Genomic DNA, 60,948 nt, shown 5'->3' on the forward strand with positions numbered 1-60,948 from the left:
CGTTGCTGTGTCGTGAGCATACAATAAAGTAATGCACCTGATCCGATGTTAAATCCCTCGTGCTAATAATTAGGGGGGCCACGCACAGAAGCTCGGTTTAGCCAAACAACTCCGCACGCTGCCTCAGGCGCTGCCATCGTAAATCTCCATAAACCCAATCTCAAGACGGCCGCGAGTGGCGGCGTGAGTTTCTTCACTGAGGTTATCAAGTCGGCGCCGTCTTTCACAGATGTTTTGTGGAATTAGACCTAGGACACCTCCAGCAGAATAAACAGTGAGTCCTGGTGTCCCCGAGCCAATATGCACTGCATCAACTATAATGACTCCCCGCCACTGACGTGAAGAATGGAGAGAAGAAAAAAAAAAACAAGCGTCCAATTCTTATGTGGGTGTTCTGTTCAATTCTGCAATCTCTAATCCACAGCAAAAAAAAAAAAAAGAAAGTTGATGTTGGACTACGTCAACTTGAGGTGCGTGAATAAGTTCTATGAAATCCCCTCTTGCAAAGCCAAAGCCAACAATGCGCTCCGCTCAGATAAGATTAACATTATCTGGGATAGCCTCGCATTCAAATTCTGTGGCCGGCAGGCACCGAAAAAAGGTGCACGCCCAAGTTAGTTTTCAGTACGCGGCAAACGGCAGAACGCAGACAAACAATTGATGTGAGTAACACATCTCAGGGGAGAAGCAGAAAAAATGAAAAAAAAAAAAAAGAGATGAAATAAAAAAATAAAACAGAAGAGAAAGCGAGTAAGGGGAAAAAGGTTATTGATTACACAATCTCTTAATGGACATTGTATAATGGTCTTACAGATACATTGTGACAAATGCGTGCAACAATGGATTCCGTTTCGGCGGAAGGAACGGATCGAGCGCTTTTGAACGCACCCCATTAAAATGTATATTCGGCTTTAGGAAAAAACTCTCACCTGCGTGGCAGTAATCTGAAATCACTTTGCAAATATTGCCACAATCTATGAGCTGAGTGAAGGATTTTCAGACTGCTCTGTTCCAGTCCTGACATGTTCCCCCTGCCCCGCATTATAACCCATTTACATCATACTTACCCCATATTTAAGGCAATTTTCTACTCTAATGGCAGAGCCATGGCCTCCATTAAAGTCAAGTAATCACCGTGTCTGCCGCCGTACCAATCCACTCAATCAAAAGTTTCCGTTTCCACGTGCGGGTAAAACGTATCCCCATCTCAACAAAGTTACCACATTCCAATTTTTTTATTGGCCGTTTCTTAATGGAGAGTATCCATAACCACACCTAACGTACCCGCCAACAATGGATAAACCCTCCCGCGGCTCGCAGGCTTTTTTTTGCAAGTTGACTTTTTCTTTCTCCCCGTTGAGACGGCGGGATGCCGGGTTCACCCTTTCCCCTGCCTGTGTTGCCCGTAGCGTCCATAGTAATTGGGAAGTGGTGGTGTGAGATGGAGCCTTGCCTGGAGGGGGAGGAATGCAAGACGCTTCCTGACAACTCCGGCTGGATGTGTTATGCCGGGAACAAGATCAAGACCACGAGGGTAAGAGAGCCTCCGCCCGGGCCCGGGAACGGCCTGGCCCAAGCAGCGGCCGCGCCGCCGCCGGTCAACTTGTTTAACATCAACCCTCCCTGTTTCTTCTCAACCTACTTTACTCTCCGCAGAACACGCAGCCGTACACGACGTCAACCTATTAACGTCTTCGGAGGGGAAGGGGGGTGGGATCCGGCCCGAGAGTCTCTCCGCAGGTCAGCCTCCGATTCAGCACCTCCTTCAGTTGATAACAGCCTCTTAATAACAATCATAACAGTTATATCAATTTTTGATAGGCACGCTGCCGTCACTTTATTACATGCTTCCTTATGCCGCCTTGCACATTGCTCACCTCATAGTTTATATCCTATTTTGCATTTCACCGAGACTACGCTCTATATTGGTGGTCATTCAATTATTCTATTGGTTATTACTTATTTTATCTTACTTGCTGAGCTGTTTATTACTTTTTTTATGTATATATAGTGAATTTAGTGCTTATCATTTTACTGTGTACTCCATGTTCCCTACTGAGCTTCTGCAACACCTGAAATTCCCCATGGGTATAAATACAGTACTATCCGGGTTACTGCATACTGCGCTGTATTGCTGATCTGTTTGGTGTTACTGTATTGCTGTGTTGCACTGTTGTATACCGTACTGTATCTCCATACACACTTTATTCACACGCACTATCTACTATCTTATCTTATCTTATCTTATCTTATCCTTGTCTTGTCCTTGTCTTGTCCTTGTCTTATCTTGTCTTATCTTAATAGAATCAGGTGTGAAAGAGTAGATTTGGGGATAAAACCCTGCAAGACACTTTAGGACCAAATCCAGAAACGCAAATTAACAGAGCCTTGACACTGTTGACAGAGGCCTCTCAAGGACGTACATTTATCGATTTCCTTGCTAATGTACACACACGCTCACGGGATTTATCAATATATCAAATCTGATCAATCCATCCTTGCGACTTCTAAGAATCTCTCTCTCTTGCTTCACGTTTCAGCACAGTCCCAGGACCAATTTACGTCAAAAAAACATTAGTCTCTTGGAGCATCTTTTGGAAGTGCACCGCCGCCGCTGCCGCCGCCGCTGCCGCCGCCGCTGCCGCCGCCGCTGCCGCCGCCGCCGCTGCCACCGCCGCCGCAGATTAGTGTGACAGCGAACCGCTCCGCTCAAGGCTGTTGGGAACACAGAAACTCCGAGCTGCCTGCCGGGAACACCATCATCGCAAACCTTGCGCGATGAATTTGTTTGTCATCGTTTTCTTTTCATCTATTTTTTTTTTTTGTACTTTCGAGAGGAAAAAAATGATTGTCGGCGCGTCGGGATTTAGGCGCGGATCGGACGCGACGCCGCTCCCCCTGACGCCGGCAGACAAAAGACTCTTTTTACCTGGAGAGAAAGACGCTGAGGGACCGCGATGAGCTTGCCCCGCAGCCCTCAGGTTTCTTCAGATATCGCGTGCAAGAGGAAAAAATATTGTACATAAACTGTCCGTCCTTTCAACGTGTATAGGAGGTTTGTTGATGGTGGTGGTGAAATACCAATCATCCGCGTCCCCCGGATATGGAGTGTCGAGTCCCCATCCCCCGTCCTTTAATGGTGTTAGGCAACGAGCGGCCGAAGTTCGGTCGGCGCGAAGATCGGTGCGGCACGTGGCGATCCGCGGAGGAAGCGCTCCCACTGCTGGAGGGAGGCGCTTTCCGTCGACGCGACGCACGTGTGTTGATACTGTACATGCTTTCCATTTTGTTTGTATGGTATTCGTGTGCGCGCGTTCCCCTCTTAAAGGCGAACGCGCCAGCAGATCAGTTTCTCGGTAACGTGTCGGCGACCCAAAAAACAGTCACCAAAAATGAAAGTGTGATGCCAGTAGGTTCGGTTTTATTCCTTGAAATGCCTTATTTGCGTTGATTCTTTAAACAATACTGTGTATACTGACTTGTTCATTTGGTATGTAAATCTCATCACATACATTGTTCCTGTAATTAAATGAATATTTTGGACTGGACTCGGTTTCCGTCACTAGTTCTCTTTCCTCATGTATGAACTGGTTAAATGGCCAACAAAGCACTACATCTAACAGTCTATTTTGTGGCAACAAGCCCGAGTGCAAATCTAATCTTAAATGTTTCTCCATTTTTAGGGGGGGGGGCGTGGCGGGGGCAGGGGTATAATGACCTTTAATCACATTTCATTATAGGCCACTTCTAGTCAATTTCATGTCCTACTTTCCCCACTCGATTTTGTCCGAAACAGAAGGTCAAGCAAAGAATCGCCGTGGAAATGAATCAAGCTGATTCTCACCAACGATAGGCTATCAGCGAGCATCAAAAACAGTTCCTTTCTACGTCCAGAGCAAGCTATACGTCTTTGCCCAGCAGCATTTGTGGCAGTGACAGTGGAATCAATACACTGCCGCGGGGAGTGCCATATGCTTAAATTGCAAAAACAAAATATATAAAAATACTGGAGGTGTCCTTTAAAATTGCTGTCACGTCAGGTTTTATCTGGCCATTATGAAGTCAGATGCGGTATTTCCAATCAATACTATTTGTGAGGCAACGGCCAGGACAGGATTTAAAAATCAATCCACAGCCCACAGTTGTAGCTCCTTTCCATGTCTTCTCCTGCAGACTGAGCTGATACCGAATTACATCACGCTGTCCGGTTGAACGCAAAGTCAAGGTGGCGTGGGGACTCGATTTGAAGAGAAATCTTGCTGGGAAATGCTGGAGTAGAAGAAAGGAGGAAACATATCCAGGTCCAGGCAGTGTGTTTTATATGCAAGTCTTTATGGAGAAGGCATAAAGACACATTTCGGGGGCCTCTCTCAAGGCGTGAAGGACGTACGCAGAACAGAGGTGGAACATCCAGGGTTCAGAAGGTTTTCCCTCCAGGATTTTGGGTCAATTTTGGGTCAATGTGGTTGAGGTCCAACCCAGAGGGCTGAAGCGATGAGCGAAATCAAGCAAAAACGTGGGAGGACTCCCCCCTTTCTGAACCTGGAATTTTCAACCTCTGGTAAAAAAACAGTATAAAATATAATATCTTGTCAAATCATCGACAAATAAAACCTTACTTTATCGGAACTCTATCGGTATAATTAATCAAAATCCGAAAACGCTCGGCGGTCAAATACCACAAGAGCCGAATGTTTCCACTGTACCGTAGACTGTAAAAGCTTTCTAGTCTGCACATAATAATTGCGGCTTATACTGTACCATACATTGTCGTTTACCATCGTGGTAAAATCGTACAACTAAATGATACTGTATAGACTCACTTCATTTGCTGCCGGCTGCTACGACCTAAACACGGGTTTAAAACGGTGTTTCCCCGTTTCGGCATTGGGATCGCTGAATGCCGACAATGTGCACAAGATGGCGACGACGGCGGGAGAGGCGCGTCCGCCTCGCTAGCCCATCCTGTCAGCCTTGCAAGCGGCTCTCTGGGCGGCTCCCGCAGCCTCTGATGTCTCACATCACGCTGCACAATGGTGAAGGAGGGGGACGGGAGTGACGCTGATGTGGCCCGACGCCTTCCATGATGCACCGGGCTCCCACGGCTCTCTAGCGGAGACGCGGCTCATTCAAGGAAGCTCCGACGGCGTCCCGCCGTTTTATTGCAATGCACTTTTTCGTGATTTTCCCGCCGTCCGCGCAGCGTCGGGAGGCGGCAAAGGTTTTTTTTGTGTGTGTGTGTGTGTGTGTAAGATGATTCCTGGCGAAGGGGACGTCCTCACACACACACACACACACACACAAATCGGGACCTTTCTGAGGCCTCACCCTCCCTGGAAAGTCCTTGCCATGTGAAAAGATATGAGGACATGCACACACACACACACACACACACACACACACACACACACACACACACACACACACAAACAAAAATACAAACACTTAGACAAATGGGAAGGTGAGAGTGATTGATATGTACTTGTGGAATCTTCCGCTTTGAATATCACTGTGTTGAGTCCCATCACATCCTCCAACACAGAAACTGTCTCCGCCGGCCCGGCAGGACGCGATTTCAAAGTCGAGGCAGCACAAACCCAAACTGGATTCTAATTAAACTTGACATCAGGTGCCCCCCCCCCCCCCCCCAAACCACACCACCCCCTCCACCTCCTCCCCTCCTTCACAGGGCTTTCATCTAAATGATTCATGCTGAGAGCACCGGGCCTTTCATGCCATTTGGACCCCACAAAGGAATAATAACTTCATCACGCCGAGCAAACAATGGCAGAATTGGCCTGTCTGTTGCCTCCACTCGCGTCGAGTTATGTCAGAGAGGAGCGGGTGCACGAGGGGTGTGATTAAAGAAAAAAAAAAAAAACAAAAAAAAAAAAACGGGAAGCCTGTGAACGGTTATATTATAATATTATAATAATGGCGCGTCGTAGAGATAAAATAGTGGCAAAGAAAAGGTTAATTTCCAGGTATGTGAGTCTAATCAGTTGTGACCATCTGCGAGCCTGATATAATTGTTTCTAGATGAAAGTGACAAGTATCTTCTTGTGTGTGCGTGCGTGCGTGCGAGCGAGCGTGCGTGCGTGTGTGTGTGTGTGTGTGTGAGCCATATGTTGCGCTGGCTGATGGGCTTTGCTCACTGACCTTGTGGAAATGGATCAGCGTAAAGTAATTCACGTGGTTCGCCCGGACAAAATATTGTCACTCCGTATAAAAGCGCCGGCTCTAAAAAAACCTAAATGAAAAGCCAATTCCAGATGTAGGCAGGTTAAGTAATTACTCAGCTGACACAGATATAAGTGCGTTTTCTACTGGGAGGAAGGAAGGATCCGCCTTCTCGTGCGGGGAGACGGAAGCGGCGTCCCCGCAGCGGTTTCACCTGAAACACATTTTTTTATTTTTATTTTTTTTGTTTTACCTCGTCCGATCCCACGCTGTTGTGAGCGACGAGAGCTCCGTTTTCACAAGGTTAACGCGAGCGGCGGGAACACAGCCAGACAGCGAGGTTTAAAGAACCGCCTGTTCCACTTGCAGATGGAGATGTTTAAGTATGTCAAAGAACAGCGCTGTCCGCGTCATCGACCAAAAAAAAAATATATATATATATAAAAATATATATATAATAAAAGAAAACTAAAAAAAAAACACACACTCAAGTGAATCCGTTTTAAAAGGGATGAAAAGAAAACGTCACATCAAGTTTGATTCAATTTGGTTCCTTTCAAAGCGACGCTGGTTCTCAAAACTTTCCCTTTTCCTTAATGCCGTCTGTGGCGCGGCCGCCGCCTTTACGTCAGTTTTTTTCTCCTTTTTTTGGGGGGGGGGGGGGGGGGGGGTGTTTGGTGACAGATTAATGAGGATGACAGAATGTGAGCGCGATATCCCAAAGTGAAGGACGTGAAATGAGCAGCGGCTGAGGCTTGTCAGAGCGCTTTGCCCGGACGTGTGCGGCTTCGCTCTGGGTTATTTTCTCCCTGCGCCATTCCGGCCTTGCCGCGTCGTTTGACTCTAATGGCGCCTGACAGTAAATCACAATTACCCAAACGAGACACTTTAAAAATAGTTTGGGAAATAAGGTGACCCTAATCTGAAGGTTGAGCACGAAGCCCACGCGAGGCGGCGCTTGGTGAGGAAACATGCTCTGTTTTAAATGCTCGCGGCGCGGCATGTTTTATTTTGGCGGCGTTTTCCTCCTCAAGGCTCAAATTGGTGTGAAGAGAGATGGGAAGAGAGGATAACCAGGTGTTGACCATTATAATATCGTTTATTCATGTTTGTATGTGATGTAGATGGTGACATCATTCTCCTAATAACTACAATTTGAAATGAATCACAATAGCCATTGATATTGATTGATAGACAAACTGACAGACAGACAGATGGACAGACGGATGGACGGACAATAATAATAAAGCAATACAAAAAAAATACAAAAAACAGTTAAACCTAATGATAAACAACCTAGAAAATAACAGAAAAAAAAAAAAGATACAATGGAAAAAAACAAAACAAAGAAAAAGGTCAAAAATAATATATACAGTCCTATACAATCTTGTTCTTCCTCGGGCTGCTCCCGTTAGGGGTCGCCACAGCGGATCATCCGCCCCCAATACCTTCTGTTCTGCGCATCTTCCTCCCTTACACCACCCGCCTGCATGTCCTCCCTCACCACATCCATAAACCTTCTCTTTGGCCTTCCTCCATTCCTCTTGCCTGGCAGCTCCATCCTCAGCATCCTTCTCCCAACGTAACTCTCATCTCTGCTACACACGTGTCCAAACCATCTCAATCTGGCCTCTCTCACTCTTCCGCCAAACTGTCCAACCTGAGAATAAACAGTGTCGGCAATAAGCCTATAAACCAAAAATGTCACAGCAAACATGCACTTCTGTATGAACAAACTCGTATCCTGGCGGTCATGCAGATATGGGCTGGATACAGCAGATTGGGATCGGTATTTCACAATATTCTCATTCAATCGGGGTCGCCAGTAGATTGGGAATTGAGGAATCCAGAGAGCAGACTTCTGAGCCCGGGTTTAAAAACCACCTCAACGTGACGTAATCATGGAGCCTCTCAGGGTCTTTGCAGCATTTAGACCGTTCCTTTGCCACGAGGAAAATATCATCTCAAGTAGCTGCTTTAGGGACGAGGACCCTTCGGCAATATTTTTACAATCGCATATGATTCCTTTTGTTCATCGCAAATAATCAGCTCATGCTGGTATGGCTCTCATGACTTCAACACGTTTAAATAACATTTGAATCAAATACCGCATTGAATATTTCACACAGACGTCATTATCGCCCATTTAATGTTTTCTTGTCAAATTGGAAATTGTTCAATTCACTCGTTTAATTATGGGATGTGTAATTCCTACCCAGATATCCCTCATAAAGACAGAGCAAGTAGCTCAGAGCTCTGAGCCGTGACCAGATCGTATTATTCTCGGTAGCCCACAGTTGTAGTCGCCTGCAGTGTAAAGCCAGCTAATTTAATTCCTGCGCACGCGCACACACACACACACACACACACACACACACAAACATAAACACACACACATGCACGAACGCATGCACACACACAAATAACACTCAGGGAAGGCAAGGGAGAGGTGTGTAATTCGTTTTTTGTTTTTTTTTGAAAATTTCGTCTCTAAACATTGAAGAAGTTGTTAATGGGGATATCACTGAATTTCCATTATGTTTTCATAATAACGCTGTCGGCTATTCCATTATTTTTCTCTCATGAACCTGGGATACCATGCAGGCGTGCACGACGAACATGCAGATACAGGGAAGAGCCTGCAAGTGATTTCTGAAATGAAATATAGATTTTTATTCAGGTTTCAATTATTATTATTATTATTATTATTATTATTATTATTGGTAGTAGTGTTTTTATCATTATTATTATTTTTACAGTATTATTATTAGTAGTAGGAGTAATAGTAGTGTTTTTATTGTTATTGTTTATTGCTGTTGTCTGCGCGTCCTTGGGTCCTCAGCATTACGCCTGCCAAGTGTTAAGTAGATCGGATGAATGGCTGTCAAGATAATCGAAGGACATACATATAGAAAGACAGACATTATTCTTATCATTATTACGAGTGCATGGTCAAAATCTAAGACTTTCTATGACATTTTAATGAAACAGCTGAACGAAACGTCAACGATTCAGTACTGTGTTCCACAATGGAAGGTGAAACTGGTTCATCTTAGTCATACACTGGGAAAAGAGCCTTTGTGACTCAGTCGCAGAGCCATGAAGCCCCGCCCCCCGCTGGCTCTGCCGCGCATGCATTCCCGTTCAAAACGGCAGTTGGACAAAATGTGAGGACAACTTCGCAAAAAAAAAAAAAAAAAAAAAAAAAAAGCACCAATTGCGAAAATATTGGCATATTAGAACTTCAGGAGGATCAGTCGGGTGCAGGTCTCTTCAGCCGATGATTTGGTCACCGCGCGGGGGCACTCCTCCTCTCGCTGTGAGGTTGAAGATCACGCGCCCGGCGCCCGGCTCGCATCTCCAGCGCTTCCTCTACCCTCCTGTTAGCAGTGTGCGCAGCGTTGCTTGCCAGACTTCACATATTGGAAGGTGATCTCACAAATCGCCCCGCTCAGTGGAATTGGATGATGTCACAAATCGCCCCACTCCACCACCCCGGTACCTTATAATTATAATTCTTAATATTACTACCGTAGTAGTAGTAGTGTTTTTATTAGTGTAACAGTAGTAGTTTAGATACAAATGGTACATACTGTACACACAATAAATGGTTGCCCTACCATAATAAACATGTCCTTAATAGCTCTTTAATTAATCTTAATTTTACATTTCCCATTTCTGTTTCGGCTTGGGGCGAAAGTTACTCCTGTTTCAAATCCATGTGGACTTGACAGCTCATAGTTGTCTTGGAATCCTGATGCAGCTTGAAAGCTTTCCTCTCTGCATCCACTTCAGACAATTGATTGTCTGATGACAAGGAATTGATTTCTACGTGAAAGGTGAATACCTTTGAGACCGTCCTGTGATTAAGAACCGCAGGAAAAAAAATAAACCCCCGACTTGACTGGAAAACGGAGGTGGGCGGATCCCCCAGCCATCCCTCCAGGAGCCCTCGCGCCGGCCTCCATCTGATGGATGAGGATTTACAGCGTTCTACCAGGTACATGGGGAGAATATTCATCCCTCGACCGAAAAGGAGTCCTGTGCTTTAATAAAGCTCATTTGACTGATATGAAATGTAGATTAACGACAAAAGGGCCCCCCCAACCCCCGTACTCTGGAAGACTTTGCAGAGAGGGCAGATACGCGGACAAACTCCCCCTCAAGAGGCGCGAGTCAACCTCAACTAATCTTCCGCGCTGATAAGCAGCTCCAGCAGCAAGGACGTCGTAAAAAAAAAAAGGTGTAGCGCAGGGTGTCGCTTTCGCGTATTTTATGGGGAAATGTAAGCATCGACATAAAACTCAACAGAAGAGAAAGGTTGTTGTAAGTACATTTTAGTTTTATTTCGTTTATAAACCTTTAACTCAGCCCGATCGTGCTCGGTGACCGCAAACCGCCTCGAAAGGGGGGAAAAAAGCTGGTTATACTGTAGAAAGACAATTGGGAGCTTTACAGACATTTAAAGACCGTTACAGTAGTGAAAACATACAGAAAAGGTCATTTAAAAATGCCATTATGCTCATGGGAGGTGGGAGGGTGGGCATGCTGTTACAATCTGGAAGAAAGACCACAGTTCACCCAAAGCGCTGACAATTTCCCTGTGAGTTGTCGCAGAGTTCTTCTCAAAAAAAAAAAAAAAAAAGATGTGAAGACAGGCTGTCCTTAAGTTTGTAATTATTGAAAGGCCTCCTCGCCAACTTCAATCGCGATCGAACGCCGCGCTCTCGGAACCACCCAGGGAATTTTGGGACTTTATGCTAAACGGGAGATTGGGCGAATAAGGGACTGCGTCAGTGCCCGAGACCGCGCTGGAATACAGATGACATGAGTGGAAACTAACCGGGATATATTTTTTTTACACTGTTACAACTGGTTTCAGTGGCGGGGGGGAAAAAAAGAAAAAAAAGAAGAATCGTCGTGCATCTACAACAATCGGGCCGGCTAAATTGTTCAGCGTTTCCTCGAGACGTTTGACGGTCTGCTTTTGGACGTCGCAAACATCATTAACATTTTCTGACAGCATCAGTGGAGGCTGACGGCTCAGGGCTGACGAAAGAAAAAAACAAAACAATCCAAATAAAAATATAAATTTGCATCTGATTTGAACATTTAACATGACTGGGAGTAATAACAGCATCCTGTATATTTGCATTAGGGTCATTTCAAGATGATATTTAAACAAACGGCGGTAATTCATGAATACTCCATATCAATTTTGATAACAATGATGAGATCAATAGTGTCAGACGGCTTTGATAAATATATAACCAGAAGTATGTGAATACCATTTAAGCCCATGGTGTAATAGCTACGTAACAAATCTGCAAACTTATTGGCGGGACCTCTTTACATACTACATACTATACCTCTGCCATCTCGATGACATTTCGGAGAGAGTTGATTATCTTTGCAGCATCGGTCAAATGTTCCTTTTTGAATATAATTGAGCCCGAAACCTGGAAAATTGCTGCCGTAACTCCAACGTGTGTCTTCGCATTCAATATAAAGGCACATGACAGGCGGCTACACCGAAAAACCTCCTGGAAATTCCAGAGAAACTCATCCGCGTTCAAATGATTACAGCGCGCCACACTCACCCGCGCATGCATCTCGTATTCTCCAGACGTTCGGATGACGTACCAACAAATGTGTCTTATTATGAAACATCTGTTCGCCGCCGAAAGGGAGTAAAGAAATGGAAAAAAATGCAATAAAGCTGCAATTACGTTGGTTCTACAATGAATATTGTTTGTAAAAGGGAGCACGAGTGGTTACAACGCTAAACATTCCATAATGCTCGGAGCGGCAATGTGCTCCGGAGCAGAGATCTTCCAATGTTTTTACCATCATTACTGGAACCGGGGTCCTCTCCACAGGAGCTCTCAGTTTAGAGAGACAAACAAAAGCGTGACGTAAATACTCTCGGCAGTGAAGAAGCTCCCCTCCCCTCTCTTTCCCTCCCCCTTTTCCTCCCCGTGATTAGCATTTCAAACGGTCCTTGTTTTGCCTCGGAGCCCCGCATGCCGCGTGCGCGCCGTTGCAGCCTCGCAGGTGGCGGGCCTGTCCAACCACCGGAGTTGAAGTGCGCTTGTCTTTTTTGGGGGCGTTGCACCGATCACCTGCACAGATTTTGACAGTATGCCCTCTCGGTGTGGGACCGTGTGTGTGTGTGTGTGTGTGTGTGTGTGTGTGTGTGTGTGTGTGTGTGTGTGTGTGTGTGTGTGTGTGTGTGTGTGTGTGTGTGTGTGTGTGTGTGTGTGTGTGTGTGTGTGTGTGTGTGTGCATGCGTGCGTGGCCTCATATCTTTTCTCATGGCAAGGAGTTTCCAGGGAGGGCGAGGCCTCCTAAAGACCCTCAGAAAGGTCCCGATTTGCGCGACATTACCACTATAATCACACGTTCCTCAGCCGCGGCCGCCCACCGCTCTAATCTGCAGAGAAAGTCACGAGCCACTCGCCCGGTTCACATTCCTCCTCCTCCTCCTCCTCCTCCTCCTCCTCCTCGCGCTGAAAATCCACCAAATCTCCCTTTAAGTGTCTGCCAGTCTGCCCATTCCAGCCCTGATTGAGTGCATTGCAACGTGCCCGGAATGTCTTTGAAAGGATGATGGCCGACTCTGGCTCCTTGCAGAGGCTTCGCTCCGGCCCGCGCCGCCGTCCGGGAGACGGGAGTGCGAATGTGTCGCTTCGTCCCGTCGTGCCGCCGTTTAATTACAAGCGAGGACCGATCAAAGTTAATAAACATCACAGCGGCGCAGGTACAGTACGTGCCCCCCTTGGGTGTATTGATCTGAGGGACGACAAATCCAGACGGATTTACAACACCGCGACGCTTATTTTTATCTGAAAGGCCTCGTCGCGGGACGCCGCCCTCCTCGCAGGAGATGGGATGGATGTGCGGTCTCCGTTAGCGACCATTCGTTTGTCACGGCGGTGCCGCGCCGTGCGACGAGGCGGGGAACACAAAGGAGCTTCCTCCCACTACCGCGACACCTGCAAAAGAAGGCTCACTTTTACCCAATTTAACAGAAGGCTGTCAATCATTTCTCAATAATCACATTAGCATCAATTTTGAGGTATGGCTGAATACTCTGCATTCACAAAATAAATCTTAAAAACATTTTATTTACAATCACATTGACCACACAATGAATTTGACCACATTTTGATTTGATTATGGGCTATTCACTCTATCCCCTATTTAGTGAGTTCACCTAACGACCAAGTTCCGTTCCTAGGACCAGGTTGTTAAGTGAATTGGTCGATAAGCGAGGACCCGTGTTATTTCACAGTAAGGGGGCTGAAGTAAGCCCAGTTAAAGGAAAACTACTTAAGAAGGACGTTCCACATTATTAAGCAGGCCGCAGGCTTCAAGCAATATGGGAAAGAAAAGGGATCTCTCTGCTGCCGAAAAATGTCAAATAGTGCATCGCCTTGGACAAGGTTTGAAAACATTCGATATTTCACGAAAACTTAAGCGTGATCATCGTACTGTGAAGAGATTTGTGGCTGATTCAGAGCACAGACGGGTTGGTGCAGATAAAGGCATAATGAGGAAGGTTTCTGCCAGACAATTTCATTGGATTAAGAGAGCAGCTGCTAAAATGCCATTACAAAGCAGCAACCAGGTATTTGAAGCTGCTGCTGCCTCTGGAGTCCCGCAAACCTCAAGGTGTAGGATCCTCCAGAGGCTTGCAGTTGTGCATAAAGCTACTATTGGGCCCTAACCAATGCTCACAAGCAGAAACGGTTGCAGTGGGCCCAGAAATACATGAAGACTCATTTTCAAACAGTCTTGTTTACTGATGAGTGCTGTGCAACCCTGGATGGTCCAGATGGATGGAGTAGTGGATGGTTGGTGGATGGCCACCATATCCCAACAAGGCTGCGATGTCAGCAAGGAGGTGGCGGAGTCATGTTTTGGGCCGGAATCATGGGGAGAGAGCTGGTAGGCCCCTTTAGGCTCCCTGAAGGTGTGAAAATGACCTCGGCAAAGTATATAGAGTTTCTGACTGATCTGTTTCTTCCATGGTGCAAGAAGAAGAACCTTCCGTAGCAAAATCATCTTCATGCCTGACAATGCACCATCTCATGCTGCAAAGAATACCTCTGTCATTGGCTGCTACGGGCATAAAAGGAGAGAAACTCATGGTGTGGCCCTCGTCCTCCCCTGACCTTGACCCTGTTGAGAACTTTGGAGCATCCTCAAGCAAAAGATCTATGAGGGTGGGAGGCAGTTGGCATCAAAACAGCAGCTCTGGGAGGCTATTCTGACATCCTGCAAAGAAATTCAAGCAGAAACTCTCCAAAAACTCACAAGTTTAATGGCTGCAAGAATTGTGAAGGTGATATCAAAGAAGGCTCCTATGTTAACATGTAACTTGGCCTGTTAAGATGCTTTTGATTGTGAAATAGCTTTTGATTTCAGTAAATATGACCTCCTAATGCTGCAAATTCAACAAATGACCATTTTCAGTTCTTTACAACCTATAAAATGTTTTGAAACTCTGTTCTGCATAATCATTTGGAACAGGGCAATTTGAGTTTTTTACTTTTGAAAAAAATACTGTTATCATGGGGAGGTTTGTTCAATAACATTCGAATTATACCCTAACGGTCGATGACTTGAAAATTATGCTGACTGTCATTTAATCGACTATTTAGGAAAATCAGAGAAAAATATAATTTGCATAATAATTTGGAAAGCGGTGTAAAGTGTATATATATAGTGAATATAGTATATAAAGTGCATATAGTGTATATAGTCTATAAAGTGTATATAGTATATAAAGTGTTTATAGTGTATATAAAGTGTATATAGTGTATATAGTATACAATGTGTATATAGTGTATATAGTATTTAAAGTGTATATAGTATATAAGTGTACATAGTGTATATAGTATATAATTATATCGTGTATAAAGTGTATATAGTGTATATAGTATATATAGTGCATATAGTATATATAGTGTATATAGTATGTAAAGTGTATATAGTGTATATGGTTATGAGATGCTTGATGCTGAGACGCCATGCACGCAGCGTCCACAATACCAGCTGGTCAGAGAACTGGTCATAAGTCCGAACAGTCATTAAACTGGTAGGTCGTTAAGAGAGGAGTACCTGTGTGTGTGCGTGTGTGTGTGTTTGTACTTATTTATATATATATATATATCGGATTTTTTCTGTTTTGTTTCACTCTGAGCTGACAAAAGACACTCCATCAAAATCCAGCGGTCAGATTTAATTAAATGGGTTTTAGTGTTGGAGCATGAGATAGTTTACATTTATGAAACAGCTACTTCATGTTTGTCCTCTCGGCCCTTATTATTCAACAGATTATGGAATTAGGCACTCTGAGCCGACTGTGGAGTGCTGGAGACCAACACTGTTGATACTGCCAATGGGAGCGGTGATTACAGCTGATTGTGGAGTCTCTCCACATCAAAGCATGGCTTTCGAGTATAGAGTCCTCCGCCTTTGGTTGTCTTGGTTAATCCATAAAAAAACGTTGAATCTTAACATGTGTCTGGATTTAGATGAATTCATGACACAATGCATATCTTCCTACCCATGTATGCACTTTGCTTTATTCTCCTGACGCACTGTGGTGTTTCTGCGGTACCTCGGATCAGGAGCCCAGAGCCCCACCTCACCTTAGTCGTCTTGACTTTGTTCCCGGAGATGCAGGACCAGCCGGTGAGGTCCGGCAGGACCCGGCACTCCTCCCCCGCCAGACACGGCTCCATCTTACACCACCACTTCTGGCGCACGATAGAGGCTAAAGCAGGGAGGGGAAAAAATTATTTCTCAGCAGGCAGGATTTTTTTTTTATGGTATTAATAGTCACATGATAAAAAAGAATTGTGATCGTCGCTAATTGCACCAGCAGCCTCTATGTACATGTTATGTCTTGACTGCTATGGTTATGTATTGCATGTTGATATTGTGTCCAAGGGCAGATCACCAATGGCTGTCGCAGCAACGTTACCTTCAACACAAGAGGGCAGAGCCCGCGTTGTTCCCGCCACTTGTCCTGGAAAGCAGGAACACTTGACGGTTTGAGAGCGTTCTTCTATCTTGTTCTTATTGCAGCAGCGATGGGCAGCGACTACTTCACACGTGCCCGTCCTTTCCTCCGACGACCCTGAGAAAGTGAATTTGGAGAACGCCAAAGAGGCTTTTTCTACTGGCTTTCAAGTTCTGTGGCCTGACTGCAGAGACGCTTTACTTGAATAAATGAAACAGTGTTTGAGAGAAGGCAAGACAGATAATGCAGCTTGTCGTAATGTTCCTGAAGCCGCAACACCACCATGTGGATAAAAAGCCACAGAGCCCAAATCCCTGTTATAGAATTAGCACCGTCACTGTGCCCAACTGAAAGGAAAAATATAAATTGATATAAAGAGCTAAATAGCAGCAATAAATACGAGTTATGACCATTTTTTTATTAAGTGCGACTCAGAGTCAAAAAAGTATTTTGAATTCGAAAAAGTGTAGTGTATCAAAAAAAATGGTATAACCATTCACAGCGTTGAGGTGTTTATCTTGCTGCTCTCTGCAGTGCTGCACTTTCCAAGATACTATTTTTTTTCCGGAACTGTTTTCCGCATTAAAACTTGAGATTACGATCAAAACCGGAGATGAAAAATTTGACACAGAATGTATTCTCAAATGTGATGTAGCAATATAACAATGCTGGGGAACGTTTCTGAGAATCTTCCTCTTTTGTGGATAAAGGAAGTGAATGTTCCTGCACTGCACTATCGGTGTAACATGGAAACCATGTAATTAAATAGTGGTGTTTTTTTTAGGTTCCATACAAATAATTGTTCCCTTTTCACGGTCTGGTACTGACCAAGTGTGGAAGTGATTGTATTCATGATGCTGACATCAAAACACAACAGCTCCTGTCGTCACCGTATTAGAGCTATGCCTCCACGTCTCGGGGGACCGGGGTTTTGCGGTGACCAGGAGCCCTAATAAGCCCCCCTGGGTGTGCGCCTGGTCCAGCGGGGTCTCGGGCCTACCTGCCGGCCCCCGGGGGCCCTGGTTGCCACTGGACACTGTGCGGCTGCAGAGGCCCACGATGCAGAGCAGGAGGACCCAGCGCGACGCTTCTGCAAAGGCCATCGGCTTCATTGTGCCTGGAGGTTCAGGGGAGGCACGTCAACTTATTTACTGAATCCAGCCGATGCGATCTGCTCATCCATCTACAGCGGCCTTGTAAGGTTGACCCAATAACCCTGCTAATATTCAGAAATTAGACAAAGAAATGTTGCGCAATCAGATAAAAAAATAAACACGTCGTCCGGCACTGAAAATGCACCAAAACCTGACTCACTGTGACCTTTCATCCATTTGCAAAGGCCCCTAAACACAAACAGTTCCTTAAAAAGCAACTAATGCCAAATGAGTCACAGAAAAACTGGTACATAGATGTAGTTCCTTTTTTTTTTTAATGTAAAATAACAGTGGTGACTAATGCACACACGATTTGACTAGATGAATATTGCTCCATTTAATATTGTACCATCATATAATTTGCATTCGTAACAGTGTGACACAGGTCAGGGTTTGCGACGTGCGCCTATTTCCCTTCAATGAGTAGTTGACAACTTTTGACAGTTAACATGTCAAGACAACTATTCAAACTTTAAATAAAATAATTTTGTTGCGGAGCCGATGCAAATCCGTCAAGGTCCCCCCCCCTGGGGGGCCGCGGACTGCAGTTTGGGAAACCCCTATTTCAGCCTAATGCTGAGGATGGAAGTAAATCCATACATGTAATTAAAAAAAAGATCAGATAAAATAGGTGGCTCACTCTATTGTAAAAAAAAACTGCATCGACGTTTAAAATTAAAAAAAATTAAATTAAAAAGCGATGTTTTGTCGCACTTACCTTCCTTAAGGCGTCACACACGCAGGTCACGCTTCTTCCACCTTCCCCGAACTCCAATGAATCCGGCGCACACGCAGCAAACAACCACAACAACAACAACTGAAGTGAACTGATCCGCCGTGTTGAGCAACGCTCCCGAAAGTTTTCGTTCGCGTCACCACTCCCGTGCCTTTGCACTTTCGAACTGCGACCCCAATCGCCCGCTTCGTCCCCGCGACGCGTCTGCGGGCTGCGTCTCCGCCGCGCTCGTCCGTGCGCACGGCTCTGTCCATCCGACTCGTCCGCTCTCTCCCTCCCTCCCTCTTTCTCTGTCTCTCTCCCTGTCCCTGTCATTAAAAACAAACTTAATCAACAAGCCATCTGCTTTCCGGACCGTGCAGCCACTTCCATTATCACTTAAGAAGCTTATATGGTATTGAGCACAGTGTCAGTGTTATCGCAGCATCTGTGGAGGCGCCTATTCCAATTTCACCTTTAAAGTGCGAATCCGTAAGATTATTTTGTTTAAAGAAAATAAAAAACTTTTTTTTTTTTTTTTTAAATATATATATATATATATATATATATATATATATATAAAAATATATACAGTTCTGGCAGTTTCTGGGAAAGTCCTTCAATGTATTTTAGCAATTACGCATGTGCTCCTCTACATACTGTCTCCGTTGTTGGTGGCGGGGTCCGCCGCCTTTGCCACCAAAAATGCAAAGATCGTAAGCAGGAAGCGAAAGGCAGCTGTGGTCAATATGGATGACCATTCACAAAAAGTGACGGTACCCTTGGAGGTAAAACAAAAATAATTTCCCCACCACCTCAAATGACCAAGAAAAAAAAAAGTCAATTCATCAGAAGAAGGTAAACTTTGGAGGGGAAAAAAAAAAAAGTGAGCGCAAACACAGAAATTTGAAAGAAATTTTTTTTTTTTTTTTAAAAACACCTTCCAGTATCAAGTAGAGTTCTGGGACTTCTGCCCAACAATCTGCCCAACAGAGGATCTCGTGGATTGCCACTTAAATGTGCTTGATGTCTCTAATTCCCAGGAAAACATCATGAGTTTTATGGATGTAAATATAAATCTGTTTATTTTGACTGAAGTGTAGAGTTTACTGTCCTAAGAAAAACAAAAACCTTCTCTGAAATATGATCAATCGAATAACATCAACGTATACTTGCTTCAGAATGTATTGAGTAAGCTTCACAACTCCGTTTTAAGTTAATGTTGGTACATTTTAAGTCCTAGAGGCTGTGTTTTGCAGTACATTTACATTAAAAGTAATAAACATGCTTGATTAAAACACGTTCGATGGTGTGATGCAAACTCAGCCATTATATTTAACATGAAGTGTGACAACATCATCGCAATACTTGACTGACCAGTGGAAAGCAACTGTGTGTGGAACACATGACAATGTTTGAAAGTGAAGTAAACAATACTGACAAGCAAAAAAGGTTCAATGGATTCCCGCTATATATATTATGGCCTCGTCCGTAATATATATTAATATTTCTCCGGAAATGAAAAAAAGAAGAAAAAAAAAAAAAGACGATATTCATTGATACGATCACAAATAACAACAACCAGTTTGTGAGCGGATGTGGTGGATCCGGTGTTAAAGTTCAGGCGGTGAAATTGAGCTTGAACAGGACGGTCTGAGGCGTGGTGACGTCAGCCACCGCGAGCTCCTGTCCGTCCGACAGCCCCAGCTCTGCGGAGAAATTAAAAACACGGCGCGGCTGTTATGTTGCGGCTACGAAACGACTGACGCTGGTTGGAGAGAAACCTTTTGACGGTCAGGAGTAAAATCTCATTACCTTTTAACGTTTTGCAGAGGTTTGGCCTCGTCCTTTCTTCGATGGATTTGACCGACTGAAATCAAAAGGCAAAACCGATTTGAGGCGTACGGTAGCTGCGGAGGAACCACGAGCGACGCGCTCGAAAAAGACGACTAAATTACCTGTAAATACAGCGTCTTATTCTTCCCTTCGAGGGTGGTGGTGATGGCCGGCGATTTCATTTGTCTGGAAGATATTTTTGTTGTGTTTCGCAAATTTCTTTTACTTTGGAATTTTTTTCAACTACATCCGCATTTAAAAGACGTATTTTGTTCAGCGATACTCACAGCGATGAGCTCTCCGTCAGGTACTCCAGCACCTCCTGCAGTTTGGCGGAGGGTGGGAACTGGAGGTCCTGAGGCACCTGGCTGCACGCCGAGCAGTTGTCCTGTCGATCAAACGAGGGGCGGTCGGCAGGAGCGGAAAATGAAAGGAGAGGAGAGGAGATAAACCGATGAGTGTGGAATAATAATGTGTGCTGTTTTGTTTTTTTGTTCCATACAAAAAAAAAAAAAAATACAAAACATGTTAAGTCGGTTTGTATTTTATTTTGTATTCACAACAAACCTTTTGTTCGGCTTCAAACGTGTAGGTGTACAAGCCGTCCGCGTCGTTAAACACCATGTAGTTATTTAAGGGAATATACGCACTGTAAAAAAAAAAAAAAAAAGACATTTGAATAACCCTGAACTTTGTTGTGGGAAAATGTTTCTTTGTGAATGAACGCTCCCTGGTGCACAGACAGACCTTGAGGCGATTTTAAAAACCTCGGTTGCGCAGGCAGCTGTAAGAAAGAAAAGCAAAACGTGAAATCAGTGAAACGACGACGACATTGTCGCTGGGTTGTGCAATATGGACTTATACTACTACAGTATTATTGTTGCGTCTACAGCGCCAGTCTCAACCACGTTACATCACAATGGAGAACTTCATACCAGCAATGACAGCATTAGTGGACGCTACAGCGGGGATGATCCGCTTCACGACCCCTGAAACCCAGAAACAGTTACAGCCGACATTCCAAAGCATATTGTTTTTTAAATCACCCAATCCTGTGTAAAGAAACATTACAAACGCCATTAAATCCTACGCTGGATAAGGGTTTTCCGAGAGTAGATAAGATTTAGGATAAGATAAGGGGTACTATAGTGACCTTTTTTGGAATGTGTTGTAACACATTCCAAAAAAGGTCACTATAGTAACCCTTCCAGAGTAGTCGTTTTTTTTAGGAGGGCAGTCCAGATGTGGGATAGCCAGTGGGACCCCAGCCCCAGTTTACTCCCACACCCTCTGACAACGCTCTTTTACTGTGGTTGAACATTTCTCATCTCAGGTCTTGTTGCTCCGCTTGGTGTTGGTGAGCGCTCCCAAGTTTGGTTACCCTGATGTGAAATAGTATTCCACTCTCAGCTACATACAGGGTTCATTCTGGCCTTACAAAATGAAATTCAAGGACTTTCAAGTACCTTTTTAAGGCGCTTTTTCTTCCCACAAACAAATATGATCATATTTAAATGTGATCTTAATTTACTAAAATATAATAGTCTCATTGTCTATTATTTATATTAGTACATATATTATCTATATATTGTCATTGTCATTAACTATTATAAGTGTCTATTTCCGACCATGCTGGATTCAATGTACATTTCCTGGCATAATCTATGTTGTAAAAGCCATCCTTGAAATGGACTTTTCAAGCACTTCAGCACAAAATGGGCTATTTTCAAGGTATTCCTATACTTTTTCCAGTAATTTCTGAGGAGGAAATTCAAACACATACATATATAGGTTGCAGGGGAGCTCTCATAGATGACCATAAAGCATATGTATTTTTGGTTCAACCCTTTCTTGTCCCAATGTGCCAGCAACAGAATTTCTGCGTGTCCTCATGTGACGCCGCCTGCACACAGTAATGATATAGAATGTTCCGCAGCCCACAAACTACCAGTGGTACAAAGTATGAGACCAAGCCAGAATAATGACAGACAGAGAAGAAACAGAACCAGATATGTTCTCATCCATTGCCAATACCCAAGTCGGGCCATCAGGAAAGTCAAGCAACAAATGCAGAAAACAACTACAAAGGCAATGTGAGCCAAAAATAACTCCCAACTCGCTGGACATTAAGAGACACATGCGGAGGACCGTTTTTTGGTAAATCGACAAAGACAGGATTGAACCAGAGCAGAAACGCAATGCGATCCATCCTATCCCGTGTAGATTCAGGTCAAGGTTTAAGTTGGACTGGACTGAAATCCCGAAATTGAGACCTTTCTGACACACCACGGAGCAGAAAGAGAAAGTCGGCGAGTGGACAGTACACCAAGATGAGGGGACCAACCCACCGCCCCCCCCTCCCCACACCTGGCACACTGTCCTGTAGATGCTGCCGGGCGACACCAGATGCCGCCCTCTTGCCATTTCCAGCAAAACAATCATATAACCCGGCAGGGCACAGTCTCCTGGAGGCTGTGCGGCCACGCCCTAAACCGCCGAAGAGGTGTTCAACTCTTCTTAACTTGTCTATTTACACAAACCCGGGGAGAATGGATTAACCTATTTCAACTTTGAGAACTCAAAAGTTAAGTGATTACATTTCATTTATTTGATTTATTATACGCCGATTTTTTTGGGGGTTTGTTTTCTTAGAGAGATGCATATAGATTTGGAAAATACATTTAAGAAGACTAAACAAACAGAGTGTGATTGAAGCATCCTGTTCGGTTCCTCACCTTGAGTGAGTCGGTAGGTGACTCCAGTGATGCTGAACTCGGCCGCTCTTTTCCGCGCTCTCTCAAACACCCACTGGAGGTGCTCGGGGTTATCGCCGTCCAACGCATTATCTGGACAAAGGTATGGAATGAACAGCTTTGTGTTCCTTTCTGCCCCGTCTGTTGTTTTTATTTGGAGACGGTAACATTATCCCGGATCATCACACACCTCCGAACGGCCTTTCTTTGGGCCACTGCAGCATTCTGGCATATTCGACACAGTGTTCTGGCAGCCTGGGCATGGACGCAATGGTGCACATGGGGAAATTGATCTGTGGACAGGAAAAAAAAAAAAAAAAGATAAAGCCACTAACAGGCACAGGGTGTTCTGTCAAGCGAAAACCTCGGCCGAACACCAAGACTCAATCCATCAAATTTGAAAAAAAACAAAACATAATTTGCCGCCCAAACTCAACCAAGAAAAGTGAAACGCAGCGGCCCATGAGATTGTTTTTTCTTCAAAACGATAGCGTACCTGCGGAGGATACAACTCCAGGGTGCAGTCGATGCAGGCCGTCCTGCCCGGCAGGATGACTCGGGCGTTGCCTTTGAAGCCCTCGGTGCCTCCGTCGATGAGGGGGATGATGGAGCTGGTGTCCAGAACCCCGTCCTCGTAGCTCAGCAGGGAGATCTAGAGGGAGATGTCACCGATCACACACTTGACACGCGTCTGCGTTTGTTCATAGAGTACTCGGTACAAGACGTCCTCACCAGCATTCCATTCATCCAGCGTCTGGCAATGATGGAATCCAGCCCGCAAACAATGATGTGGAATTCTAGGAGCAGAAAAAAAAGAAGGAAAACTGTCAGATCTCGGTTGTTTTCTGGGTCATTTAGGACACCCAACGGATGTTGTAGTAACTATCGACTTACGTCTGTAGAAAGACTCGTCAAAATCTTGGATCTTGTTGAAGTGTCTGTGTATATATTATTGTTGTTATTAAGAATGAAAACGGATATACTTTGCGAAGTCTTATTTCAAAAACACTGAAAGCGAAGAAAGGATACGGCACGACTTTACACCCTGGCACACGACCGTTGACAAAATCAGCAGCCACGTCCGCTTTCGGCCGTCCGACATCTTTGGGCCTAGATGGATGGTGGAAACAAAACCAATTTTTTTGGATATATAATGGAGTTTTTTTCTTTGTGAATGCGAATGTAAATAGCGTTTTTGACATTGAACTGAACAGCCATTAAACTATGTGTTTGAGATTTTCAACTCAGGCCTTGTTGAAATGTGGGTCCCCCATCACTCATAACTTCAGCAAGGTTGTGCTATAAATACTTATGGGAGCCAACATTTTAATAGAGGCTGCTTTGAAAAGTAGGAAACCCATCCTGCGAAGCAGGGGTGCCCACTCTTTTTCGGCTTGCGAGCTACTTTTAAAATGACCAGGTCAAAATGATCTACCTTCATTAAAAAATGCTAAATATATTTATTTATATGTATATACTGAGTATACTTCATATATACAATATATGTTGGCGTACCTTGCATCCCTGCATGAATCCCTACGGCACAATAGCATTAAATACATTTATGGTCACTACATTACTCTGATGACTTGCACTGAATGGAGCTGGCCAGGGTTGCATAGTCCGGACAGTAGCTGCTGATAGCCAGCCTCGAGCAGGCTTCCAAATGATCATCAGTCATGGTGGAACGCTATTTGGACCCAATAATCTTCGTGTGGGAAAAGGCTGACTCACATAAATAAGTAGAGCCGAATAATGCAGTCAAGGAGGGAGCACACTTCCTCAAGTTTGGGTAATTTTCCTCTGTGAGTATGTTCCAAAACGGTCCATGAGCCCTGGACTTGAGCTGAATGTCAGCCTGTAGTGTCAACATCTCATCCTCCGCTGCAGACGGGTTCAGGTGAAACAGTGTTGCAATTTTTGATGCGAGTGAATCAACCTCAATATCTTCCCTAAATGGGAAGCACATAAATGTAGCGATTGGCTCGAGTAAAGCACCTTGAAACCGTTTGTCAAAGTCTGACGGACAGTTTTCAATCTGCTCTGTGTAGCGGGCACTGTCGGGGCGCCCCTGCCTTCCCTTGGGACTCCAGCTTTGATGCAAGGTTTTGAAAGTTCCCCAAATCATGGCGCTGCAGCTTTGAGGACAGAAGTTGCACTACTGAACTGATCATGTTGACCACGGTTTTCTCTTTTTCTTGCAGATTTTTATTTCATTTTTATTTTTTTGAATGGCGTGCGATCTACCCGCACTACCTTCGCGATCTACCGGTCGATCGCGATCGACGTATTGGGCGCCCCTGCTGTAAAGGTATGAAGAGCACGAAATAAAGGATAAATTTACCTGAAAAGAAATTGCCTATTGAGATTGGAGATGTCGATGGTGTCCATATCAACAACATGAATGAGGCGAAAGCCGGACAGGGCCTGAAACAAAGGAAAAGCAGTTTGATCTTCAGCTGATTCCTCTGGTTGGTGAAATGACAACCCTTTTGTTTGGGTTGTTTACACATATACAGGATTATTAACCGATTTCCCACCAGATTTTTAAGGAGTTCACAACCAAGTCCTCCAGCGCCAATGACCAGGATCTTACATGTTTCCAACAGGAACTGTAACGACTGATGAAAAGGAGCAAAACACAATTTGAAAACAATGCCACTTCAGAAAGCATTTCGACATATTCAGCCACGTCTGAAACACAATGGAATGGTGGAGTTAAATGTCAACAGCACACCTCAGTGCTTGGCTCAAAGTCAGGATGGATAAACGCCAACGGGCCGGGCCTCTCCAAGAACTTCTTCACGTGGCTCCACCGGCCATCCCAGTCACAAGCACCGTCCTTGTGTCCTGCATCTACGGCCATTCTGGACACGCAACACGCCACTCTTCATCACTGCACACAATGCATTTTCCTACAGATAGGCTGACCTGGCTCACACTAAACCCCTTGCTCTATGAGATGTAAGAAATGGAGAGAATAAGAAATCAAGAGCTGGTTTCTTGTGATGATATTTTACTGCACCAGATTCCAGTCAACCCTGCCATTTGTGCAAGGGGTTTGGGAGGCTTGTGCAGATGCCCCATGGTGCAGGGTTTAATATTGCAGCTTCCAATTGCTAAAAAACCTATTGTTGAAGGAATGTGTCAGTTGAGTGCTTGTTTAAAATTTGTATATATATATATATATATATATATATATATATATATATATATATATATATATATATATATGTATGTACGCATACTTGCACAATTTACTATTTTTGACAGTGTTAGCTCTTGCTACAGAGGCGTATTGTTGTTAATTTTATGGCGCCTAGCCTATCTGTTTTTTGGGCTACTTTTTAAGCTTATTGCAAATTGCCAAAGGATTTCTATTTGTATTCTTGTTATTTTATCATTATTATTGCCTATTGTTTTGATGTGAGCTGCTGTACAGTAAACACCGCTATGTCCCTCCGAGCCGTCCTGCTACTGCAGACATCGGCCAAGCATCTTCCTATCTGTCCATCTACCTATCTCTGTCTGTCTGTACATCTGTCCATCCATATTTCCATCTATCCATCCCCGTCTGTCTATCCATCTGTCCATATATCTATTTCTCTGTCATCCATATATCCATCCCTCTGTCTATCTGTCCATCCATCTACCCATCCCTCTCTCTGTCTATCCACCCTCCCTTATATCCATCTCTCTGTCTATCTGTCCATCTATCTATCTATCTATCTATCTATCTATCCATCCTCCCTTATATCCATCTCTCTGTCTATCTGTCCATCTATCTATCTATCTATCCATCCTCCCTTATATCCATCTCTGTCTATCTGTCCATCTATCTATCTATCTATCCATCCTCCCTTATATCCATCTCTCTGTCTATCTGTCCATCTATCTATCTATCTATCTATCCACCCTCCCTTATATCCATCTCTCTGTCTATCTGTCCATCTATCTATCTATCTATCTATCCACCCTCCCTTATATCCATCTCTCTGTCTATCTGTCCATCTATCTATCTATCTATCCACCCTCCCTTATATCCATCTCTCTGTCTATCTGTCCATCTATCTATCTATCTATCTATCTATCCACCCTCCCTTATATCCATCTCTCTGTCTATCTGTCCATCTATCTATCTATCTATCTATCTATCTATCTATCTATCTATCTATCTATCCATCCTCCCTTATATCCATCTCTCTGTCTATCTGTCCATCTATCTATCCATCCTCCCTTATATCCATCTCTCTGTCTATCTGTCCATCTATCTATCTATCTATCTATCTATCCACCCTCCCTTATATCCATCTCTCTGTCTATCTGTCCATCTATCTATCTATCTATCTATCCACCCTCCCTTATATCCATCTCTCTGTCTATCTGTCCATCCATAAATCTATCTATCTATCTATCTATCTATCTATCTATCTCTCTCTCTCTCTCTATCCATCCATGCATCCTTAAATCCATCTCTCTCTCTATTGCATGGCCCAGCGGTCCCGCTGCAGCCGAGGCATCCACTTAGCATTCGTGACTAACTTCTCAGTCAGGTCCTCTATTCGCCTTCTTTTCTTCTCCCTGGATGGGGAACACGGAGAGGGTTCAAACACACGGTGTCTCATGTCGCACTGCAAGGGGCTGCGCTGCGCCGAAACAACGTCAACGATCCAATGAAACTTACGGCTCCTCAACATCCGCCATACTTTCACGGTCCCATGTCCTCGATGACTGTCTGGGGTGTTCGCGAGCGTCAGTGCTGCGGTGTCAACAGCGCCGAGCGCCGCGCGCCGCGGCTGCGCCGGGGACCCGCAGGCTGCGCGTGCTCGGCCACACTATGACGCAAGCCTGATTGTCCAAAGCGTGGAGGGGAACATGCCCCGGTGCTGCGTTCCTGGGAACTCGGAAATCGGTGGTTGTAGTCCTCCCTCCCTAGCTAAATACGTCCCGTCGCCTCTTTTTTTTTATTTATTATTATTATTTTTTTTTTTTTTTTTTTGTTGCAAACTTGTGATTTCTACAGACGTCTACTCAGCAGCGGAAACCATTGAGGGGTAGAGCTCGGAGACCTGTCGTCGATTCAAAATACGTGCAAAGGGAACTTAGCTCGCCGTTGACGCGGTGGGCCGCCTGGGGCTGTGACGTCAGACCTGTTATCTCGGTTAAAAATAATAATAATAATAATAATAATAATTATAAATAATAAAAATTAAAAAAAAATCGCGATCGCGAAAAGAACGTTCTGTCCCTGAAATTCCGAATCGGAACTCCGGCTCTCACGGACGCCCCTTCGCACTTCCCCGAGCAGAGGCGGGGGCGCGGGGGCGCGGGGGGGGTATTTCCGAGTCACGGCGTCAATCAATGCAGCGCAAGGCGTCGAGGTATCTTTGACCCCTGACCCCGCGCGACCAGCCCACCCGTCGAAACGCTCCTTCTCGCGCAGTCGACAGTCGCACCGGCCATGGCAGGAATGGAGCTCACGCCGCTCAGACCGTGGGACGACTTCTTCCCCGGGGCGGAGCGCTTCGCCAAGCCGGACTTCGGAGATCTGACCAAATGGAACAACCGGGTCATCAGCAACCTGATGTACTACCAGACCAACTACTTCGCCGCGGCGATCGCGGTGTTCGTCGTTGTGGGGTAACGTCGCACTGGCGCGCTAAACGCTAATTAGTTAGCTGTGCACTCCGATCCACGCCCGTCGTGGCTCACGCCGACACACGGGTTATTTATGGTGCCGCTTGCAGCCTGCCGGGATCTGCGTCAAAGATCTGTGAAACACTTTACCAACATTTCCTAGGGGCTAGGCGACACTCTGGGAGACAACATAGAAGCTAGGAGACACCCTGGGAGACAATATAGAAGCCAGGAGACACCCTGGGAGACAACATAGAAGCTAGGAGACACACTGGGAGACAACATAGACGCTAGGAGACACTCTGGGAGACAACATAGAAGCTAGGAGACACCCTGGGAGACAACATGGAAGCTAGGAGACACCCTGGGAGACAACATAGAAGCCAGGAGACACTCTGGGAGACAACATAGAAGTTAGGAGACACCCTGGGAGACAACATAGAAGCTAGGAGACACTCTGGGAGACAACATAGAAGCTAGGAGACACCCTGGGAGACAATATAGAAGCTAGGAGACACCCTGGGAGACAACATAGAAGCTAGGAGACACTCTGGGAGACAACATAGAAGCTAGGAGACACCCTGGGAGACAACATAGAAGCTAGGAGACACCCTGGGAGACAACATAGAAGCTAGGAGACACCCTGGGAGACAACATAGAAGCTAGGAGACACTCTGGGAGACAACATAGAAGCTAGGAGACACCCTGGGAGACAACATAGAAGCTAGGAGACACCCTGGGAGACAACATAGAAGCTAGGCGACACTCTGGGAGACAACATAGAAGCTAGGAGACAACATAGAAGCTAGGAGACACCCTGGGAGACAATATAGAAGCTAGGAGACACTCTGGGAGACAACATAGAAGCTAGGAGACACCCTGGGAGACAACATAGAAGCTAGGAGACACTCTGGGAGACAACATAGAAGCTACTAGACACTCTAGGAGACAATATAGAAGCTAGGCGACACTCTGGGAGACAACATAGAAGCTAGGAGACACCCTGGGAGACAACATAGAAGCTAGGAGACACTCTAGGAGACAATATAGAAGCTAGGCGACACTCTGGGAGACAATATAGAAGCTAGGAGACACCCTGGGAGACAACATAGAAGCTAGGAGACACCCTGGGAGACAACATGGAAGCTAGGAGACACCCTGGGAGACAACATAGAAGCCAGGAGACACTCTGGGAGACAACATAGAAGTTAGGAGACACCCTGGGAGACAACATAGAAGCTAGGAGACACTCTGGGAGACAACATAGAAGCTAGGAGACACCCTGGGAGACAATATAGAAGCTAGGAGACACCCTGGGAGACAACATAGAAGCTAGGAGACACTCTGGGAGACAACATAGAAGCTAGGAGACACCCTGGGAGACAATATAGAAGCTAGGAGACACCCTGGGAGACAATATAGAAGCTAGGAGACACCCTGGGAGACAACATAGAAGCTAGGAGACACTCTGGGAGACAACATAGAAGCTAGGAGACACCCTGGGAGACAATATAGAAGCTAGGAGACACCCTGGGAGACAATATAGAAGCTAGGAGACACTCTGGGAGACAACAAAGAAGCTAGGAGACACTCTGGGAGACAACATAGAAGCTAGGAGACACTCTGGGAGACAGAATAGAAGCTAGGAGACACCCTGGGAGACAACATAGAAGCTAGGAGACACTCTGGGAGACAACATAGAAGCTAGGAGAGACTCTGGGAGACAATGTAGGAGCTATGGGAGCTAGGAGACAATCTAGGAGCTAGGAGACACTTTTAGGAGACAATCCAGGCTATTGAGCTACCAAATACCATCCCTGTCTAACTGTCCAAAGCATACAGTTTAAATAAAGTCAAATACATGTCAGAGAGTTCTATTAATGCATGGGTAAACTGCTAATATTTATGTAGCTGGATAAACCCATTGATCTGTTTGAGGGAGGGTGTGTCGTTTCCTCACACATTCCTACGGTTCAATGAGTCTGACTCAACTAATCTAAAATCTCACGACAGTTTGCAATCGTAATTGACCTTTTTTCATGTTTCTCAAAACAGGTTTTTGAACCCCTTCGGCATGTTTCTGGGTGGAACCGTGGTGACTCTGGTCTTCGTGGGCTCTGTGTGGGCCGGGGAGAACAAGGTCATGATCAAGAACTTCAAGAGGAAGAACCCGACTCTGTTTGTCATCGGCGTCATGGGAACCAGTTACTTTCTCTTGTCCTTGTGCGGCGGAGTCATGGTCTTCATCTTCGGAATCACCTTCCCTTTGTTGCGTGAGTCTCCCGATAACGGCACCGGGTTTTTAGTTCTCTTCTTTTGCTCACAGACAATAGGACAATTTCTCCAGCCCTCCGCACACGGCTGAACCCTTCCTCTCTGCCACTGAAATATTCAGAAATTCTAATTCAAATTAATTACATACGTGGTTTTCATCTAAAATATGAAATGTCATTTATAACTAGAAATAAAGTTCTCGAGCTGCAGGATCAGACCTATATACAAATATATATCACTAATACATACACAGTGTGTTTAAATACTGTATCTACCATTCATTGTTCGCCTATTTTAAGAGATTAATGGTAAGTAATTTAAAAGGAATCCCCCTCAAAAGTTTCACTGCAGCCATTACAGCCGTAGAAGTTCAAAAGTAATCCAGTCATGTGGCGTCGGTATGTTATGGTGTATACATTGCGCTTCAGATAATGAAGTGGTGTGTTCCCTGAAGCAGGTCGAGCAGCTGTAGCCTTGTGGTGAAAAGCCGGAGCCCCTCCCAGAAGCCCTGCGCTGCTCTGTGTGTGTGTTGATGGGTTGCTATGGAGCCTTGATTTAGACAGAACTGCATTCACGGACTGATGTCATACATTCAGCATTCTGTCTCAGGGGAATAAACAAAGTAGGACCCCCCCCCCCCCCCCCCCCCCCCCGACCCCTTATTAAACATCTGAGATGCAGTCCAACGGTGAAATCCATCTCAGGTTATAGTGCAATATTAAGGGCGCCCCGTTTGGTATTTTCACATTTCCCCTATGTGGAATTATCATGTGGTATCACAAGAATTATGGTCTTGACAGCTTACACGTAGATGGCAGAACTCTTGGTTCGGTCTACCTCTGTGCCGCTGCTGTTTTCCATGAAAGCAGCAAGATGGCGGATTTGGGTGCACAGTGCATAGCAGAACACAGTGGCCTCGGAGAGTCTGGAACAAAGAAGCAAAACTGCTGCCGCACAAAGAAATGTCTTGACCTTAGATCAGCGTTGGAACGGATTGGACGTATAGAGCTCTCAAAGAAGCGGAAGGCCTCTAGTCGGATTTCGGTTTGGTTTGTTTTCATGAGGTTTTGATGGGCGGTGCTTATTTAGTAGCAGAAAATGGTCCATTGTGACTGAGGTTCACATGAGCACAAAATTCCCTCTTATTTCACTGCAGTGATCCTGGTCCACGCCTCTCTGAGACTGCGCAACATGAAGAACCGACTGGAGAACAAGATGGAGGGCATTGGTCTGAAGAAGTCTCCCATGGGCGTCATCATGGACCTCCTGGATCAGCAGGAAGAGAAGATGAACAAGATTCAGGATTTCATTGAGGGCAAGCTAAAAGACTAAGGGCAGTAAGAGATTTCGGGAAAAGTTTAATATGGATTGTGTCTCCAGCACCATTTTCCTTTCTTTTCTGCTCCTTTGAGGTGTTTTGTTTTTTTTCCCCGCCATTCTTTAAACTTATAATCCAGCCTTGTGTTTGCTTTTTGCTTTGTGTTATTTCGTCATATATTTTGTGGAAAGTCCTCAGATGTATGAGTATACCAGAGTGGTTTACAGGTATTTGCGCACTCCGTGTGTTGAATGGCGTTGGCACGGTTACCAAAGGTTGGCACATTCCTGTCTTGTTGGTGTGTCCAAAAAGTTACAAAATCAAACTCATTTAACATTTCCATCATGTAGCTACAGTGTGTTTCTGTTTTTCTCAAAGTTGCATGTAGTTCTATCAGATCGTTGCGAGAAGCACTGTTTGTTTAATCAAAGTGAGGCTGCATGTCAGCTGCATTATCTTCTGCATGTAGAAGCAAATGGACAAAAGTATCCTGCGGTGTTTAAGATGATCACTGATGTTTGTCGTAAATAAGAACTCTGATCATTCAGTTTGCTACGTCTAAACAACCACGTAAATTATTATTTTTGAGACGTATAACTCTATTTAACAATATACGGTAAATGATGGCCCAAAACCTACTGAAGCATGACATTATCATCTGACAGCAACAACTCCATCTGTCAGTTCAGGATTCGGATGTTTAAGTAAAATGCAGCTGCCAGAGCTCTGGTCTGAGATTAGTCTCCCAGTTGTGTGTTGTTCGTTATGTTCATGGAAACAGACTATTTATCCTACATACTCAGTATTCCTGATCCCAAAAAGACGTGTGTGTATGGTCACTGGCCATGCATGTTAGCCCGAGCCAATACCATCCGATCACAGCTATGCAATACAGAAAAAATGAACGGCAAGTGCAGCTTTAAGGTTAATCATTGTGTGTACACGTTTAAGGTTAATCGTCGTGTGTACACGTCCGTTGCTCTTGTCAGAGATATGTCCTTTTCACAGGAGATCATACAGGAACTGAAAGTAGCATCAATCAAACCACATACTTTGGCACTCAAAACAGCTTATCTATTCATTCCCCTCATTTCACCCATTCAAATACAGAGTTTGACTGTCATCTCATTGTTTTTTTTGATTTTTCTTTTTTAATATTTTGAGGAAATTCGAGGACAAAAATCAACATGAAGGTTTTCCGTTTTGTATCGATGTGTCATTGGTGAAATTAAATGCACCTTTTTTCTTTCTTCGCAAACTGCAATTTGTGCATGTTTATTTATGAGCGGAATGCCATATAATATGTATTTCTTTACATGTGACTTGTATTTCTTGTTGAGTGGTGATGATGCACCCACGGAACTGGAAATCAAGCGTTGCTCTTCACGATAATAAAGTTAACCTGATTTATGAAAGAAAAAGCCTTGTTCCTTTCATGTATGAGCACAGACTGCCAAATAAGTAATTTTGGTTGTGTCAGGAAATCTTACTTTAACTTACCAAACACCTAAATGTGTCCCTCTTCACAAGAAATGGAATAATATACTAGGCAATAATTACAAATGATTCTGCGAGAACAGAAAATGGTTGCTGGGTTCGGTGAATAGCACTGATTGCACCACTTTAGAAGATGGAAGTGAAAATAATCAACAGCGATATGAATGTAGATGCGTACAAAGAGCCTCACTCCAAAACATGATTTCTGTTCTATTATCAATCTGCTGTGTCAGCTACTTTGCGATTGATAGCACAAAATGAGAGTTTTGAGCTTTTTAGTAACTGGATTAATATAAATACTTCGGAAATTTAGATCAGCAAATCAATCTTTATTTCACAGGATATGCTTTTTTTGGGGGGGAGGGGATGGACTTCAAAGGAAACAAGCAGTGAGATGACATAATACATAAAACACGACTTTAGAAAATCTACAATTTGGAGTACGAAAGAAAACATGTTGAAGAAATCTAGTAGGAGCTGGAGAATTAATTCTCAGAGGAGACTGGTCTCACTTGACTCCAGGACTTTGGGAAGCGGGACCTGTAAGCGAGAAACAATGGAGTGAATTCATCAGAGATCGCGGGGTTTACAGGACGTACAGTGAGCATATTTTTTCCACTGAGGGAACTTTGGAATATGGTGCGCTTGACTCACTTCGAAATGGGTGATTATGAAATGAATGACAAATTCATGACGGCTCATGCATACGCGTCTGAGGAGCCGAACACACCCACCGCTTTGAGGTACGCCACGTTGCTTTGCTTGATCTCGCTCAGCAGCAGATCGCGGGGCGTCACCTCCACCTTTGCTGGCTCTCGCCTCCGAGGGACCGGCTTCAGAGTCTTAATCACGTCCTTCAGGCTCGCTCTCTCGTCTCCCGCCCCTTCTTTGTCCGCCTCCCTTGCTCTCGGGGTCTTCTTCAGCCGGAAGCTCGCCCTCTCGGATCTCCTGTCTTCCCTGGGGTCCAGATCCAGAAAGGGGTCACGCTTCTTGGGAGTCCTCTTCAAGTGGACGTCCTGCAAGCGGTTTGCGGGTTGGGAACTGGACGGCTTTGGAATGCTGCTGTTCGGTGTGTGTTTGAGCTGCTTTGGAGGCTGCGAGGGCGGGGCGTCCGCCCGGAGAGCGGCCGTTTCTGCGCTCGGAGGGACGAGACCGTGGCTTTGCAGTAGTTCCAAGGAGGGCCCGTAACCCAGCATCTCCAGCAGACCGGGGGGCAGGTTTAGACTGTTCTCGTACATCTGCATCACCTCCCGTTGCTCCTTCGCCTGCTGCTGCTTCTGCTCCTCCTTCCTCAGCTGTCTCTGGCGGTCTAGGTTCCTGGTGAGAAGGTTGGTCACCACCATCCTCGGCCCCGGCTGCTCAAAGTGGTAGCCCATCTTCAGCAGGGTGTTGTTGGCCTTGAGCAGGCGCGAGATCTCCATCTCTGCGGTGTGGCCCAGCATGTGCCTCTGGTTGTGGAAGCGGAGCTCGGTGAGGGTCTCGTTGAACTGCAGACAGCGAATGATGGCGACGATGCCTTTCCCCGTGATGAAGTTGGACTCGATGTTCAGCGTGGCGATGCTGCGGTTCTCCCGTAACATGTTGGCCAACTTGAAGGCTATGTTCTCATCCACGCCGGTGTTGGCGATGCTGAAGGTTTTAACGTGTTTGTTCTTCTTCAAGGCGTTGACGTAGTCCAAGAGCATCTCTTTGGGAATGTTTTCTATGTTGTTGAGGTTCACCTCCGCGACCGAGGGGTTGTTCTTGCGGATCTTGTCCAGCGTTGTGTCCAGGTTCGTCTCATTTCCCGAAGGCCTCGACGTCAGTTTGATGCCGCCGAGCGCGAGCTTGGGGATTTTCAGTTTGTTTATTTTCCTCTCCTCTTTCGGCGGGAGCTTCTCATCGAACTCTTCCGGCTTGGTTTCCTCGGGAACTGGCCCCGGTTCACCGTCGAGGGGGGAGTCTGCGAATTTCGTTCCCTCTCGCTCTCCGTTTTCCGCAGCGCTGCGTCCCTGCGCCAAACCTTCAGTTTCCCTCGTTCCCTTTTTGTCTGGAGGGGACAGACGGCTGTCGGCGGCAGGGCTGACGCTGTCTCTACTGTCATCCGAAGGACTGAGATCTTTAGGTTCGTCGGGCACTTCGACCTCTTCGTTACCCTTTTCGTCTTCCTCCCCGTTTTCGGCCTCTTCTTCATCAACCTCTTCAACCACCTCGATTACTTCCTCGATGATCTCTGTAACTTCTTCCCCTTCAACGCCATCCTCGATCACCTCCTCTATCACTTCGTACACATACTCCACATCTTGATCATGTTTTTCTTCTTCTTCTTCTTCTTCTTCTTCTTTTTCTTCTTCTTCTTTTTCTTCTTCTTTCTTTTCTGCTTCGTCTTTCAAAATTTTCTAATGGAGACAACAAATTTCAATAAGGATAGGGTGATTTTTCTGGAAGGACTTTTCGGGAGAATCGATTCCTCTGGCTGTACATGTATCATTACTAAATAATAAATATTTCATATCATTGAAAGGCCGGTGTGTTTGTCCTCTTACCTCACTGGGCAGGAGAGTAGCAGGCACTCTCTCCTCCTCAAGCATACGCTTGGACTCTTTCTCCCAGTAGAGGTAATCTACTAGAGATCTGTGGTCGAATGTTCCCGTTGGAGGCTTCTCTGTCTGGTCCTTCTGTCTCTGGCCAACGGGTACTCGCTCGTCGGGGGCAATGATAATGTCCATCTCGCTCTGGAGCTCTCTGAGCTCCTCGGGTGAGAGCATAGCCAGCAGCTCATCTTCATCAATGTCCTCTTCATTCATCTCTTCTGTATCTTTATTGTTTGACATGGTTGCCCCGTGTAATCGTTTCCTTCTAACTCCGCTCACAGCCTATGAGAGTGTCTGACTTTTGACTTCAGCTTGTGAGGCTTTTGCTGCCTTACAGATCTAAAATTAACCCCGCAGAGCGGCGTGGAAGATATTTAAAGCACATGTGTCGGCAAGACATACCGACCACCTCTCTCAGCTGGTCTGGCCGTCGGGATGTTTGGGGATGACAGTTGCTTTCGGCTAAAGGGAAAGCGTATGAGTGACGGCAGCAGATGGAGTGCTTTCAGAGTGTTTTTCGCAGGCACACGGGAAGGGGCAGAACCTGTTCTCCACAGCGCTCCGCCCTCATCTCTCACAGCTCCCTGGAAGGTAACAAACACCTGAAGCCAGAAGAAGAAATTTCTATTTTCTTGGATGACAACTCTGATGAGCTTTTTATTCCTCTTTGACCATATAGACGTTAAGGTTGAAAACGCTAAAACCCAAATCTAAAATGAGCAGGTTACCTACTTCATTGCAACATAAACAACAATAAATAATTTGATATTTTGATTTATATCTTCACGGATAGATATATATCTCGAGAACAAGAGGGTACTGAAGAAGTAAAATAACATATTTGTCCCACAAGCATTTATTTAATCCTTGTTCCGCTTGAAAAGTATTTTTTACTACCAATTATGTCTAACAACACATATGTAATTACAGTGGCTGTACAAACACAACTAAATTAAAAGTGAATATGGTTTTAGGCAGTGGTCTTCTAATTGTATAAAAAGGTGAAAATCTCTTACCAAACCGACGCCCCATGCATTTCAGAACACATTACAGTACGAACAAAGACAAATGGTTCTATAAACAATACTGACAAATACATAGTGATTCAAAGTAAGAAAATGCAAATTCATTAAACACACGGCCAGTCGTCAAGAATGCACAATTCATTATTTTCCAGTGACATTTAGGAATATTTTTGACCCCTTTATTGAATTTTGGATGCTATGATGAAGGTTGTTTTTATTCATACATCAATGAGATGGAATTACTTGAAATCCTTTGTGTTCTATTACCCATCGTCTCGTGGAAGGCAATAGTTAGTTTTGTGTCAATATAAGCTGAATGTTCACACTCATTTTTTAATATCCCGACTTAATACACAATAGTGTTGCTTAACGATGCCGCTCTGCCACTGAAATGTATGCTCAGTTTTGGTGACTCTTCACATTTTCCTCCTCTTCTTGCAGGGTTCTTCTTCATCCACCCAATTCAAGGCACACGGGAAAAGTCATTCAAAAGTGTCAGTGAAGTGTTCAGAGGTTTATTCAACAGGGGGGGACTGGAGTGCTGGCAGCAAAAGTCGAGCGTCCATCAGCCCACCGCTGTTCCACTTTACTGTGCCGTCACCTTCATGTGCTTCCAGTCGCAGGATCGCTTGTGCCAACACTTGGTTTGGGCTTTTAGTCGTAGCCCATGTAGCTTCCATCCAGTGGGTATCTGTGGAGGCAGAATTAGTTAAAGATGGGTGTTGAATCCAGTGATTCATATTCGGGTATGAAAACGAAGATGAAGACACAAATGAAGGTACTTTAGCCTGAAAAGTAACACATGGGATATGGATATACATACATGGTAGACTCTAGATCAGTGTTTCCCCAAAGTGTGGGCCACGCCCCCCTGGTGGGCCGTGGAGGTACTGCAGGTGGGGCGCAAGATATCATTTACAATAAATAAATAATTTTTAATTTTTAATTTTGGAATTAAGTTTGACATTACCATAAAATATTCATGATTTAATATTTACATTTAAAAAAGTAATCAGATCTAATAAAACAAAGCCATGGGATTTAAATGACGTGTTATTCTTAATTTATCGGACCTATTTTTGATCCGGATCGTATCTTATATCTCATCATTGGCAGGGAAAAACTTAAAATGGAGCCTAGAATTGTTCTGTTTATGAAATAAAAAAATAGACAGGGAAATCCTTCATCCTAGTGTCGTGTGTTGATCAGAGCTGTGATTAAAGGGTTGGGTGGGCCGCCGTTTTTCAGATTTCAAATTGGACTGCAGCATTCTTAAGTTTGGAAATGGCTGCTCTTAGTTTGGGAATGGCACGGAAATGAAGTGTCTACACAAACTACACTGCTCCACAGCAAGGCAAGACGACAAGCGAGCATATTTTCAGTTCATACTAAAACAGACGTGACACCAAAGGATTTAATTCAACTTAATTGCTGGCTCATGCATAGAAAAGGACGACAAATGCCAAAATTAAAATGTGGACATGAACAAATGAATGGTAGTTTACGAAAAGAAAGAAGGCGGCCACTACTTGAGCCAGAGGCTAATGATGATGGATTCCTAAAACCAGAAGACAGTTGTTGGCCTTCTGGATGTGACCTCACCCTTAGGTGCTACTGTGGGTGTCTGACGGTTCGTCAGATCTAGCGGCCACAGCGGCAACCACCTCAACTGACTCTGACGGGTCGGGCACTGTGTCCGAACCCGACAGTTCGCTTTCTGGGGAACATCTGCGCACACCAGGTTCAACGGTGGGTTAAGAGTAGAGCGGGCACGCAAGGAAGCAAGAGAGGAAAGAAGGAGGGAAAGATTAGGAACATTGAGAAGGAAATATAGGTAGGGATTGAAACGGTTTTCGATTCGGATTTAACCATTGGCACAAGACTGAACAAGCAAAATGAAATGCAATCATGAAGATAAGTCCCTTTGTAACAATAATGATACACAATAGGGTATTGTCTATCATCATTCAAATTGAACTTACAATTAAAAACAGGTTGTCAATGAGCAGAAGAGTGGGATTAGAGGAAGACAGCAGGGAAAAAAATAACAGGTTGACTAGTCGGGGATTTATTTGCCAAGTTAAGGGACCCCATGTGAAATCACTCTAAAACTCCACATCCTGTCCAAAATTGACTCATGGATCTTTGGTGACCACACATAACTTAATAACCCCTCATCGCTTTCACAGCTCCAGTTCATAGATGCGTGAATAAAACCGTCCCCACCTGCCGTGCGTGGGATTCCGGCCATAATGTGCACCCAGAGCCCCTTGTTTGGCGCTCTGGGGCCGCTCTGGTACGTCGTAGTCTGTCAGTCCCACCGCCAGCTGGCTGCGCCAGTTCCCTGCACTGGCAACCGAGGACACTGCAAGGAGAGACAAAAACACTCAGAAAAACAGCGTAATGTGCTTCAGCAAAGCGTGCTGCTGCCCTGAGCACATTCTTTCCAACTGTCTTGACGTCAACCATTAGTTCCCATGTGCAAAATAGGTCATTAACTTCACGGAGACGCGACCCCATTATTATGACAATACGCTTTCACAATAATGCTGTTTTCAAAACATTCTGACAAGAGCTTTTTTTTACTTGTAGTTTTAAAGGTTTTAAGGAAAAAGAAAGAAACAAAAGTATTGAAAAATGTTTTTACAAACATTTTACAGCTTATGGCAAGTCGAATTGAGCAAATTGTAAGTTGATTTGCACTGTGGAAATACTTTTATTTTTATTTTGGCCTGCCATTAGCTGAAAAAAAAAAAAGAAATCGAACATGAGATGACATTTTAGAAAACATAACAAAATATATTATATTTTTATATTTACTCTAATAATAACATGTCTGATGTTTGCTTCTGATTTTTGATCGGAAAATGTATCCTGGCATCATCTTTCGGTATCAGTGAAAGCATGGTCTGAGCAACTGTAGCTCCCTGGAACGCCGACTTACCCGAGGAGAAGGACGTAGCGCGGCTGGAGTGGCTAAAGGGCGCCGGCAGGGTCTGGTATCCCAGGCTGAGCTGAGAGCCAGTGTCGTAGTCCCCCCGTCCGGCCTCCTTCTGGCCCCCGCTGCGGTGGTACCAGCCCCTCAGGTGCTCCGCCACCAGGGCCTTCTGAATGCTCTTGGCCAGCAGCTCGTTGCGGGGCCCATGTCGGCTCCGCGGCGGCCGCATGGTGGCGTAGGGGTTCTGGGACAGCCCGTCCGTCCGGTCGCTGTAGTGCCTGTACCCCTCGTGTCCGTGGTAACCGTTGACCTGGTAGGACGGGTTGACGTTGTAGTGGCCCTCCACCTCGTTCTCGTACACGTAGGCACCGTTGGAGTAAGGCTCCGCGTCCGGAGAGGGGTATCCGGCTACGTAGTAGGCACTGGGCGCGTAGTGTGCGTAATTGCAACCAGAGTGGTGCTGCAGTAGATTGGGCATGCTCCCGGTGTTCCCGTACACCTCCACCCTCCTGTGGAGGTGGTGCAGGTTGGGGGCTCGGGAGTCCAGGGTGCAGTAGTGGGGGGTGGCGGCTCCGCAGTAGTCCAGGCTGGACTGGCTGGTGTACGAGGAGCAGTCCTCCAGGGCTTCCGTGCTGTTACTGCGGTGGGCCGGCGACAAGGTGAAGATGGCCTTCTCGGCGTCGGGCTCTTTCCTGAGCTGAGGCTGGGACTCCAGACTCCCACTGCGATGCCTGAAGCAGTGGGTGGACTCCTCTGACCTGGAGGTTTGGATGGAAAATCACCATGTTGAGGATATGGGGGGGGCTTAGAACGGAGGGTGCAGGGAAAACGTGACCACACCTGAGCTGGCTGCTGCTATAGGCGTTGCGGGTCATGACGGGGGTGGGCGGCATGCTGCGCGGGTCCCTGGTAGGTCTGGGGAGGGTTTTATAAGGACTACTGTGGGTGGAGGACACTTCTCTGGGACTCTGGTAGTACTGGGAAGGCTCCTGGCCTTCCAAAGCTAATCTGAAAGTGTGCAGCCAAAAAAGGGAAAAAAAACAAAAACAAATCAAATTAAATTAAAAACTGGCCGACGGGTAAAGGAATTCCAGCAGCAAACTTGCCACTGCAAACATCACGGGTGCTGTTGAAACGTAACAAGATGCCTGCCGATCTGTTTTGAGAGTTTTTTTTGTGTACCTGCTGAGGCTCCTGGGGTGGTGGATTTCCCTGTCCGCCCCCAGGGATCGCAGCGGACTGAGCTGAGGAGAACCTTGGACGGAGCGCGACCGTGGCCTCTGTCCGGCGCCGTCAGAGTCGTCTGAAAATGGACGGAACACAGCCGATAAATACCATGAGGAACGCTAGCGGGGGATCACGAAGAGTCATAACAGTGAAAGGTGATAATAAGATTGATCAATTATGGCTTCTTTTTCCACCACAACAGATGTTCCCTCTTCCGTACCATCATCCACCGGTAGACTAGCGAGTGAGCTGCAGTCGGCGCGCACAAGTTCGTCTGTATAAAGACACAAATCAGAAAATCAGTAAAGAATGTCTCTTGTCCATCACGATGACAGATCCGTAAATCAACGTCCTATCGCCGAACGTGTGCCGGACCTGCGATTATCACCGAGGCTCTCTGCGTGGGCTTCTTTCCCTTCTTGATCCTGTACTGGTTCATCTCGTCCTCGATCTGCTGCAGCTTGTGCATGGCGTCCAGGCAGTTCCTCCTCCGCTTCTTCTTCACCGTCTTGCAGAGCTCCGCCTCGTTCGCCAGCTTCTTCGCCGCCTCCACGATTTTCTGCTGCAGCGCGAACCGGCTCTCGAGGTTCCTCAGGTAGGGGTCCTGGGGAAGAAGATGGAAAGAAAAGAACGAATAAAAAGAAGATCGGACGTAGGAAGAAGTCTGCAAGGTCTCTCTAAAATCCGGCAGATTCCTAAATATTTGGAATAATGTCAACCTGCCAATATGGCTCCTGAAGTCAAGCCAACCAAAAGCAAACCAAAATACATACATACATATGTGATGCAGTGGCATCACTAGGGTTGGTGTCACCCAGCGCGCAGTGTTTGAAGTGGAAATAAATATGTGCCGACACACCCCTATTAACGCCAACATGTCGATGGCTGTGCGACGCCTGAGAGAGTGACTGAGAACGTCTCCCCGTTACAGAAGTGCAGGATTTTAAGTCCCACGGCGATGGGAGACGTGCTTGACGCGGCACTGGGGCTTTTTTTTTTTTTTTTTGCCGTTTTGTTCAATTAAATTAATTTGTCAATTTAATTTCAAAATCAATTAAATTTTTGTTCAAATAAATACATCTAAAATAAAAACACGCCAACTTGTTTGGACAAACTGGGAATGGGGACATTCCATCACACATTTCTTATCAAGAGGCCTTGTAGATATTGTATATTGATGCAGTACTTGTAAGCTGGTTGTTATAATTAACTACAGGATGTTTAACAGGGATGTTTTTTTTTATAAATAATAATAAATATCTGCTGAAACACAGCACGAATCATTTTGGTACCACCCCCTCTGATGGCGTCAGCCCCGTGCACCCCTCTAGTAACACCACTGGTGTGATGGCTGGTCTTCCACACAGTTCTAAAGGACCAGACACGACGATTAATCCCAGACCTCGTTGTAGGGGAAGAGGTCGTCCAGCTTGAAGGCGGTGCCCACCCTGCGCCGGATGTGCGGGGGTCTCTCGCCCGCAGACAGGGGATACTCCTCCGGCAGCTTCCCCGTGAGCTCCTGGAAACGCAAAATCACAAACCCCAACCCCAGATATTAAAAAAAAACTGAGCCGAGCGAGGAGGGTCCGGAAAAACCAACGCACAGAGATTTCAGTCGTCCCATCCAGATATGAAGAATTTGTCCGTCTGGTGAGAGGAAAAAGGAAACGCATCCTCGAGAAAGCGATGCCGGCCCCGTGTTTTCCCGTGGGGATCTTACCGCCTCTCTCAGGCATATTTTCTTCAGCTCCTTTGTTTTCTTCGCCAAAACATCTTGGATCTCCTGTTCTTTTCTCCTCAGCTCCGAGATCTTCTCTTTCTTCTGTTCCTCGCTGAACTCAGAGTCTGCCGATCCTGCGCAACAAAGGACACTGTCACTGCACGACGGTCCGCCGACGCATGTTCCTACAGGTTTAGCACTTTTTTTGAGTAGAAGCCCCATATAAACATGTTGTTGTTTTTTTTATGTAGGGTTAGGGTTAGGACAAGTAAATATGGAAAATTCATTAAAGTGATATTTCGGTCTTTCATTTTGAAATTCGCTGACTGACCTGTAGATACCAAGCTCCCGTTGCTGGCCATTATGAGGTTATTCTTCAACCCGGTGTCTCCCAATCTGGTCATCTTGGAACCTGCATGCTCCGTGAGATCCATGGCGATTTCCTCCAGACTCTTCGCCGTGCCTAATTTACCCTACAGCCCCCGAAGACAAAAACAAAATCAAACAAAAAATAAAAACAACCAAGGGAGCGTTGGGCGTCCACCGGGCTTTGGTGGAAAAATCCGGCTACTGGAAGCACAGCTGGAATGCTCACTTTGCTCTGCTTTCTGTCCAAGTAGAACTGGTGCTGGCTAATGGCCATGACCCAAATGGTTTTGATCAGGGAATGGCTGGCATACCACGTGTGGATGAGGAGGCCCGTCTGCCCGAACGTGCGCTTGGTCACGGCCCTCCTGCGCACGGGACAAAAAGCAGGGAAGATGTCGGAGGTTGGGTTCGGTGGTTTGAAGGAACAACGTGTACTGTACTTAGGTAAAATTTCAAGTACATACTCAATTTTGGAGACTTTCAAAGGCCACATTTCAAAGCAAATATCTCTGTTCTCCGTCTCTATTTTAGTATATACAAATACAGTATATATATGTATATATAACTAAAAAAGTAGTTTAGTATTTATTTGTAAATTTCTCACTTGCAGAAAAAAAGCTACAGTCGTACTTTATATACTTTATGAGTATTATAGGCTCTGTTAAATCATTGTACTGGATATGACATTTGCTTTCACTTTGAATATTTTAAAGACATTTAAGAGCAAATACTTATATACTTAAGTAGAAATGTCAATGTGGTACTCTCACTCGAGTTATTTTGTGTTAGGGTATTTGCAATTTCACATAAGTGAAAGGTCAGAGGGTCGAGCTGCATTCAAGCCGAGATAATCGTGAGTACTGAACTAAGAGTCGAATCAAAGTTAAACATTCAACTGTCACAAACAACAACAACAACAACAACAACAACAACAAAAAGACCAAAACCCACCTGTGTGGATCATTAACTTCGACAGCAAATTTCTTTTCACGAAAGTACAGGTTTTCAAGCTGCTTCCACTGGTAGAGCTGGGAGTAAAAACAGAGACAAGAGAAATGATGCTGATGAAATAATTCAGAAATTTGAATTTATTTCCCCGAAGCAGAAATACTAAACGGGAACAGCTGCGCGAGATAAGATAGCAGACCACCAGTCGTCTTACTCACTTCTATATCACCAAAATCATTGTTTTTAGATTCCTGCATAATCTCGTGAATAATTTCATCAAACTTCTAACTTCCATGACTGGCATTGCATAAATCGTTCTGAAAAAGAAATTACAGACGTGCAAATGCTTTTTTGGCACGCTGTTCAGAAAGCAGTTAATATCGGAGGCCAGACTGAAGCATGAGCCATTATTATTAGGGTCTGGCCTGTGCCTGTCATGCCAAGTCGGCAGTAATGCAGGTGTGGAGCAGATGCAAAACACCACAAGGAGACATTACTCCAAGACTCATCACGGAGTGCGTCGCTCTGCCTCGCTCCCTTTTTCTCCAGGTGCAAAGTATGTTGGATCTTTGGCCAATGACTCACTGTGCGCCTAGAGCGTTTCTGAGGGTAAACCAGGAGAAACGGAACAGCCGTTGAGCCGCATACTGTTTGGTTTTGGATACAGGAGTGCCACTTGACTTATTAAACAATATGTCATATCCATGGCACAAGTGACATTTTAAAGGTAAATTTTGTACTTCACTTACTTTTCATACTCTTACTCATTTCGTACATACCTTTCATACTTAACAAAGAGTGTATTTTTGTAATTTTTTTGGTCATCTATCTATCCCTACAGTACCTATCTATCTATCTATTTATAATTATTTTAAAACATGTTTTCATATACGTTACAATAATAATAATAATTATAATAATATTCATCATCATCATCATCATAATAATAATAATAATAATAATAATAAAAATCGAATGTAATTCCACCCACAGTTTCACGTTTCCTTAATGTGGGAGATGTTAATGTCGCAGAACAAAATGTGGGAAATGAATCAGCCTTACCGGCAGAGAGGAGAGTTTTGTCAGTCTCGCGGCTTCTTGCTTTTAATACTTAGAGCAAATTATTCTCAATGCAGCCACATACTTTGCGCCGTCCCTCGTCAGCTCCCGACTTGTCTCCTCAGGTATTCTCTGATTCTCCAAACACGATCGGGTGACGCCCACATCCTGCCTCCCTCTCTGCCTCCCTCTCTCTCTCTCTCTCTCTCCCTCTCTCCCTCTCTCCCTCTCTCCCTCTCTCCCTCTCTCTCTCTCTCTCTCTCTCTCTCTCTCTCTCTCTCTCTCTCTCTCTCTCTCTCTCTCTCTCTCTCTCTCTCTCTCTCTCCCTCTCTCTCTCTCTCCCTCTCCCTCTCCCTCTCCCTCTCTCTCTCTGTCTCTCTCTCCCTCTCTGCTTGACATAACAAAGCTCACTCCCTTCGCTGTTGTCCAAGACAAACCGTTGCTCAACCGGAGGCCATTTCACAAGTTTGGAACATAGCGTGTAGGAGGATGAGTGGTTAACGCGGCTTCCCGTGCGACTATGTACCTAGATTCTATTTGAATATGCTTATTCATTCCCAGGGTTCCCTGTGCTCTCAGGTCGATGTACCGTGTGTCTGTTTGACAACATTACAGACACATCAGTCACACGGGTGTTTCTCCTCTTCCCTCACATGCTAAGACAAAAAAAAAAAAAAGAAACAAGAAAAGCAGGTCCACGCCTCACGCACGCTCGCAATTTCCCGCGGGCGCATTTATCTAATGACGCTCCACCACGCAGACAAACGACGGACATGTTGAAAGTACGATTAAAGGCTTTGCTGGCACCAACACATGGTGCTGCGTTCCTACTCTCGCGGGCCGCGTTCGCCACAGTGACGTGAGAGCCGCACGCATGAAAAATGTGTTCTCGGTATTTCAAGTCTGGCCTAGTCTTCTTCAGATTGTTTTTTTTTTTTTGTTTTGGCCCAGCCCAGCCCTGGTTGGTGTGGAAGGAATGACAAATCAGATTCCTCATGAATCACAATGCCGTGCGGAGCAGGATTGACCCTGAGTGACCGTCGGACTAGTGCGTCAGTGTAAGGGGGTTATAAGCAGTTGTTAAACTAAAAACTAAAAATAGGAATATTTACCTTCCTCGGTTTCAATTTATCCTGATAATCGTACTGGCCGATCCCTTTATGGCTGAGGCCGAGCCACCACGGGATGCCTTGCTTGTCCTGTGAAACCAGATCACAGCTTCGGTGACTCAGTCAAATGTACTTTTGTTTTTTGTCCTTCACTCGCAAACCACGAGTCAACGTGGAAGACTCACCTTCACCTCGTAATAATGCACTCCATACGTGGGCAAGGATTCCACCAAAGTCAGATACCTAAGGGGGAAACTCTGATATTAAACTCCAGCAGATGGTTTGGATAAGGTCTGAATGTGGTTTGTGTTTGGTTTGTATTGCACAAGAGAGAGAGAGAAAGAGAGAGCGGTTGAGAGAGAGAGAGAGAGAGAGAGAGAGAGAGAGAGAGAGAGAGAGCAACGTGATCCACCACGGATGCTGAAACTCACTACACCACGGTGAATCACGATGATTCACCCCCCGAGCCCGATTATTGATTTCCATCTAACCAATGGGAAAATGAGTGCCGTAGGTAGATAGTGAGGGAAAGAGAGGGACAAATAGAGAGAGAGAGAGAGGGCCAGTGATGGATGAAGTCGGGGCAATATCATGTCCTTTATCCGACGACGTTGTGGTAAACAAGCCGCCGCGATTACATTTATGGTCTTTCCTCCCCGGTACTCACTGCGCCACGGCTTGTCCCCGGGAGACTCCTTTCATCCGCCTGTAGTGTTCAATCACTCTGTCCTCGCTGCAACGACACGTCCAGACGGAAGCTTTAACGTGACTATGATCCGATCTATGCATGTTGCATTGCCTGAGATGAATAATTTCACCGAAAAGTACACAGTGACACAATGGGCTCTTTTAGTTTGTACCAATATGCGAGCGATGGATGCTCCTTGAGCACTTTGGTGGGGAGCGTCGGGAGCTTCTTCAGGTCGGCTCTGGTGCTTTCGTCGCTACGACCGGGAAAAACAACAACAACAACAACAACAACAGGGCCGATTACTCCAGGGGGCCTCACAGTTACTCGTATTGCACAACGTGCTCCAGTTTGGACAGAGGGCGACAGACACTCCAAAACCGTATGTACGATAAAGCCCAAAATCACTGAAACCGAACGAAGACGACAAGGCCCGACCGCAGGCCCCGCCGTCGAGGCCCCGCCGTCGAGGCCCCGGAGAACACTGTACCACTGTGTCGGTCAGTTACGTGGGAGTAGGCCTCCACCGCGAGAACTCATATTTTGCTTTGCTCTTCTCGGCGCTGTGAGAATCATTAGCTGGCCAGTGTCAGCTTCTCGGCGCGCCGGGCTGAGCCCAAACAGGACACCTCCATTCCTTAACACAGCACCGCTATCGATTTTTCTCCCAGGACTCCCGAGACACAAATGGACTATTGAATGCCTTCGCTAAAAGCTTGTTATTCACTGGTTCGCCGTTACTCTTAAATATCGGTTACTTAGATGACGCATGCACACACTTACCTTGAGTAGTCTCCCTTAGCCTCCTAGAAACGCACAAAAAAACAACAACATTATATTAGATGGTTTTATGGTCAAACCTGTCGTTGTTAATGCACTCGTGCGAGGTGTGTAAAGTCACTGACCTGCAAAGCGCTGGCCGCTAATTTGAAGACATTCTCGCTTTCTACCTCTATCGTTCCCTGGGGGACACAAAAGCAAAACAAAAAAACAAAAAAAAAACAGCCATCAATAGAAAACATAAAATCCGGTGAATTAGAGCTTTTCACGTCGGTTCTGACGATATAAACTATAATGACCCAGGAAAACACTCGGCCTCTGTGCTAGAGGAGCGCACATTCCAGGCCGCGAGGAGAAAACAGCGCCCTGCAGTCACTGTCTGGCTGGGCCCGGAGGAGCTGATTTACAGGGCTTCAGACATGAATCATCACTAAGTCATATCACTCACATCTCTCTCTCTCTCCCGCTCTCTCTCTCTCTGTGCGACCTTCTGAAAGACAATCAGAAGAACGGGGATGTTTTGTATGCCGACGGCAGATCATCAGGATGCAAACACTTACGTTGTAGACGGCCGACTTTGCGTTGAGGAAAAACAGCTCCACCGTGATGATGTCCTTGAGCTGCGTTATGTTTTCCACGTAAAATCTATAGGTCATTGAGGCGGGGAAAAAAGAAGCTTTGTTGATACTAAAATACTGTTTAAGGTAAAATGAGGGGTTTGTTGAGCTTTCGACTTCATAGACACCAGCGCAGGGCTGCTCCCTGCTGGAGGAGCTGAAGCTTTACCTGACCAGGAAGTTGAGGGCGATGGGCCCGGTCTTCTTGGAAAAGTCGTGCTCCAGAACTCTGCGGTCCAGCTGCAGCCACTTACACTGACCACTGCGAGGGTGGAGACATGCATCAATTGTCACGTTACTCTTCCGCACACACACACACACACAGTATTCACTGTACACGCTTCCACCTACTTGTCATCGACAAATGTGAGTCCAAAGAACTCCTTCTCTTTCAGGTTGAAATGGGAGGACACCAGATCGAGGAGTTCACGTGACAGCAGTTTAGGCTGCGGGATTAGGATTATTAGAATTTTAGTGTTAGGTGTTTAGTGGGTGACCCATCGTACGACATTACGGTTGGTGAGAAAAATATAATCCATTGACGAGTCCATGCAAATCCATACACATTTTTGACCCACTGCATAGATCAAATTGTTGTTCATGTCTCAGACAACTTTGCACACTCTGGCCCCGCTGGGGAGGATTCAGTGTTTCAATTAAGGACGGTTTAGTCAGGTCGATGCCGACTCTGACTATCCGCTTACAGAGCGGTGAAGGCGTGAAGGAAATTCCCACTCAATACGTGAAATTCATCCCGGAGCCGGAGAAGTACAATCTGGAAAGACAATAACACCGGCATGTGACTGGTATTCTACCGTACCTGAACCAGCAGCTCCAACTTCCGGTCGTCCAGTAGCTGCACCTGGCAGAGTCTACCCTCCGTCATCTAGAGAGATAAGATAGATAAGATAGATAATACAGACGGATAGAAAAGACAGAGGGAGATAGTTAAGACATATTGACATATACTGTATGATCCTGTGTATTTCTGGAGTCCCGTCCCCCGTTTGTGAAATGCAGGAGTAAGTCACAGAAAGAGATTTGATCGAAGGTTATATTGTGTTCTTCACAGCCATTTCTAATAAAAGGTGACCTTTCTGGTACATAAAGTAAAAAACGGCAAAACATTGCCATTGTCGAAATGTACAACGAAACCATTGTGATGAGGATTTATCTCTATGGAAACGAAATCGAGGATTTTAGGTTCTGCAGCGTTAGGGTTTTGCATTTAACTTTCCCTCCTTCAGCTGCTATCCCCTTTAATGTGGAGAAGGATAAAACAGGATTACATTGCTCCCAAAACGTCACCTTTCTCACTGTACAGTACAATATTTATTCAACATATCAGCTATTAAGCTCAATGTCATATAAGCTTTTGCCTTTTTTCATACAAGATTTTGCCAACATTGCATGCATGAAATTTAGCAACGTCAAGTTTTAGGTAACTACAGTAGAGGGAGAAAAACAACATGTCCTACTGTAGCTAAATATATTCTTCATCACTATGGTCCTCTGTACAATAACCTGTGCTATAACTGTGAAATAAACTGTGTAATGTCCTGTGATAACAATGTAAGGAGTTAGACTAACCCATCCACTATTGGCCGTGTCCAGACTGTTGTATACATATTATTATTATTATTATTATTATTATTATTATTATTATTATTATTATTATTATGATTATTATTATTATTATTATGATTATTATTATTATTATTAATCATGTACAGAAACTTCCAACTATATTCATATTTATACAGAGTCAATACTTAGTCTTTTTTGTAATTTATCTTTATCTGGTTCATATATCACATTTTGAACATTATGTATTATTCTTCTGTGCTACTCGTCTGTTTGCACTACAAAGCACCAACTATCTCCACGAAAATTCCCCGGTACATGAAAATGTTCGTCGCCCCATTCAACAGATTCTGATTTTAAATCTGATTCCAACAATGCTCGATAGAAGACAAGAACCGGTCTGATCTGGAAGCGCGGAGAGAAATAAGCCTCTGAACATGACAGAATCGGGCTAACTAACGGTTGAACCGTGGAACCCGAGGAAAAACCCGGAGAACCTGGAGCTACATCCGGCGGGACCCCACACTTCCTTCATCTGACAGAATCGGGTTGCTTCACAACCTCCACCACCTGGCGTGCGCTGACACGGTACCAGTACCTGGTGGAGCTCTCCGGTGGGAACGCAGGTGTGGATGCATCCCAGACCGGGCTTCATCCTCCTCTTGTGTGTCTGTTTTTTTCGGAGCCGCTCGGCAAACTGCGGCCCGCTCCGTCGAGGGCTGTGTTGAAGTGAACCGAGGAGGAGGCCCGGCGACGCCTCTCCAAGCGGCTGCTTTGTGTAACGACAGAGCTGACCTAATGAGGGCGGTCCGGGTCAGATTGTGGACTTTTTTTTTTTTTTTTTTTTTTTCCCCCCCTCAGTTTGGGGTTTTACTCTTTTCCTTAATCCCCAGGAAACATGTCAGCCAAGGAAAATGAGGTGACGGAGCGACACCCGGTGGGTGACCCAGTACGGCCAGACAGTGGACGGCTTTCGTGGTGAACTGATTAGATTCTGGGGTTTACACTGTAGAGCTGTGATTAGACATGTCATGCTTGTTTACATGGAAGCTACAGCTACTTTAAATTCCTCATCTGGACCAGGGTCCTCCGAACACAGACTGATGCAATCACCTATAAATGCATCCGTTCGGTGAATGAAGAGGTCTGAATTTGTCTATCCTGTTCCTCCGACCCCATTTTTCGGAACGGCTCCACCACCAAATGTGAAAAACTAACCAGATCCTGAAGTAGGAAACAAGAGTGCCTCACAGTCAAACGGGACATGTGCTACACAGGAACAGCTGCAATTCCTTTCCCATAATACTGTACGTTAAAATACTCTGAATGAACTTGTTTTTCTATGATTCTGGGGCCACACACACACACACACACGGGCTCACCCCTGCAAATTATTTCCCCGTAAATGTTTTAGAGGGGCACTCGATTAAGATCTCGAAGAGCAGCTCTTTTGAGTCAAAACAGCAATAAATTGTCTTTTATGCCCACGCTCAGCGTTCAATCCAATTTATTTGAGCGAGGCTGCGCATGACAATGCACCGAGAGTATTGTACTATTGATTTGAGTTTGGCTTTGTTATGACGGAAGTACGCTACGGTTGCACAATTAAAAGTCTCCGTGACAGCTTTTCCCGTTATGGATTTCAAGGCCTGAGCCAGGTCATGGGAACACGCTCCCCACTAGATGGTGCAGAAGCTCTCGTGCGACTTCGGGCGGAAGAAGGTTCACAGGGAGAAAAGGGCCTGGTAGACAGTCATGCACTGCTGAGGATTTTCCATAAGCAATAATTAGCCCAGCAGACAAGGGCTGGAATTATTTTGGATGGGGAGTATTTATACATTATGGATGAAGTGGATGGGGGAGATAAGGTGTGGCTATGGAAATCCACACCATTTATCTTCTGGGTGCTGTAATCTCCCACAGAACAGCTATTTTTAACCCGGTGGACACGAGCGTGCGGCATTAACGTAGCAGCCCTACGTCCATTAAAGCAGGCTGTAATCTGTAACTACACTATTTACAATAATTACAAATCTACGCCGCGAATGGCGAACGATCAAACTCTACTTTCTGACCACTGGGATGGCACGCGATTTATAAATAAAGCTAAGAAAAAAAATAAAATAGGCCGTGTTAGTCCCATCTAGTCAGAGCTGGTGGTTATCCCCACAGCAGGGCAGACAGGGCTGCCTAGTCAACCAGACGCAGCCTATTTACCCCGAATAAAAGGCCAGGCATCGGCCCGTGGGGTTAAGACAGGCATTAAAGCGGCAGGGGGAGATGAAAGAAGTGTCAGTCTTTGTGTTTGTCTCTCCAGAGACTGGACGGGTGCTTTCGGAAGGAGCGCGCCGCAGGGAGCGGGTGCAAGCCCCATCCACAGCTCCAGGACGGCCCGGGCAGACAGCTTGTTACAGTTTGCTGCAAAGAAACATCTGAATAAAGATGTGGTACGTGTACGTTTGGCCTATTTTCGCTGTGGGGCGCTGGGAGATCTGGGAATCTCTGTACCAAGCTTGTATAAACTACACGCAACAAACTAGAACAGTTATTGGAAAATAAACAACCGTTTGACATTAAATAGGTATTGAAGACGGGTGATTAAAAAAGCAAAACACAAGACTATCTTTGTCTGATCTACATTACACTTCCAGTAGCTACGAGGAGAATGTCAGGGTCCTCTCAGTAATGTCGTGGACAGTGTTAAAAATGGCACTTTGTTTAAATGTCATGTCCTGGCAGCCCGTCTTATCTCAGTTTCCTGTTTTCATGCATTATTGATGAAAACTGGCCTCATTTACCGGCCAGTGTCTGCCCCGTCTGATTGCAAACGTGTGAAAACACTCCCGCGACAGCGGCACCGGCCCAACTGCTTTTTGAACAAACAAAAGCACGACCCATGACTTAGTTATTTGATTATTCGACTGGAATGAAGGACAAAAAGTTCCAGAAGCCCAACACATTAATTTCCTCCAGGTTCAACTGGCTGGAAACAGAACAACCCAAATCTGCTGATATGGGATGGTTCTACAGTAAGTAATCATAAACTGTTTCCGGCCCTACTGTGAAGTCATGTTACAACTGGTTTTGTCGCAGGAGCATCGGGGGCCGTCAAAGATATGCGAGCCGACCTTTGACATCCGACCCGGGCTGGTGACAACCTCAAGGCCCATGGGGTGAACGCTGACTTAAAATCAATTTGAATACATTGGAATAGGCTATTTTTTACCTTCAGTCTAATGCAATGGATTTTCTAATAAATTCCATAATATTTTATCATGACCCCGTGTGGACTCCATTGGAAAATGTTTTTGAGATGTAATGTATAATTTAAGGTCACAATCTAGAGAGCAGCGCAGAACATTCTCCTTTATCTAACTGGTGAAAGAGCCATTTCATTTGCCTTGTTGTTTCGCCTCACTTCACTGCAGTCAGACGAAATAGACTACTTGCCTCTTAAGTTGTAGCAACAAGCTGAGCACAACTTTTTAAAGGGTATTTCTGTCCAATTTTAAACCGGAATCAAATTCACCTCGATTTCCAACCACTGCCAAGGTTGATCGGTTCAAGCGTGATGACCATCTACTTATGTTTGGATCTTTGAACCTACAACTTCATCAAACAGGGCATGCATTCACGATCCTGAAACGATCATTAAAATATCCTGAACAAATTATTGGCAAAGATGTCACCAATTCTGCAATGCCAGTACAGGACCGATCAGCCACAACATTAAAACCACCACTACTATTGTGTAGCTCCCCCTCGTGTCGCCAAAACAGCTCTGACCCGTCGAGGCATGGACCCCACAAGACCTCTGAAAGAGTGTTGTTCTATCTGGCACCAAGACGTTAGCAGCAGATCCTTTAAGTCCTGGAAGTTGACAGGTGGGGCTCCCATGGATCGGGCTTGTTGTTCCGGCACATCCCACAGATTCTCAATCGGATCAGACCCTAACCCCGAACATCCACATGATGTAGAAGAAAACGTAATTGATTAGACCAGGCCACCTTCGCCCATTGTAGTCGCTTTCGGTGGTGGCCAGGGGTCAGCATGGACACTTTGACTGGTCTGCGTCTACACAGCACCATACACAGAAAGCTGTGATGCACTGTGTGTTCTGACACCTTTCTATCATAGCAGCATTTACTTTTTCAGCAGTTTGTGCTTCAGTAGCTCTTCTGTGGGATCGGACCAGACGGGTGAGCCTTCGTTTGGGTCGCTTTTGGTAGGTACTAACCACTGCATACTGGGAACACCCCACAAGACCTGCCGTTTTAGAGATACTCTGACCCACTTGTCTAGCCAATTTGGTCCTTGTCAAAGTCTCTCAGATCCTTACACTTGCCCATTTTTCCTGCTTCCAACACATCAACTTCAAGAACTGACTGTTCATTTGCTGCCTAATTTACACTGTACCACCCCTTGACAGGTGCCATTGGAACCAGAGGAGCAATGTTATTCACTTCACCTGTCAGTGGTTATAATGTTGTGGCTCATCGGTGTATATAATGGGGATAAAACTATTTCAAGACATATTTGTCTCTTTTGATGCAGACTGGCCAACTTCTTCCCTTCTTTGTTCTACAAATCAGCCATGTACAGGGACGCTGTGTACATTGCATAACTTTTCCATCTGTTCGTTATCGAGTAAGTTATAGCAGTTTCTAAACACCAATGTGGCTGAACATTCGATTGATTTCCACCATGACAGTTTGGAAAATGACATGTATGGGTGTTTCAGTCACCATGCTGATAGTTTATGCTGTAATTTGATACATTGTACTCCTGGTTGGTTCGTGAGTCAAGACAACTGAGATTTTGTTCAATTAGATCCAGTTTGCAAATGGCCGGAAAGGTCCTTTCGGTTCTCACAAACTAAGGCCTTTAAGTCAAACCTTTGCAAAGTTAAAGATAATTATGTACATATTAATAGTGGATACAGTATCTTAGATGTGAAATTTAGATGTGAAGAGATGTACAGTACTCTACCAGTGGTTGCATAGATTCCTTACAAATTCACAAAGACTCTTGAGAAGTTGAATCGGACGGTTCCATTTCTTTACATTGGTTTTTACTGTCACTTCCCTGTGTCTCTTCTGAAAGCAATTTCAGAAGAGGATGTTGGTTTTGGACACTATGCGCCTATAATGATTTACCCTCTAAAGAGACTCCCAAGTCCAAATAAGCAAGGCGGGGTACTTCTTTTGTCAGGTTAAATGCACATTTAAATTGATTGATACTCGTGAACTCCATTGGCAAGGTCGGCCACGCACCCAACATTAGAACACTGCCAGGTCAATACGGCTCTTAAAACGCGCTGTAAGAGGTTGTCTAGCACGGACAGGCCTTCAAAGCCCCAGTGTGTCTCCATGTAGCATCTCATGTAGTATTCATACGTCTGAAAACACACACCAAGAGCAGTTTCCAGGGACGACAACAACAACAACAACATTTCCAGAGACTGTTGTAGGAAACACTCGCAGTTTGCCACCGGTTGCCGCCGCTCTGGTTTCAGGAGACCTTCTTTGGACGTCGCAACCAAACGGGGGACGGCAGTCACTTCTCAGGAGCTGCTGCGAGTCTCTGCAGAGCTCTGGGGAGAGGTGGAGGTGGAGGTGGAGGTAGAGAATTTAAATCGGTGGGCTAACATTGACATTACCTGACATGGGAAAGTATAGGGTCTCTTGACATCCCCAATGAAAATAATTTATATCTGGATTTATGACATGACTCATATGGAGATAAGGGTAATAAATGTCAGATACCAATACCAGTAACACGTATTGGGTCCCATACTATGCTCACATTTTTGTTCTTACAAAAAAGCTCTGATACGTTGTTGCCACTCAAAACGAGATAGTGTTCTACTTTTTTTAAACCCGATGACTGCTTTTTGTCAAAACACTGCAGCTAATGGCAATATAAACATAGAGGTGAAAAGGAGCGAATTTCTGTAAATAATCAGTGATCTCACCATCCCTGTTACTGGAAATGTCAGCATTTGTATCACGACTGGGTATCAGCAAATACCCAAAACCCCGCCTGAAGAAAAATGGCCTTTCCCACCTGCCTTCTAAATCCTTAAACAAACCTCTTCGCTCCCTAACCGGAATTATTCAGGCTCCATACTGCCATGGAACCCTACCTGCACAACAAGTCCATGTAAGTGTTTACATCTCTGGACAAATGCATTTCCTCTATACATTATATAAGGTAGCTCTTCAGAAATAGATTCCCTCCTCAGTATGTTCTCATGAGACCTGTCCTGGGAGACATTGCTCATGCATCCAACAGGTATGAGCTCATCTCTAACATGTATGTTTTCGAGGTGGAGGCCGTGTGTCAAGTTCTACGTGTCTCTATCTGTATGTTTGAGCCGTGGGAAAAGGCGCCTGTTGTGGCGTCTTACCTCTATCTGGGAGATTTAGCAGAAATAAAACAATGGCCCGAGGTAGTCTTAATGACAAAGTGTTTCCGACAGGATATCCTGCCCACTGGGAAGAAAGAGCAGCGGCGTGTCGGGTTGGTGGAGGCATGTCATTGAGAAACCACTATCAGACTTAAAATTCCTGTTTACAACACTGCAACCAACACGCCGTGGCACAGCCTGTCTCTTTCTGTCGTTTTCTCAGAGGGACAAACCTCCAACCGGAGGGTTCTGTGTTAATTATTGTTTTTCCAACCCAGATGTAAACATAAATTTAGTGCCAGAATCAGCCAGAACCACAACAGTGACTACCTGTGCTGAGACCATAATGACTACACCGCCCCAAGGTGGAAGAGTCATGAATGGGAAGGAGCCACAGAGCTGCACCATATCTGGATTAACTATCTATAATGCCACACACTAGCATTAAAGATACCATCTGGAGTTATGCAGTTAGGGTAGCATTCTCAAATTTGATATTCATATTACTCATGAGAAATTCTACAGTGCACCTCCCACCACACGTCATATATTATATTAAAAAGATGAAGTAACTAGGTGTATGATTCAAGATTCTTTGTCACATGCAGTCACACAAGTACGGTGCAGTCAAATGATAAAAGAGCTAACTCCAAAGGCTGTGCAAAACAAGTAGGAATATATATATATACTGTGTATATATATATATATATATATATATATATATATATATATATTAAAATTTTTATATATATATATATATATATATATATATATATATATATATATATATATATATATATATATATATATATATACACATACACACACACACACACATACATATACATATATATATATATATATATATATATATATATATATATATATACACATACACACACGTATACAAGAAAGAAAATTATGAGCAAGAAATATATAAGCAGCAAAAGATCAAATATTAAATGTTTGCAAAATAAAATTAGAAAATGTAATAAATAATAGATTTATGAGAAATGCAAAAATGATAAATATCTATGCATGTATGGAGGTATGTATGCAGGCATGTATGTGTGTATGCATGTATGTATGTATGTATGTATGTATGCATGTATGTATATGTGTATGTATATATCGGTTGCATGCAACAGTGTCATATTTGCAACAGTGTTACGTGTTATTTCTGTCTGCATGTATTCATCCTCTAATAATAAGCTGCTTTCCAACCCAAACATGGCATTTTGTCTTTTTTTTTTTTTTTTTTTTGTATTTACACTAAGCGCCGTGTGGCCTAGAATAAGGATGTCCTGGGCACTTGCCACTGACCAAAAAAAGAACAATGAATATATTCCTGTGGGCTACTGTACATGTACGTGGGTGGTTCCCACCTGATCCCACTGCGAATCCCGGCAAATAAATCAAGATTACAAGTCCACATTACGTGTAGGAAACATGGCAATCGACGGCCGGGAATGATAGAAACCAAAGGCAGGGTCCAGTCACTGATCATCTCTATTTAACATGCACGATATGACCCAGTCCACTTTGTCTCCGTCTCTGGTCCTTCCCATCTAGATCGCCTCGTACCGCTGTTCCCTTCTTACCTTCACCGCTGTCTCGGCCCTGGGCTCCCGTTAGGTGCTGGTGGAAATGAGCGTCCCCTGGACGTCAGCCCATTCAGTGTGCTCCTATTCTGTAGCCGGCATTTTGGCTGCTGGGGGGATCGGCCCGCGTCCGTGTCATTCCCCCGGCACGGTACTACAGCACGCCCGCCTTGTGTTGTGTTCATCACCGGACGGACCACGCCCTCCAGCCCCTCACCCCACCCCCCAGCAGCACCCGAGCGGGGAGACGCGGAGGGGAGGTGGGAGGAGGAACATCAAATATGAGCAGATAGATGGATAAATAGATTAGAACCGCCAGAAAGAAAAAAGAAAAAAAGATTAGATTCAGCGCTTTTGTAAAATGTTAACGATGCCCCGTTTCTTTGCCTGCAGCCATTATACAGCATTGGTTGGCTATTTATGCCTTTATGTGATAACCCTCTTATTGTAAAAGCACAGTTAGAAAAAAAAAAATAGGTCAGTATGTAGAAGCTTAATTTAAAAATGTTTATTTTTTTTTTAATGCTGTGGGGGACTGGGGACCATTACTTCCTCGTACACTCAGAGCAGAAGGTCAAGCTCGTTTTGTGTGGGAGATGGACTCCAGAAAGGCTTCTCACCTCTCCTTTCTCCACCCCTGCTTGTAATATCCGTGGGCAGGATTTCAAGGTGTAGCCAAGGTTTGGGGAGAGTGATTGGCGACGGGAGAAACAGGTCGCAATTCTGCCATTTGCAGACAGCGCTGTTGACTAGGGCCGCACAGCACCGTGGCCCCCAGCACTTGGATCGACTTCTCCACGCCTGAGGACACTGTGATGGCGGCAGAATGGAGGAGTTCAGTAACATTGGGTGATCTAGGGGTCTTATTCATGTGTTAGGGTAAAAAGGAATGTGAGATTGACTGCCGGTTCGGGGCAGCGGCTGCAGTAATCTTGACGTTGCATCGGAACCGTGGTGGTGGAAAGGGAGGTCAGTCATCGATCAACATACCCTCAACCTATGGTGACGAGCGCCGGGTGGAGACTGAACCAAGTTTGGGGTCCTCCCGGATCACTGAGCTAGAGGAGGATATTTGAGGAGGCAGTTTGGGTGGTTTGGGCATCTGGTGAAGACGGAACCTGGCCCTGCGTGCGTTCTTTTGGAGGTGTACCAGACTCAGCTTTGAGAAGGTCCCGGGCAGATCCATGGGATGCACCGAAGTGACTACAGGGATGGACTGGGGGGGGATCTTGCCTCGTGTCATGATACATTGATTTGTTGCACATGTATTTAACTGTTCAACTTGATATGACAACTCTGTCAATACAAGATGTGGCCATCCATCATGAAAGACGTAGAATGTTTTGGACATTTATCGAGCCCAGTGAATTTTCTGGAATCTTGATCCTTAAATAGCTTATTTTTGTTGCACCATTTCTCAACGCTGTATTTTGAGCTACTTGCAGTATCCAGAGGCACAGCAGCTGTATTGAGCAAGGCCCCAGAGATGAAGAGAAGATATTTTGGGGTAAAGGGTGGGATCTTGTTATCCAAAAGACGTGACAACAAAGGGAAACTATCTTTATAACCCTGATGTCATCATAGGTATCATTATAGAAAAACAACCCACCCGAAGTAACGTTACTTTTATCTATTGATGTATGATGACACCAAGAGCACAGGCAGTGGTGTGGTGCAGTGTTTGCAATTTGGTCGCTGTTCTAACCCTTTAAAATCCTCCCAAGGGCGGTTCTGCAAAGATGGCTATACAGAATAACAGATCTCTTTGTTGACAATATAAACATCTAAGATAGAGTCAAATTCTATTGTCGAATTGTCTAAATCAAAATCATTTGAATGGGTTGTTGCGGTATGTGGGCTCCAGCAAGCCTGCCATTTAATATGTTTAATCACGATTACGTTGGTGACAGTGCTGTTTGGCTGTTCAAACTAAATGTCAGCACATACTCATGCAAAATGTATTCCTCACACTTAATAAAGTCCCCCTCCCTGAAATAGCATTTATTGAACAGCATTCAATAATACACATAAAAATTGATCGGCTGTTTATAATTTCTTCTACTGAAAGTATGTCAAGGTGTATAAATGACCTGCAACTGTATCTACACGGTGTACAGTAAATGCCTTTCCCTGGGGAGAGGCTTCCCTGCCCCCATGCCCTGGGTTTGTGTCATCAGACTGAATAAGTATCTCATTAGGGCTCGCAAAACCATCTGTCCAGTGAGCCGCCTCCACACACAAGATTCCCACACAACGGAATATCATTACTCTAATTAGGTTTATCAGGATTTAATTTTGTAATCTAGCATTATATTATGTTGCATTATATTTAGGTATAGGATTCGCACTAACACCACAACATTTATGCATTTTTATTATGGATTAAAATACAATTTACATATTAACAGTTAATGTTAGTGCAATAATTTGTAGATAAACTAAAGTTTAAGAATTATACACATTTAATGTCAAATGTCATTTGCATTTTAATGCCATTCAATTGTATAATTTATTATATTTGTGACAAAAAAAACCATTGTAGTTTATATTCATTGGTATGTCGGGCTGTATTCATAATCAGATTCAAGTTAAAACATAATCAGTATGATCGTGCAGATAGTATATTCAACACTTGTATTGTATTGTTGGGAATTGAATATATAGGTGACCAGGTGGTGAGGTGTAATAGCAACATGTAATCATTGTTTCGACTTTGTTTTGCAGGAGATTTCTATTTTATTATATTTGCACAGACATAAACCTGCTCAACAGGATGAGGGAAACACAAATATTGACCTGTCATCTCCGCTCATCGTGCAGCGGGTGTTTTTTCTTTGGCTCGCCCAGCGACCGTTGACTCGACTGCCCCCCAGTGGTGTCCGTTGGAAGAACGCGCGGGGGACA

The 60,948-nt window shown here is 44.9% G+C and overlaps 6 protein-coding genes across 6 annotated transcripts in view; 2 read left to right on the forward strand and 4 right to left on the reverse strand.

Moving 5' to 3' along the window:
- Positions 1-1,689, forward strand: part of LOC307240997 (chemokine-like protein TAFA-1) — a gene marked incomplete at both ends in the record, with an annotated part of 15,211 nt that extends 13,522 nt beyond the window's left edge. The window contains 2 exons of the mRNA XM_080014939.1: positions 1,410-1,534; positions 1,657-1,689. Of these exons, the coding sequence (XP_079871065.1) occupies positions 1,410-1,534; positions 1,657-1,689 (158 nt within the window). The remainder of the gene's footprint in view (positions 1-1,409; positions 1,535-1,656) is intronic.
- A 12,505-nt stretch (positions 1,690-14,194) lies between these two features.
- On the reverse strand, positions 14,195-17,325 carry LOC307241240 (chemokine-like protein TAFA-4; the record flags this gene model as incomplete). Its single annotated transcript, XM_080015280.1, has 4 exons — positions 14,195-14,304; positions 15,840-15,964; positions 16,175-16,330; positions 17,214-17,325. The coding sequence occupies 4 exons, from the start codon at positions 17,323-17,325 to the stop codon at positions 14,272-14,274; spliced, it is 426 nt and encodes a 141-aa protein (XP_079871406.1). The 3' UTR covers positions 14,195-14,271.
- Positions 17,326-19,128: 1,803 nt separating this feature from the next.
- On the reverse strand, positions 19,129-27,672 carry LOC307240989 (NEDD8-activating enzyme E1 catalytic subunit-like). The gene is made up of 18 exons (XM_080014927.1): positions 27,356-27,672; positions 27,214-27,252; positions 25,409-25,538; positions 25,212-25,292; positions 25,016-25,098; positions 23,701-23,781; positions 23,566-23,609; positions 23,404-23,468; positions 23,168-23,323; positions 22,862-22,964; positions 22,654-22,764; positions 20,854-20,907; positions 20,666-20,702; positions 20,486-20,567; positions 20,206-20,306; positions 20,041-20,104; positions 19,898-19,952; positions 19,129-19,791 (listed from the first exon to the last, which is right to left on the reverse strand). Exons 1-18 carry the CDS (start codon positions 27,373-27,375, stop codon positions 19,703-19,705), a joined length of 1,395 nt encoding a protein of 464 aa, XP_079871053.1. The 5' UTR covers positions 27,376-27,672; the 3' UTR covers positions 19,129-19,702.
- A 337-nt stretch (positions 27,673-28,009) lies between these two features.
- Positions 28,010-33,315, forward strand: LOC307240996 (PRA1 family protein 3-like). Its single transcript, XM_080014938.1, has 3 exons — positions 28,010-28,311; positions 30,364-30,581; positions 31,739-33,315. The coding sequence occupies exons 1-3, from the start codon at positions 28,133-28,135 to the stop codon at positions 31,912-31,914; spliced, it is 573 nt and encodes a 190-aa protein (XP_079871064.1). The 5' UTR covers positions 28,010-28,132; the 3' UTR covers positions 31,915-33,315.
- A 396-nt stretch (positions 33,316-33,711) lies between these two features.
- On the reverse strand, positions 33,712-36,350 carry lmod3 (leiomodin 3 (fetal)). Its single transcript, XM_080014920.1, has 3 exons — positions 35,923-36,350; positions 34,132-35,775; positions 33,712-33,937 (listed from the first exon to the last, which is right to left on the reverse strand). The coding sequence occupies exons 1-3, from the start codon at positions 36,208-36,210 to the stop codon at positions 33,890-33,892; spliced, it is 1,980 nt and encodes a 659-aa protein (XP_079871046.1). The 5' UTR covers positions 36,211-36,350; the 3' UTR covers positions 33,712-33,889.
- Positions 36,351-36,810: 460 nt separating this feature from the next.
- frmd4bb (FERM domain containing 4Bb) lies at positions 36,811-58,122 on the reverse strand. The gene is made up of 23 exons (XM_080014917.1): positions 58,045-58,122; positions 49,271-49,336; positions 48,802-48,896; positions 48,620-48,712; positions 48,394-48,478; positions 47,959-48,015; positions 47,837-47,859; positions 47,226-47,309; positions 47,033-47,098; positions 46,551-46,608; positions 46,369-46,455; positions 44,201-44,277; positions 43,476-43,614; positions 43,212-43,353; positions 42,881-43,014; positions 42,563-42,679; positions 41,536-41,764; positions 41,381-41,434; positions 41,116-41,236; positions 40,774-40,941; positions 39,940-40,691; positions 39,222-39,360; positions 36,811-37,686 (listed from the first exon to the last, which is right to left on the reverse strand). Exons 2-23 carry the CDS (start codon positions 49,334-49,336, stop codon positions 37,650-37,652), a joined length of 2,823 nt encoding a protein of 940 aa, XP_079871043.1. The 5' UTR covers positions 58,045-58,122; the 3' UTR covers positions 36,811-37,649.
- Between the last annotated feature and the right edge of the window lie 2,826 nt (positions 58,123-60,948).

Source organism: Zeus faber, assembly GCF_960531495.2.
Source record: "Zeus faber genome assembly, chromosome: 15".
Classification (NCBI taxonomy): domain Eukaryota; kingdom Metazoa; phylum Chordata; class Actinopteri; order Zeiformes; family Zeidae; genus Zeus; species Zeus faber.

What these genes read in the sequence shown, in the direction of transcription:
- LOC307240989 (XM_080014927.1), bottom strand. Translation starts at nt 27,375, where the DNA reads ATGGCGGATGTTGAGGAGCC. An exon ending in GTGAACTCCTTAAAAATCTG is followed by an intron (nt 25,099 to 25,211) that starts GTGGGAAATCGG and finishes CCTTTGTTTCAG; the next exon opens with GCCCTGTCCGGCTTTCGCCT. An exon ending in CACTAATGCTGTCATTGCTG is followed by an intron (nt 20,703 to 20,853) that starts GTATGAAGTTCT and finishes TCTTTCTTACAG; the next exon opens with CTGCCTGCGCAACCGAGGTT.
- LOC307240996 (XM_080014938.1), top strand. Translation starts at nt 28,133, where the DNA reads ATGGCAGGAATGGAGCTCACGCCGCTCAGACCGTGGGACGACTTCTTC. An exon ending in GCGGTGTTCGTCGTTGTGGG is followed by an intron (nt 28,312 to 30,363) that starts GTAACGTCGCAC and finishes TTCTCAAAACAG; the next exon opens with GTTTTTGAACCCCTTCGGCA. An exon ending in AATCACCTTCCCTTTGTTGC is followed by an intron (nt 30,582 to 31,738) that starts GTGAGTCTCCCG and finishes ATTTCACTGCAG; the next exon opens with TGATCCTGGTCCACGCCTCT.
- lmod3 (XM_080014920.1), bottom strand. Translation starts at nt 36,210, where the DNA reads ATGTCAAACAATAAAGATACAGAAGAGATGAATGAAGAGGACATTGAT. An exon ending in CTACTCTCCTGCCCAGTGAG is followed by an intron (nt 35,776 to 35,922) that starts GTAAGAGGACAA and finishes TGTCTCCATTAG; the next exon opens with AAAATTTTGAAAGACGAAGC. An exon ending in ACGTGGCGTACCTCAAAGCG is followed by an intron (nt 33,938 to 34,131) that starts GTGGGTGTGTTC and finishes TCTCGCTTACAG; the next exon opens with GTCCCGCTTCCCAAAGTCCT.
- frmd4bb (XM_080014917.1), bottom strand. Translation starts at nt 49,336, where the DNA reads ATGACGGAGGGTAGACTCTGCCAGGTGCAGCTACTGGACGACCGGAAG. An exon ending in CTCACATTTGTCGATGACAA is followed by an intron (nt 48,713 to 48,801) that starts GTAGGTGGAAGC and finishes CCACCCTCGCAG; the next exon opens with TGGTCAGTGTAAGTGGCTGC. An exon ending in ATAAATTGAAACCGAGGAAG is followed by an intron (nt 44,278 to 46,368) that starts GTAAATATTCCT and finishes TTTTACTCCCAG; the next exon opens with CTCTACCAGTGGAAGCAGCT.